Below are 63031 nucleotides of genomic sequence, written 5' to 3' on the forward strand. Positions count from 1 at the left end.
GTTGGCACCACCTTTTCCAGTGGGTTCTTCTTTCTTCTCAGGTGACTGAGGTTGGACACATATAAGCCAAGGAGTCGTTGCTGTAGGCTGGTCTAAGGAGCACACACAGACACAGCGTGGTTTGTGTATGGCTAGAAGCAAGAGAAGAAAGAGAAATACAGACTTCTGTCTGCAGTGCTTCTGGAGGGATTGCTTCTCCTGAGGACTCCGGTAGCTTTCTCCATGGACCAGCAAGCCCTTCTTTTGTAGGTCTTTACTGTTGAAGATCCAGAAAGCTGCTCATTTACTTCCCATACAGATGTCCTATGAGTTCTATGTCACAGACATTGTTCAGGAAAATAAAACATGCTCGAAGGAATTTTAGGGCTTAAGGTTTAATATGGGACCATCTTGCAGAAGACGCCTGTGTCCAGGGTCACAGCCCTGTGGGTGCAGCTGCCCCAGGGGCTGTTATCCCAGCAGCAGCTTTCTCGGGTGGTTGAAGAACCATCACAGTGACACTTTGACGCACCATCTCTCCGCTATCCAGAAATCAGGACAGAGGCACAGCCCGGCACTGTTCTCTGCTGACTCCCACTCTGTCTGAGTGGTCCACCAGACCGGGGGGAATCCAAAGTCCTGAAAAGTATAGACTTCCACCCGTCCGTCGTCTCAGAATAACTCCACAGAGATGCAAATATGACATCGGTGTCTTGGTGCCGTGTGAGAACCGGAACCCGTGACTTAGAGAGGACTGTTCTGGGTCTGGAGCAGTTTCCTCATTTTAAATCAAGCATGAGTGCAACAAAACGTGTTAGGACACTGTGCCCTGAGACTTTAATTAGAGGCTTTCATGTTAATCTCCTTCTTCCTCAGGCATTTTGTGATACGGCCTCGCCCTGCCGAATCAATCTTACTTTCCACTCGGGCACAACTTGCTTTCCCTGGGCATCTCTCCGGGTGGATGGGAAGCACAGGACTTACTGGCAGCTGAGCCTAGCTTACCTGACATGTCACCTTTCTTCCTTATTCTGCCTGTTTCTATAACATCTGAAGAGCTGCTCTGCCATCAATGTTTGGTCTCTGGATGAGCTTGTGAGATCATCCTCTTTAAGCAGCCAGGAAAACAATGGTAAGGAGTGTTTTGAGCCTCTTGGTGCCACAGGAAACAAAGCCGGGGCAGCATTTGGGAAAAACAGGAATCTAGGACAGTTTCTGCTTAGCATTGGAACCGAAGCTGAGGTCAAAGGTTGCCAGAAATCTGGAACCATTTTGCTGGCTGCAAGTTTTGAGTGACAGCATGAACAAACATGTTTCCCTTTTCGTGAGACCAGTTCCTAACACCCTGGAAATTGTCCTTGGCTCTGTCACTGGAGCTCCATGGCCTCCATCCTGTCCTTTGGGTTGGCTTGTCCTTCCCTCTAGACTGTAGTGACCCTCATTCCATCCCTCCCTCTTGTTTGTCCATGTCTTTGATCTTCTCCCTCATTTTGGTTCCCAGAATTCACTGTCATCCTTTGCCTTTTTTTTGGAGGTGGTCTGAATGTTACCAACATTGAAATGGTCTTCTGAAGGATTTAGTAAGTGACTTTCCACATTCAGAACTGGGCTGCACAAACACGGGACAGGCCATAACGCAATCTCAGCAGCCGTTGGGAGTGCCATCCTTATGTTGACACTCACATGCGAGGATGTTTGGGACTTGGCACCAACTAATAAGGACTTCTTGTCTTTCCCTTTCTCTCCATTTTTTGTGATCTCTTTTCTTTCATCTGCAAAATGGAAAAGAAGGTAATCTGCTTCACAAACTAGATAATTTACCCCACCATGCTTTAATAACTCTGAAATCCCACCTAGGCATTCTTAGTGCTTTTTCTGCCACTCGGCATCATGCCCAGCATGCCGTGTCTGGTGCTTGGTAGTTGGTTTTTTTTTTTTTTTTTAGAATGAATGAATGACACAAGAAGCATTATGTTTGCACACATTAGAAACAGGCTGGAAAGATGGATGCACAATGCTGACAACCAGAGACAATAAAACCTCACTTCCCAACATGCCCTTTGCTGGTCACGGTAATTTTTAAATAAGATTTATTCATTTTTATTTCTTTTGTGTGAGTGTTTGCTGGCACATACGTGTGTGTACCACATGAGTGCAATGCCTGAGGAGGCCAAAAGAGGGCATGGGTGCTAGGAATTGAGCCTGGGTCCTCTGCAGGAGCAGCAAGTGCTCTTAGCTGCTAAGCCATCTCTCCAGCTCTAGGTATGGCAATTATCTGGACCATAGCTGATCATCACTGTCCCTAGAACAGCCAGGAAGAAAATGCCCCTCAATGTCTTCCTCAGCTCCATTTGCTGACATCCTCTGACCACATTATCCTATCTATGCGTATGTTGCCTGCTGACATTTCTAAAGCAAGTCTGACCGACTGACTTGCTTGGGCTGTACATAAGTGTGGGCCTGTTTGCAAAAGCCTTCCTCCTGGACACTGTGTAAATGTACACAAGACTGCTCACATGGAAATCCAACATGGAAGGAGGACCCTCTCTCCTGAGGGCCCTGTGTTAGGCTCCTGGAAACCCGGCAGTTCGGGTTAGCAAATACATATTTAATGTACGTTTTTGAAATGGCAGAGAGGAAAACTTGTTTTGAAAGGAAGGAAAGGAAGCAAAGCCTTTCTCCTGTAGGTCTGCGGCTGACAAGCTGCAGCTGAAGGGTTGGCTTGGGCTCTGTTTTCCTTTCCAGTGGGTATGCTTTGAGTTGGCACACATATCCAATGTGCGAATGGCGTGGGAGTTGAGAAAGTTGCGTTGCTACTTCTCTTTTTAAAATTAACAGTGGAATTCTTCTGAGAGCAGTGTAGGCTCTGGAATGTGCCACACATCATTCTCTGACTGCATAATCAGGGAGTTCTCCATAATAAAATAGTCTTCACGCTTGCCAAAGTTGGTGCCCCTCCCCCACCCCTCCCCCAAGAGGCAGCAGGCTGACAGTTGCTTTGCTGGCTTCCCTAAGACTTCTAATTCACTCCCAACCTAGTAATGCCCTGGTAATTTTTTTTTCCCCCAGGGAAGCCTGAGATTGCAATTCTCTGCTCTGAAGCACGTCACCTTTACCTTCCTGGCTCTTCTGAGTCCACTTTGAAGAAGACTCACTCTATACTGTGCACATGAGTGCTCCCTGGGGTGCTCCCTGTGAGGTCAACTTCTAGGGGCTGGCTGGTCCCTCTGTAGGAAGACTGTGGGGCTGTAGTCCTTCACCTGCAAAATTCCACTCCACAGTTCTCACTAAGAGTGCAGACTCAGAGGCCCCGACTCAGCTTTACTGAATCAGAGCTGCTTTAAAAACCAACAAACCAAAAAGGTCCCTGAGGTTGAACCAGGGCTTTGCTCCAGCTAAACAAATGCCCTGTCACTGAGTCCACCCCTGGCCCCAGAATCTGCATTTTAAGATGTTCTCAGAAGACAACCTGGGTCTCAGCATTTAGTATCAACCAAGCACTCAGGAGCCATCCAGTCGGTTCCTATGGAACATCTACCATGTTCTACTTGTGGAAATCAGAATCATAAAAAGGAGCTTTTTCGGAGTTCCTAAGGAAAAACTTCTCCCAAGCCTGTAAGATCCAGGGTAGTAACTTGGTCTATGAATGGGGTAACGTGGGAACATGTGATGATTCTGTGGCCCTTGCAAACGCAGAGGCTGTAGGGAAGGCTAGCCCCGCTGTGGTTATCTTGCACTAGGAAGTCAGTGCGGACAGAAGAGGAAGTAAAAACTCTCATTTGGGGTTTGGATAAAAAATGTTAGTTGGGGCAGATGAGTGAGTGGGCATGAAGGTGGACATGTGTCCTGTTGTGGCTTTTCCAATGGTGACATTAACGTTCTTTAAATTGTCTGTCAACCTGACATGCATCATGCTATAACGGCTCTGAAACCATCCCTCGGGGACCCATTTCAAGTGTTCCTTTCATGTTCCTTAAAGTCATGCTTAAGTCTTTCTCACCATCATCCAGCATACCTCCAATGCTGGGTATGTTTCCTTTAGAAAGGCTTTCCCGTTCATTTCTTCCCCTTTCTTTCCTATGCCATCCCTATAGACTAAGATACTCTAGCAACTGACTATAACAGTTACATGACTTCCTTGCTTCCAAAACTTTCCCCCAAGCATGCCTTAACCACAAAGACTTGTTTTTTACTATGTGTAAGTATGTGCACACAAAGGCAGGTACACACAGAGGATCTGACTTGGAGCTAGAGTTCCAGGAGCTCTGTGAGTCACCTGATATAGTTGCTGGGAATTGAACCTGGGTCCCCTGGAGGAACAGTACATGCTCTGAACAGCTGAACCATCTCTCCATCCCCCAATCATATCATAAAAATGCCTCTAGTTACATAATTTCCTAAGATCATGTTTATTAGGCTATGTCTCTCCTCCATAACACAACATTCTGTCCAAATGTCTTTCTTTGGTCTTCAAAGCTCTGACCAATTGACATCCTATCATCTGAAAAAAACTTGCCATTTATCGATGCCCTACCTCTAGCCCCTTCACCCAAGATATTAGTCAATTTTTCCTCCACAATAGCCTCCCTTGTTGAATCACATTATATTTAACTCTTTACAAGGTTTGTTGTCTTTTGTAAAGAGAACACAGGCTGAAGATTTTCTCAGTTAATTTTATTTGGAACAATGCGATTACATCTTGGGGCCACACATATTAGACTGAACTCATTGCTAATCTGGAGTACTCATTGGGATTTCCTACATTGAAAATGTAGGAAAGGATATCTAATGTGGTTGTTACTTCAGATCCTGTGATCCCACTTCCAAACTTCTGTGAGCAGTTTTTGTAAAGATTACTAAAAAAGTACAGTAAGAGGGCGCTTTGTAGAAATCATGAATATGCAAATTTTAGGAAGAAGGAAACGAATCATTATGACTGATAAACTTCAGCTGGGATAAAACATTTAATAACTGGCCAGCCTGGGCTACCAAGTGAGTTCCAGGAAAGGCGCAAAGCTACACAGAGAAACCCTGTCTCGAAAAACCAAAAAAAAAAAAAAAAAAAAAAAAAATTTAATAACTGATTTACGCATGGATTGAAGTAATACCTTATGTCTAAACCATAGGTGGCCATAGGGGTGATGAACGTTCTCTGTAGGCAAATTGTGGCTGTAAGTACTGTGACGGTGAACACAAAGTTGCAACAACTGCTCATAAAAAAATGTGAGAATGAAGACAAGCAGAGTTTGCATGTTGTATTAGATGCAGCTCTTAACAGCCTGTGCGTAAGATGGAGGGAGAGGTGAGGCTTAGATGCCCTCAAGGAACAGCTTACACCTGAGGTACTGGTAGATGGCCCCTGCTCAGGTAAAGAGAGCACTCTAGTCTAATGTCTCCTGCTTGAGGCAGCTAAGTCTATGAAGGAGTGAGGTAAAACTATGAAGGCCTGGCCACTGAAGCTTCACTGTTGTGGAACGCACTGTTCCAGAGTGTGGGCTTAGTAGGATCTTTGTCAAATTGGAATCTCTGGTTAATATGTTTATTTGTCTCTTTCTGCTTCCTTCCCGTTCTCTTCGTAGTTGCTGAGCTCTGGAAAGCATTTTGCTTCTCGACCTCCACCTCAGCACCTGAACTCACCTTTGATAACATAGGTAGCACATTAGTAGCTGCTGTAAGATGCTGGGGCCCTGAGAGAGAGCTGAGTGCTTTCCTTGTAAGCACAGGACCTGAGTTCAACCCCCACAGCCTATGTGAAAAAGCAGGTGTGGGATACATGCTTGTGTTGTGTGATATTTGGTTGTGTTCTGACAAAGCTTGCTTGGAGTCAGAGGGCAGAGCTAGCCACTAGCTGACCACAGAGGTTTGGAGGATTGTAGACAGAGAGGAAACAGGAAGTAGTAAGGTGGGGCTGAGAGAGGATCTCTGCCCTTTTGAATGGAGGAATGATAGAGGTAGAAAATGCCTGGTGGCTGCTCCCTGCTTCTCTGGTCTTTCAGGATCTTACTCCAATATCTGATTCCTGGTTTTTTTTTTATTGATAAAGATTAATTAGATTAACGCTTCATGCTTGTGGTTTGTGACCCTAGAGCTGGTGAGGCTGAAAGTAAGATCCCGGGACCACACTGATCAGCCAGCCTAGCCTCCTTGGTGAGTTCCAGGTTAGTGAGAGACCCTGTCTCAAGAGAAAAAAAAAGTGGATAGAGCTTGAGGAATAGCACTCAAGGCTGTTTTCTGGTTTCCACACATGCACATACACATGTTCATGTGCATCTCCACATCCATGTATACCAACACATACACACAAAGGAAGAAGAGAGTGACTAGCTGCTCATCTAAATCCTTACAATGTCACACATCTGAACTCACTACTTAAGTTTTCTTGAAAGTTGATTTCTCTGGGAAAGTTGAGTTTCACCAGAAGACCAAGGTTATTTCTAATTTACATCCACTCCACGTTCCCTTCACTGTTTAGCCTGGGCCTCTCACTTCCCTCCCACCCCACCCCCTTCTCCATGCTACGTCACCGCATCCTGCTCATAGGCCTGCCTCACACCATCCCTCTTACACTAGGTACTCTTTCCTCCGATGGCTTGCACACCCAGATCCTCCCCATTCTTCAAAGTCTTCAAGGAAGCTGCAGTATCTTCCTGGAAGACTTTCTAATATGTGTAGTACTGTCTTTTATTCCTATATTTATTTATTTTAAGTAAAAATATTATTTGTGTGTGTGTGTGCATACAGGCCTGAGGTTGACTTGGGATGTCTTCTTCAGTCTCTCTTCATTTTAGCTTTTTTTTTTTTTTCCCTTCAGAACCAATAAGAGTTTAATGAGGTAAGATAAGCATCTCCAGGTCAATAATTTTTCTAGAAATCTGCCTAGCAAGAAACGGAGCCCTCCCTTCCACTATAACAACATAAAGCCAAACTACAGGGCAGAACTCAAATAGAGAGATAGAGATAGAGGCCGACATCACACTGAATGAAAGGCTTGATGTTACAGGGTTGTTACAGTGCCCTGATTGATCTTGGGAGACAGGGTCTCTCACTGAGCATGGTGCTTATGGATAGACTGGTTGGCCAGTGAACCCAGGGAGCTCCTGTCTGCCTCCCAGCCCTGAGATTATAGGTGAGTGCTGCTGCCCTCTGCCGCCATGTAGGTGCTGGTGATCTGAACTCAGGTCTTTATATTTGCACAAGGAGCATGTTACTGATTGATCCCCCTCCCCCCCAGCCTTGTATACTGTTTTTTGTTTGTTTGTTTGTTTTTCAGAGACAGGGTTTCTCTGTGTAACAGTCCTGGCTATCCTGAAACTCACTCTGTAGACCAGGCTGGCCTAGAACTCACAGAGATCTGCCTGGCTCTGCCTCCCAAGTGCTGGGATTAAAGGCACCACTACCCTGTCTCTTATAAATTTATTTTAAAAAGTGAATAAAACCTTATTTCATCCTAACAAAACACCTCCGTTGGGCATAGCCATTCCCTGATTGTCTCATGTGAATCAGACACTAAATGCATCTGGCCTAATCTTGTTACCCCACGGAACACGAAGCAGCTGAGTAAATGTAGACTTGATAACCGTGTTGAAAACGTTAGGACACAGTCAGAAAAACTTAATGTTTACAGCCTGGAGCAATACATTCCAAGGCTTGTTTTCTGCATTTGTCCTTAAAAATAAATAAGTAAACAAATAAAGTAATAACATTTTCACCGTCAACTTCATTAGGAAAATGTTGTCTGTATTACCGTCTTTCTGGGGGCTAGCACATTGCCTAATGAGAAGATGTGAGCAGTTAGGTAAATAAAGCTGGTTGCCTGTTTTTAACCCAAATTATATCACTAAAAAAATACAACACTTATTTCTCTTTTTAAATGGTGTCGATGTTGCTACAAAATTTATGTTTTGCAGAGTATACTCTAGAACCCATGTGTTGGCCCATAGTAGGATGAACAGAGGCTCTGAGAGCTTGGGTAGTCCTAGATACCCAGAGATGGACACTCCATGGCCAGTCATCATGACTCTGCAGGAAGGTGACAGATGTCACCGGTGTGAGCACAGGAGGCCACTGGAAGTTAGTGGTCAGTGCCAGTGATTCATGGCAATGGCTGCTCTAAGGTGGCCACCTAAATTCTGGCTGTGCATGGGCAGTACCCAGGAGTTTTAAAACACCTTGTAGCCTGGCCTCACTCCATAGACACTGAAGGAATGTTAGAACACTCTCTATGTCATTGAATCAGCCACCAAAGTTGAGAACCTCTGCTCTGGGAGTATGAGGGTTCTCCAACATTTTTCTTCTGTATTCTAGCCTTCTCCCCTGCACTCTCTTCCCCCGTCCCCCTCCCTTCTCTTCCTTCTCTCCATCTCTCATCTTTTTCTCCTCCTCCATCCCTCCTCTTCCCTGTCTCTTTTGTGGTAAGAGTTGAACTCAGGTCCTTCTTGGGCATGCCAGGCTAGTGTATGGCTGGGCCTGAGCCACAGCCACAGCCCCTGCATTTCCTTTACCAGAAATCAAAAGCTGGATAGAAACACATGATTCCAGGCCCTAGCCAGCTCTCCAGTGTCCTCACCTGAACAGGGTTGAGTATCAGTGTGGGAAGCACTGAGCTGAACCTCTTAGGCAGGGGACTCTCTTCCATTTCACACCTGTGGTCCAGGTGTCCATCCTGTGTGACTACATTCTAATTCATGGTCACCTAAAAGCTTTGTCAATCCTGGGCTCCTCAGCCATTACCTACCCTGGAGGATGGTTTTATGTCTGTCAGTTGAGCATCCAAGGGCCTCCAATTGAAGGTTTCAAAGGCCTGTAAGTTAATATTTTAAACGGACCCTAAATTGGTGACGATCTCTCCAGCCTTGAGATAGTACGTTGGACATTTTAGAAATGTAATTTTGTTTACACGGATGACAAACAGTATCAGAAATGACCCTTTCCCTCTTTCTTTCAGATTCCATATAGGAGAGAGAAAAGTCAAAGATGGAGTCACCAATAGGGGAGCATTTGATCAAATGCATTTGAATGAAGTAGAGATGACTTTGCCAGGCAGGTGGAGAAAGAGAATCCCAACAGAGTGGACGGAAGCTGTCCATCTCCCGCTCCATCAAACAGGACTTCAGCCTGCTCCAGGCAGGACCACTGTCCAGCGCAAGTCTGTGTTCTGACAGTGCTCTTGTTCTTTTAGCAAAGGGATTTGTTTGTCAGCTCTCCTTCCAGCATTAGTCTCTGGGCACACTAGTGCTTGTCCACAGCTGAACTCATAGCCTAGAGACAGCTTCTAGGAATAACCTTGGATTAAAAGAAGACAATGGTGAGGCTTCACACCTGGAATCCTAGCAACTGGGAGGTAGTGGCAAGAAGACCATGAGTTCAAGGTCATCCTAAGCTACATAAAGGACTCTGGACCAGCCTGGGCTTCATGATGTCCTGTCTCACAAAATCAAAGAGAAGGGCTGGAGAGAACAGCTCAGCAGTTAAGAGCACTTCTTGCTCTTATAGAGGACCCGGCTCCCGCTCATTCACAGCACCCACATCATGGCTTACGACCATCTGTAATTCCAATTCTAGGGACTCCAACACCCTCTTCTGTCCTCTGAGGGTACAAGGCACACACATACATGCAGACAAAACACTTATACAAAATATTTTTTTTAAACAAAACAAAACAAATACAAAAAGAACGTCTAACATATCATATCATCAACAGAGCAGGCTCATTTTTGTAGCTAAACAAGATGATTATTGTGGAGCTGGCTCTGGTACCTTGACTTTCAGTTCCATCTGAAAGAGAAGGCAGATGTTGATTTGTTTATAAATCTTGTCAGTCTGAGGACAACTTATTTCTCCTTTACAGGAAGTGAAGAAATCTTCCCCAAATCTGATACCAGTGTCCTTGAGGATGAAGGGCATGGTCCTTCTGGTGTGTCTGTCACAAGCTATGACATGGTCTGACAGTCAGGCCGAATGGAACCAAGTAGCAAGAACTGACAGACCCTTTTGCCTGTGCTGGACACTGCAGCAATAATACTCCTTTTTGTAGCAAGAGCCTAAGACATAGTCTATTTATTTTGTCTCTGAATTCCTCAAAGGGATGGAAGGGAAAGGCGAGGTTCTTGGTTACAAACCAAAGACCCCTTCTTGGCTATCTTATGCAAAATGCAATTCACTGTCAACATGTTGGGCAGGTTACAAAGCTAACAGGAAGTGTGGAAATGGGCAACCAAGAAAGGCCAGGCTGGGAAGCCAGTGAGAAGGTCATGGCTCAGGTGCTCCAGGTGAGCACACTGCTATTCTGCAGGGCCTGCTCTGAACAATATCATCATCATCACTGTCACACCAGTGCCATGCCTCAGTCACCCCTCATTTAGCTAGCCTGGGCTGTGTATCTACATTGCACATTCCAGAGGGTGGGTCCAAATGTATTTGTGTTTTGTGACTCTTCCTGGGGAGATGTGGACAAATGTCTATTTGCCTCAGATAAGGCACCAACAACAGATCAAGGAAATGATTCCACCTCTGTGGAGTTTGGTGAGCCAATGAGTTCTAGGAAAGTAGAGGACCCCAGACATTTGCATCAGTGGAAAGTCCTAGCCCAGGATTCCCAAATGGAAAACTGCACAGGTAAAGTCAGCCTTCTACCCTCTCATGTTCTAGAACCTCCCAAGATCACATGCAGCTGCAGCATTATTGCATGCCACTCGGATGTAGGAGACTCAGGAAGGACTGAGTGTCTAGAATCTCAGGTGAAGTCTAATGACCCTCCCCCGACATTCTAGGAGAGAACTTGATAGTACTCATCCTGTGAGTGTCATGTATGGTAAGCAAAGCTGCTCTCATTTGAAGACGTTAATGGACATGCCATGCATGAAGGATATGAACATGCCATGCATGAAGGATATGGACATGCCATGCATGAAGGATATGGACATGCCATGCATGAAGGATATGGACATGCCATGCATGAAGGATAGCATCTACAGCAACAATCTGGCATGTCCCACTCCAAGAGTAAGAAGTCTCCTCCCATGGTGCATATTATAAGAGGTTAGTTACTACATAAGAATAGAGCGTGGGGGGAGCAGGGCAGACATGACATGTATCCATCCAAGGTGGTCCCCTTTTTATTTCTGCATTCACTACAATAAAGTGATTGAATATTTTTCAATAAAGATGGTTCCTTTAAGACTGAGTTCACCCATTCTCTTCTATTCTATGCCCCTCGCCTATGGTAAGAGTCTGTGGAGGTTTGGTGTTGTGATGGTTTAATTGTCAACTTGACACAATCTAGAATCACCTGGGAAGAGAATCTCAGTGACAAATTGTTTAGATTAGATTGACCTGCCTGTGAGGGACTTTTTTTTTTTTTTTTTTTTTTTCATTCAAGACAGGGTTTCTCTGTGTAGCCCTAGCTGTCCTGAAACCCGATTTAGACCAGGCTGGCTTCAAACTCAAAGATCCGCCTGCCTCTGCCTCCTGAGTGCTGGGATTAAAGGCGTGTGCCACCTCTTCTTCGTAGGGATTTTCTGGAAGACCCACCATGAGTGCTGGTGGCACCGTTTCATGGGCTGGGCCCAGACTGGATGAAAAGGGAGAGGTGCGCCACACTGGCGGGCATGAACTAACTTACTGCCTCTGCTCTCCACCTGGATATAATGTGAGTGGCTGGTTCAGGTTCCTGCTGCCCTGACTACCCTTCAGTGATGGACTGGAACTGGGAACTGGGAGCCAAATAAACTTTTTCTCCCTTTAGTTACCTTTGTCCTGGCGTCCTAACACAGCAACAGGAAACAGAACTAAGAGAGGTCCTTGCAGTTCGCCTGTGCAGGGAAGAAGACAAGAAGACTTCTGGATGGAAAAGCACCACCATGGCAGATCCAGAAGCCCCATCTGAATTAGCTTAAGCAAAACTGACAATTTATTGTAAGTGTATGGGGATTTGTAAGTCACAGTTTAATAAAATATAAAAAAGGGATGAGAGAAGTGTGCTTCTTATGGAACCCTAGTGGGATAGGATGACGCAAATCCAGAAATCGCAATACTATCAGGCTCTGCCTTTAATATTGTTATAGAACTAATATAGTATTTGAAGAGTAGTTTTTATATCCTAGGAATTATGAGTATTGCTCGAGCCCATTGCATTTTTTTCTTATAACTTTATGAAACCGGAACTAAAATTATGCCATTTTACAGAGCAGGAAGCCTCAAGTAATAGAGGTGGTGTACGGCCAAGTGCTGCCTAGCTAGTCTCCGGTGACCCAGAGCCTGTCCCTGAGACCATCACCATATCCCATGTTCCTGCCTTAGTGTACTGTTCTTAGCCCTTTGTCCCATAGATTCCAAGAGTTACGCATGCCATCATCAGTCCAGAGAGAGGCCACGTTTCTGTGTCTAAAGTTCAGTCCCTCAGAGGGAGGGCTATGGCTAGAGAGCTTGTGTTTGGTGTTGGGGCCGGCAGGTAGGATGGAAGCTCTGAGCGCCATGCCTGCCTGCCACCCTGCTTCTTACAACTGTGATCACGGACTAACTCTCTGAAACAGTAAGCCAGCCCCCAATTAAATGCTTTCTCTTGTCCATTGCCTTGGCAGTGATGTCTTTTTCACAGCAGTAGAGCAGTAACTTAGACAAGATATAAATGGACATGCCCTTCTAACTGGGGGGATGGGTGAGTGGGGGGCTCTGGATGCAGGATACTGTTTTCAGCGACAGACAGAGGTTGTAGGGCAGCCAAACAGTTGTTAACTGCACGTTTCAACTTTGCCTTCAGGGCGGCTCCTTTGTTTTCCTCACTTTGCAGAAATGTAGAGGTGCATTTAACTTTCCAAGGCCTTGACTTACCCGTTCTGTGTTGTGAGCATCTGATTCTGGCCTCTATTCACATATTTCCTACCACAGTCTTGTCATTAATAATAGTAATAAAAAATCAGTTCTTTTCTTTCGTGCTGTGCTTGGTTACTTCTTTTTTTTAAAGGCAGACTAAGAATAATCATGGAAATAAGGGTGAGGTAGAAATCATTGGTCAAAAAGAAAGACTACTGTTATATTGTCTGTCACAGTAGCCTCTAGCTACATACGGCTACTTAAATTTAATTAATCGAATTAAATACAATTAAAGTGTCATTTATTCATCCACAACAGTTACCCGTTCAGCACTTAAGGGCACACCAGCATTCTGTGGTATAGAATACTCCAGTCACTGTGGTGGAATACTATTTTAAGATATGTTATTCCAGATAGTCTAGAGAGATTGGCGCACAATCAGCAGGGTCTTCGGGGTTGAAGGGAACCATGGGGGGAGGGCAATGTGACCTGCGGGCTGCAGAGCCTGGAATCCCAACCCAGAACAGGACGGAGGAGCCTGGTAATGATGGCTATCAGCTCAACAGAAGGGGAACCTGGGGTGGCTTAATTTAAAGGATTCTAAATAGATCCAACATTTCTTGAATACTTGAGCTGAAGAATGAAAATTCTTGGTTGCCTCAGTTATGTGTTGGATACACAGCCTTGAGAATCTCTGCAACGGGCCCAGCACCCAAACGGCATTTTAGTGGCAGCATCCAGGACTGACTGCAGCGTTGATTTCCACGTTGAACTCCTGACATGGGCTTATCTGGGGAGTCTTTTGTGGGCGGCTCTGACAACTGGCAGTCCAATAGGTCAGTTGTGTAGGAATGAACTCACTTAGGATCCACTTCAAAGCAAAGGAAGACGTATTTCCAGTGAAAGTCTGTGTAATGCTTTGGAAGACTCAGGAAGGGAAGTCACAGGAAGACGGTGAGTTATGTTCGATGGCTGTAAGTGCAGAAGCTCTGGGATTTGTTGAGTTGCTCCGCACGGCATTTAAACGCTTATTTTGTTTAGGAAAAAAAAATCCAGACGAGACAACCAACATAAAGATGCCTCCTATGTCTGATTTGCAAAGAAAGGGGACAATACAGCATTCTAATCTGCAAATCCACGGTCAAAGAAAACACTCACCAAATAAAGGGAATGCTGCGTTAACACTTTCCCCTCTACACTGCAGTGGTGAGCGTTTGTATTGTCTGAGAGTCCCATTTGATCCATCGCCCTCTACCGGTCAGAAGCCGAGGTGCCACCGCGGGGATCACGTGGCGGCCCCACCCACGGTTGAATGTCAGAGCACTTCTGTCTGTCCAATTGTGCAAATTTCCGGTGACAACGATGGGTGAGCACACGGCTGTGGTGAAACCGGCACAACGAGACCATTTTATGGGACGAGTACCGTCGTCTATCTATACAAGCGTGTTTCGTGATTGGAAAAGCAAAAGCAGCGACGGACATCCCGCCCCGCCCCAGTATTTCATTGTCTTTCTCTCGCTGGTGTGTTGTGCATCACTACTCGGGAGCGTGTTAAAACAGATGCGGATTTCAAGGCGTTCGAAAGCCCCAGCTGCCGTTCAGAGTGCAGTGTGAAATAAAAAAAAAAAAAATGATTCTCACTACGGAAAGGTCTAATCTTGCTGTGGAAGGAAAAAGCCGAATGCTAGCGACAGAGAAAGCGCTCTTCCTACCCAACCGGGGACTTATCATAGGGATGGCGAAGCCTCCTGCAGCAAACACCCTAGCGCTGCTGCAGGAGACCTGGCGAGATGGCGGCCGGCTCCTCCCACCTCTGCGGCAGCGGAGATCAATAATGCAAGGCTCTGCGGCAAACACGCGCCTCCTTTCTTCCCTTGCCGGGGCCATCCAGGGCCTGCGGCTGGAACATTGATCCGTGGCGCCATCTAGTGTCCTTTAGGGTCCAGTGCAGCTTTGAGCCGGGAAGTCTGGAAACGGCTTGAACGCCGCGTGGGGTGATGAGTTTTCAACAGCCGACCTCATTTAAAAGGACAAAGGAAAAAAAAAATAAGTAGTGTGTCTATTTTCCTGTGAAGCTTAACGTGAAGGCTAGAACTCCTAATGCCAATCATCACATGACATAAAGACCTGTTACGTTTTATTCCCCATGTCTTAACTCGGGTTACTGTTGCTGGGATGAAACACCATGACCAAAGCAACTTAGAGAGGAAAGGATTTATTTGGCTTACACTTCCATATCACTGTTCATCATCGAAGGAAATGAAGACAAGAATTAAAGCCGAGCAGAAATCTGGAGGCAGAAGCTGATGCAAAGGCCACGGAGGGGTGCTGCTCACTGGCTTGTCCGTTATGACTTGCTCAGACTGCTTCCTTACAGAACTCAGAACCACCAGCCCAGAGATGGCACCATCCACGTTGGGCTGGGCCCTCAACCCATCAATCACTAATTAAGAAAATGCCCTACAGGCTTGTCTATAGCCCGGTCTTATGGACTCAGTTTTTCAACTGGAGTTGCATTTAAATGATTGTGTCTTAATGACTCTAGCTTGTATCAAGCTGACATAAAACTAGCTAGTACACCCATTCTTTTGAATTAGTCTGTTTCCTACATGATCCAGGATAATAGGAAAACCCTATACAAGCATATCTGGCTAACTTTGAATTTCAGGTTAGAAACCAATAATTATGTAGCATAAGCATGTCATGTATACGTTAAAGCATCTCACTAGGCATCCTGTCCTGATCGTTATCTTTGGTTTTATTAGCCAAGGTTGACAGCCCTCCTACAAACAGACTGCTGTAGTACAGGTTTTACAGGGCTGGTAGCCAGGCTTGGACTGCTTAAGGCGTTTTGCTGTGGGCGCCCTCTTCTGGATTCCAAGGGCACTGCACCCACCTACTCCCTCCCATACACATCTCCATAGATCCATTTAAAAAGAAAACCTAAAAGCTAAAAAGAAAACTAGGAGCTAGGTGGTGGTGGCGCACGCCTTTAATCCCAGCCCTCAAGAGGCGGAGGCAGGTGGATCTCTGTGGGTTCAAGGCCAGACTGGTCTACAGAATGAGTTCCAGGACAACCAAAGCTGTTACACAGAGAAACCCTGTTTTGGGGAAAAAAAAAAAAAAAAAAAACCCAAAAAGCAAAAAAACAAAGCAACAAAAACAAAAACAAAAAGAAAGAAAACTAGCAACAGTACACTGTATTTTGCATGCTTTTCTTTTCCTGGACCATTAGCTCCACCCACACTTGGGAGCATAGACAATACTCTTTTCTCCCTGTTTCCTGTGGCAGTTTCCCGTGTCTGTGTCTAATTAACCCAGCTCTCTTTTCCACTCAGAGCTCCCTCCGCAAACCAGACCAACAAGGCAAGGTACTGCACTTACATTTCGCCTTGTGTTTCTCAGGCCCTTCGAAAGAGGACATCGCTTCTTTTCCAAAGGCTCTGACCCAGGGCCCACACAAGTGGCAGGGCAGGGCATTTTGTGGTCTGAGTGCTGTTAGGGAGCTGGTTCACTAAAAGCCAAGCAGAGTGTGGTAGCTCCTCCACTCCCCATGCATGGAGAGAGATACTGCAAACCCTGGGCCCTCTCCTCACGCTGCCTCTGAGAATGCACAAGTGTTTGTTCACGGGGCTGGGCACAGGTTAGTGAAGGAAGAGAGAGCATGCCTTCCCTCATGCATGTGTCGCTGCAGGCATGTTGGTATCTTAAAGCTAGAGCTTGGTAGATTTGGGGGCATATTTAACAGAAGGGCTCAATAATTAGTATCAGCAAAGGGGCACAGAAGTAAACAGCTAGGAGGTGTACTCAAAATTAAACACATGCTTGACTTTTGTGGTTAGAATGTTATTTCGAAAAGAATTGTTTCCAACTCCCAGCAAGTTTCTATTCTGTACCCGCTGTGTGAAAACCCCTCAACACCGTTGAACCTGTGGGACTAGCCTGGCTGGAAGACTCGCCAGGTTATGTATGTTGCTGGCTGCATGAGTTAGTTTTCCTATTGCTGTGATAAAATGCACCGGCAGAGGAAGCGCTTCCCTGGCTCACAGTCTAAGGTACAGGCCAGGAGCTGGGGTTCCGTCTACAGTCGGGGAGCAAAGGGCAAAGGATGCTAGTGCTCAGCTCACTCTCTCCTTTTCACCCCTACCTGAGGATGGGTGGATGGCTCTACAAACTCACTTTCTCTGGCTCTAACCCTCCTCCCTCACCCCTACCTGAGGATGGACTTTTTTCTTACGAATCAGTAGTGTACCCTTCCTCCTCACCTTCAGTACTACCACCACACAGACCACTTCTACCACTAGTAGAGGCTGAACAGCAGCAGTTCAGGAGGCCTAAATGGCGCCTTGACAAGAGGTCCGGTCTCTGAGCTTCCGTCCCCAAGTTTTCTGATTGCACCTGGACTTAACCTCCTCTGCAGATACATGCTTGAGGTTGCTGATCCACGGAGAGTGCTCCAGATCCATGGAGAGTGCTCCAGATCCATGGAGAGTGCTCCAGATCCATGGAGAGTGCTCCCAGGAAGTTTGCTGACGCTGGAACGTCTGCGATCAAGTGAATTTCCTAGATGCATTATACTGAGCCAAGTCCCACCAGGGTCTTGTTCCTTCCCTGGGGTCACTCCCTGGTGGGGGCCCGAGTACCCTGTCCTCACCCAGGCCTCCAACAGCATTCCTCCCCCTGCACCATCTTCAATGAGATCATGACAGGGCTTCAAACGACAGGATGAGCCATTTCGGTGGCTTCCGCTTTCTGTGTGGGGCACGGATTGGTAGGAAATAGAGCCTCCCTCACTTTCGTGAACTCTAGGAGGAGACCAAGAGAAAGGAAAGCCCTGAAAACGCCGGGCAAATGAACGTGCTACCGGTTACTATGCAGTGTCTAGGCTCTGTGGCGAGGCTGTGGAAACGAACGAGACAGACAGCTTGGGCCCTGGCCCTACCTCTTATTCTCCAGGTAACCTTGACTAGCTTCCTAGTCAGTGAACCAAAGGAGGTGGCAGTTCTATCGATCTCACACCAGGGCTGTGAGAATCACGTGATCCGGGGCTGTGAGAATCACGTGATCCATATCCCACAGCGAGCGCCCTGTGGAGACCCAGGGGGGCTCATCGGATGGTAGCTGTTACTATTATTCAGTCTACTTTCCCCGAAGGGAACACAGGCCCTCCCTCACAGTGTGCCTCCTTTCCAGTAGGTTACTAGACAATAATGGCTGTCTCTCTTTCAGACCTATTGATCCGTGACCCTCTCTATCACCAAAGAGACCGGGAAGAGAAGGGATGAAGAAAGGAATTCACGCTGTGTGAAGCTTGCTCACTAAGAACGTGGGTTCTGACTTTTGCCTGCCGAAGAAGGTCCTGGAGAAGGGATTAGACTCCCTGTGATGATGATACTCTTAATGGAAGGACCAGCGGTGGGATGTGTCCTTGGCTGACGGGGCCTCTCATCATTAGAGGCATGCAGCCTGCCTGAGCACCAGGGCAGAAATCCTCCCTTCACCTGGTGTCATGTCTGAACTTTTGAAGGCACCTGCAATGTAAATTAGCTCTTATCTGTCATTCGGTCTGAGTTTCTCTCCTGTTCTTAGCCTATATGCAGTTTTTAATGAGGGATATTTTGTGTGTTTATGTATTCAAGGTCTGCTCTGCTGCTAGATTGCATAGCTCTTGAGGGCAAGGATTAAGAGTGTTTTATTGACCGAGTACAATGACTTAGCTTTAACTTTTTAATCTGTTAAATGAGGACAGTAATACTGCTTCTGTCCACCTCACTGAGCTGTGAAATTAAAAGAGATAATACATGGGAACCGTCCTTGTAAGTCATGAAATGTGCTTCACATATTAGTTATGCTGAGGGCTGTGTCTGTTTGAGGGGACATCGCAGGCTGAGGACTTTGTGAATGAGATAATAGGGAGAGAGATGAGATAATAGGAGAAAGTCCTTGGAAGAGGATACACTGGGACGGCTTTTACTGCAGAAAGCTGAACACAGCAGTTCCCACCTCTAAAAATATCCGGTTCATTCAGTTCACTCAGTCAGGATTGAAATAGTTAAACAGCAGTGAAGGTTGGTGAGTCTAAGTGTGGGTGGCAGGGAGTAACCCAGAGCTGATGGAGTCTCTTAAGTGGGTGGCAGGGAGTAACCCAGAGCTGATGGAGTCTCTTAAGTGGGTGGCAGGGAGTAACCCAGAGCTGATGGAGTCTCTTAAGTGGGTGGCAGGGAGTAACTCAGAGCTAGGGAGTCTCTTAAGTGGGTGAGGTTTTGCTAGCTAGTTCTTCCTTTCCTACTGAGAGCGAGGATGGACAGACAGTCCCTGTTCCATGACTGTGAGAGTGCAGAGTGAAGGAAGAAATTTCCAGAAAAATGGCTGCGGCTGCAAGCTTTTCACAGAGAGCAAATGGGAGGAGCAGGGATCTTTGCAAGTCGGAGTGCTGCAGATACTTGGAACTTCCCATCTTAGGTTGGGGATTTAGCTCAGTGGTAGAGCCCTTGCTTAGCAAGCGCAAGGCCCTGGGTTTGATCCTCAGCTCTGAAAAAAAAAAAGGTCTTCCCATCTGAAACAGAGAGAGTTGGAGCCAGAGAGATGGAGTTGAAGAGCTAGGGACCAAGAACTTATCAAATCTGATGGCCAGTGAGGGGCAAGAATCACTGTGCCTGGGGATCCAAATGCCAAATGATCACCAAACTGGGAAAATAAAAAGAGAAAGAAGCCGGGCGGTGGTGGCGCACGCCTTTAATCCCAGCACTCGGGAGGCAGAGGCAGGTGGATCTTTGTGAGTTTGAGGCCAGCCTGGTCTACAGAGTGAGTTCTAGGAAAGGCACAAAGCTACACAGAGAAACCTTGTCTTGAAAAACTAAAAACTAAAACTAAAAAAAAAAAAAAAAAAAAAAAAAATCAGTTATTTGGGGTTGGGGATTTAGCTCAGTGATAGAGCGCTTGCCTAGCAAGTGCAAGGCCCTGTGTTCAGTCCTCAGCATGGGGGGTGGAGGGAAAGCAGACTGGACCAAAAACAGACACAGTTTCCTTCACCGAACCACTCAGGGGGTTTGTCTTAATTCTCAAGGAGCAGGATAACCCCGTGATGCTCAGTCCTGATCATCAACTTGACAGGCTCTGGAAATCAGTTAAGAAATATGTTCTTCCTTGGATCCATAAGGGTGCTTTTTTAGAAAGAACTAGCTGAGGTGGGAAGACCCATCCTGAACACAGGCATGGACTGGCGACCTGGGCTGGATAAAAAGGAGGAAGCAAAATGAGCTCTGACTTTCTATCTCTACTTCCCGACTGTGACTGCAATGTGAACTGAGGCCCCACGCTCCTGCCTGACTTCCGTGCCTTGATGGACTGTGCATGGAAGCTCTTCTTCCGTAAGTCGCTTTTCTCAGGCATTTTATCAAAGTGAAGAGAAAAGTAACTGATCGGAGGCCTCAGAGCTGCCGCAGCATGGGGTGTCGTCTGGGTGGTCCGGTGTGTGTGTGTGTGTGTTAGTGTGTGTGTGTGTGTGTGTGTGTGTGTGTGTGTGTGTGTGTAGCTGTGGGCTGTCTGTGTTTGTGTACAAGCTGATAGCACTGCCGGTGGGAACATCAGACTCCCAGCGCTCACCGTGGGAGGCCTTACTTATGTGCTACTTTCATGCTCAAAGAGGTGAGCCATGATCTCAGGATAAGAGGGACACCAGGAGCGGGCTAGGGGACAGGCCGGGATGAACAGGCACAGGAAGATGTTTTGACTGCTGGGTCCTCAAGAAAGCAAGGCTCTGGTAGAGAAAGAAGGAAGGGCAAGAAGGGTACACAGAGGTCCTAGGGACAAGAGGGGACAGGCTGGTGACCACATGTGGGGAAGGATAGGTGGAGGGAAATGGTATAAATTCATAAAAACTGAACTTTTTAGATTTTTTTTAAAGGTTGTTTTAACTGATACATACAAACATAAAGTTGTACATATTAATATGTATCTTTGTAGAGCTTGGTAAGTTTTAAAAATCCTACTATTTCTATGAATGTGAATGTTTGGTCCTAGGCTGGGAAAAATCTGGAGTTAACTTCCCTGTCGTCTTCCACGGAACTGTGACGGCAGAAAGGGGCCTCGCTGAGGCAATGCACTATGGGAGTCCACCCACACCCATCTAGGTGTACTGGTTACCGGTTCCCAGGGATGAGATATGTGTTGGAGTAGAGGACAGGGGTGAGGTGAGCTCAGAGACGGTGAGGTGGGGGCTACCCGCTCAGGAAAGGTTTCTAGAACATGACACTCAGGTGGTACCTAAAGGGGAGGGACCATAGCAGCACCCAGCAGAGGAATCACAGAGACCAAGGACAGGGAGGGAAGGTGTCTAAGGCCACCCACCTCCTGGAAGACAGGCTCAGACCTCAAGAACAGAGCGCCAGCCCTCCCTCAGAGAGAAGCCTCCGCTTGATTTTACAGAGTTTATTTGCAGGAAGGTGCTGGGCTCTCGTGACGAACTGTGCAGACTGAAGTACTGCTAGAAGTCACATGAAATAAGGCAGGGCACCGGAATGGATCCTCAGAGGGAAAGTGCAGCCTGGGAGTGGGAAGCCCGGGAGGTGGAGACTTGGTTCCCTGTGCAGGACACAGGGGAGCTTTGTGCCCTAAGCAAGGACTCGCCAGTGCTCCTCCATCTCTCCATCCTCCCACGTTCCGGGATCATGCACGGGCTCCTCTTCGGTACTCTGCTCATTACTGGACTAGCACAGGTAAGTCTTTGTTTAACACCAAGGCTTCGGCTGTACTTCTTCAGACCCAAAGTAAAACGGCAAGATGGGAATGGGGAAAGATGCGGGTAATTATTTCGTGAGAAATGGGGAGCCATTTTCCTTTCCAGAAAGTTCTGTTTAATTTAGCTCAAGAGCTTTGTGAAAGATGCTCGACATTTCCCCCTTTGAGGTGTACCCTCCGAAGCTTGCGATGCGTGAACAATCCACAAACGTTACCTTGTATCTACTTACAAACGTTACCTTGTATCAGTTTACAGAGCCCAGCCCCAGCTCTCGGATGGGTAATGCTGGCAGCCACAGCCCTAAACACTGTCCCTTAATGCGGGGTAGAGGCGCAGGATCATCTTTCCACAGCTTGCAGTGTGCAAAGAGCCCCTGGAAAAACAGTTTTGTGCAATGATTTTTTTTTTCCAGCTAAGCCTGTCCTTGTTTGAAAGGGGCACTTAGCAAAGAACATTTAGTTTTTAAAAATGTACTATTACTTTGTCTTTTCTCAAGCCTCAGGGCTCTCATTTTTGTGAGTGACTGTCCATGGAAGCTCCAACTATTTCAGAGGGCAGATCAAAGGAAGTTTAATTTAATATGAGCAATTCAGTGTGTTAGTGTTTTTAAATGAGACAGTTAAAGCAGGGTGACTTATTTATTGACTTATTTACATGGTGAAGGTCACTGCTGGAACGGAGGACAGAGCTCTGACCTCTTCCAGAGTCACTTAGAAAACATGCACGGATGAGGAGTTAAGAGCGGATTCTGGCCTGGGCAGCAGAGGTATTTCAGCTTACAGGGGAAGTTGTTACTCTGTTGAAGGATGTAAAGTTTCAAAGGGATCCCTAGGAGGATGTCGGGGTGGGGTTCTTCCCCTTCTCACAGTTGGAACACATTTCTTCAGCCGCTGTGCAACCAGCTCTCCTGCTCTACATTCTGGGAGGAGGCAGGTGGTTATTGTCAACGGAGGGCTAGGACGTGTTCTTAAACAGTAAATATTCCAGCACAGAGAGCTATGCGCAGAATAGAAAACAAGTGCACACATAAAAAGATACTGGGCCTAGAGCAGAAAATATCACTTTGTGCTTATTTTTGCATTACTGATTTTCCCCCCCTCTTAGTCATTGGGATAAAAAACCCAAGAAAAACAACCAAGGGAAGGGAAGGTTGACTTTGGCTCGCAGTGTCAGAGGTTTTAGTCCACGGTTGTTGGCTGGCTCATTTCAGCCTCTGAGGAGACACACCATGGTAGCAGAAGCATGCGACAGAGAAGGCAACTTATGTCAGAAGCAGAGGGGGAAGTCAGAGGAAGAGGCAGGAGAAAAGCTGTAATGGCACACCCCCAATGTTGTACTTTAGTAAGGTACCACCTTCTCGTCCATTCACCTGAAAATCCACGAATGTGTGGATCCGTGGACCAGGTCAGCACACTCGTGATAAATTCTGAACAATGGTGACCAGGCTTGTGTGTGTACTTGTGGCAAACATGTGTGCACATGTGTGTAGGTGGTCAGAGTTCAGCATCGAGTGCCTGTCTCTGTCACTTTTTTTTTTTTTTTTTTTTGAGACAGGATTTCTCTGGGTAGCTTTGGAGCCTGTCCTAGACCTTGCTCTGTAGACCAGGCTGGCCTCGAACTCACAGAGATCCACCTGCCTTTGCCTCTCGAGTGTTAGGATTAAAGGCGTGTGCCACCACCGCCTGGCCACCTTGTTTTTTTGAGCCAGGGTTTCTCACTGAAGCTGGCACTTGTAGTTTCTAGACTGGCTGTCAGCAAGCCTGGGGACTGATTCTCCCATGTCTACCCCTAGACCGAGCTTTTCTAAGGCACACTTCCAAACATAACCAAGGGTTGATTTCAGACACTTTGCTAGTCAATATCTTAATCACCTTGACTCAGAACAACTGAACCAAGTGTGTATTAATCCCATTTCACAAAGGACTGATACTCAAAGACCAAATAACAGGAAACTATTTAAGACCACAGCTCTATCCTGAAGCTCAGATCTGTTTGTAGAGCATTCTCTTGCATCATTTTTGTGGTCTCAAGACTTTGCTTTTGAAACAAAATGTCTGAAAAGAAAAAATATGTAAAATTCCTTATAGTCTCAACATATTTTCTTTTTTTGTGAGTCCTACTTTTTGTACTTTTGCATCACAATCTATTATAATTTCCTTTGATTTTTTTTTTGTGAGGTGAGTCTGCTAAGAAAAACAAAAAACAACACCCCCCCCCCAAAAAAAAAGAAACCTAAGCCAGAAACACAACAGCAAATCGACCAACCAACAAAACAGTTTTGTTTATCTGGAAATTTTTATTCCACATTCACTAAAAAAATATCTTTGTGCATGTTTGTGTGAATGTCACTTTGGGTGTCCATCCTCACCCTCCACCTTGGTCGAGGTAGTTTTTCTGTTTACTGATGCTTAAGACAGGTCAGGCGGCCCATGGCTTCTGGGACTGTCCTGTTAGCTCCCCCATTTGGCATGCTGGGAGTCCAGATGCATGCTCTGCATCACATCTGGTTTACACAGGTTCTGAATTCCTGTCATATTTGCAGTAAAAACTGCCCATTGAACCATCTCCTCAGCCCCGTTTGCTTCTGTTTATGCTGGTTTCACTAGGCACAGAATTCTAGGTTGACAGTTTGGTTTTTTTTTTTCTTCTAGCATCTTCTCTGGGCACCTTTACCCCTCCTTCTTGCCTCTTCCGCTGAGTCAGCTCTGTTCTCCTGTATGTAGACTTTCCCTCTTCTCAGGCTACTAGCATGAATTTCTCTTTTATTCATGGATTTCCCCTGTGTTACTCTTTAATTTCTGGGATGGTCTAAAAATATTTCAAGACTGGGAAAAATAAACATTTCCAGGTGGACAGTTTGGAGAGTGGACATTACAGGAGGGAGTGTATTAGCCACCTTTGCTCTGCTGTGGCCAAAATGCCTGACGGAAACAATTTGGCTCACGGTTTCGGGAGTCTCTGCCCTTCATGGTGGTAAAACAGTTCATAGCATGATGGAAGAGGCTGCTCACATTACAGCGGACCCAGAAGCAGGAAGCCAGATGGGACGCAGGCAGGGATAAAGGGATAAATGTGCCCATACTCCCCAGCGGCATATTTTCTCCAGCTAGGCCTTCGCACCTCCCAAATTTTTCAGAACCTCCAAAAACAGCATCACAAGCTGAGGGCCACGTTTTCAAAACAGTCCGTGGTTGACATTTTCAAATTCAAAGCATAACAGGGAGCAACAGGAGAAGCAGGGATGAGAATGTGGCATCTCATAAACAGCAGGGCATAGAAGGAGACCATTGAGATAGGTATGGCGGGGACAGACTTGAAGGTCCCATGTTCAGAAGTTTGCACTGTAAGTGGCAGACAGTGGGGGCCACTGGGGGACTTTAAGGAGTAATACAGTCATATAGTATGGCATTTAGTATCTGTGAAATAAGAAAGAATAGATCTAAGAGCATGAGGACAATATAATAAGCAGGATTAGCCATGGCATGGCTATGATGTGCGGGAGAGGAGCTTGGCCTGGATGACTCCAAGTATCGTCTGGGTGAAAGATGAGTTTTGAACCCGTTTTTCCTAGAGGACATTTGGGTATCCATGCCCATTGGGTAGTCAGCTGTGTGGGCCTCTAGGTCAGGGGGGCAGTCTCTGCCAGGAATTCGGTTTTGAAGGTGCATAACATAGGGAGGAAACTGAAGATGGGGTGGGGAATGAGACTGAGAGGTGGTAGTATTGAGAAACGAGCAACGTGACAGCGAAGTGTCTAAGGTACAGTCCAGCACAGGCTAACAGGCCAGGAGATCGGGGATGGTCAGGTATAACAAAACCAGGGGAAAGGGTTTCATCCAGAAGCACGAGGGACTCATGCCCTGTGAACACAGAGTGACATGAACTGACTTATTAAAAAGTCATTGTGGCTGCTGACTAAAGGTGACTGTATAGGTGGCTTTTCTAATCATCCAAGTGAAAACTAATAGTGGGTTGGATCACAGTAGTAGGAGTGAGGATTCGGAGGCCAGGGGGTAATGGTGGTGATTGTCGGAGGCCAGCTCCAACCTGTTGAAGGGTTCTTGAGGGAGGAGTGAGGAATCGAGAAGTATTAGATAGAAATAGAGATAGAGACGACGATGAGAAAGACAGAGACATAGGATAGCTTCGGGAGGGCCCTGGGTCAATACTCAGTCGCCTGACTTTATTCATAATGGGCCTTTTATACATCATCAAAGGGAGGGGCAAAGGACCTCCCCCTCCCTAGGCTGAGGCATAAAATACCAACAAATGTAGACCCTTCAAAACTCCTGGTACCTCTGACCTTGAGTAAGGCCTTACTAGGGAGCCTCTGTGGGCCCCCAAAGGTGATATATTTTAAAGGCATGATCAACAAGATTTATCAATGAAATTGGATGCTAAAATATGAGTTCAGCATGATCCAATACACAAGGTATTTTGGAAAATTGCAATGGACATTTGCTCAAATAGGGAAATGGGTAGATGGAAAAAAGATGACTGGGGGAAAATGGGAAGTTCCCTCTGGCTATTTACCATCTAAGTGGGGCAGTTAAGCAGTGAGTTCAGAAGAGCGAGCTGGTTGGGAGATGAGATGAAGTGAGGGGAAAGGAGAGAACTTACCAAGAGGCTTCAGTGCCGAGCTCAGGAGGATGAAAACAAAGCAGCTTGGAGACTGAGGAGCGGTGTAGAGGAGGAAGAGGAAAGAGAGATGTTTTAGAAACCCAGTGAGGAGTCAGGGAGTGGCCACATCAAATACTGATACTGTAACTCACCAGACTGTCAAATACTAATAATATTGTAGCTCACCACCTCTTTGGCACACATCTCCTACAGACCTAAGAGTTGTCTCAGGAACCTTTTCTAACATCACCTTTATCATCAAATGAAGCTCTGCTGCAGGACGCAGGGCACTGTGTCACCAGACACGACCCCTGGAGGAGGGGCTGGAGAAGCATCACAAGTGCGTCACCGTAAACAAGTTTGTCACTGGCCCTGCAAATGTCCTGCTCGGAAGCCCAGTTGTCCTCCTGGAGTGAGCTTGGTGAGGGATGGCTGTGGATGCTGCAAAATCTGCGCCAAGCAACGAGGAGACATGTGTAACGAAGCCGACCTCTGTGACCCCCACAAAGGGTTGTACTGTGACTACTCAGCCGACACACCTAGGTACGAGACGGGAGTGTGTGCACGTAAGTGTCTTCTGGGCTCATTGGAAAAGGCTGAATTGAGACACATTTCCCTGCCCGACTGTTAACTCAAGGTGTGAATTTAGTTCAGCTAAATACAAGATGGGTGCAGTTTTTGTGCACCAGTGGGCTGACTCAGTTGTACTGGATAACATGACATTCATAGACATGTTTGAAAGCCTGTCATAGTTACCTTGAAGTTCTCAGTTTGCTGTTTTGTTGTTCTGTTTTTGAGACGGGAATCTCTCTACACAGCCCTGGCTGTCCTGGAACTCGCTCTGTAGACCATGCTGGCCTAGAACTCACAGAGGCCCACCTGCCTCTGCCTTGAGTGCTGGGATTAAAGGCACGTGCCACCAAGCCTGGCTCAGGTAGCAGCTTTTCATGGCAGAATATAGGAAAAATCATGTAACTAGGGTCTGACTTAAAAATGATAGCTTTTGTTAATACTGTCTAAAATTAATCTGAATTCAGCCTTTCCTGAAAGGAGAAAATAATCCACTTTAAAAAACGCATGGATGTTTTCCTTCAGAAGGAGAAGAAGTGGATGGGAGCAGGGAGCACTGGGAGGGGAGGGAGGAAACTTTGGTCTGGATGTAAAAACAAACTGACTTGTGGATGTAAAATGTGAGGAGGTAGACGTGGCATTCACTTTCTCCTTTACTCTGTCTGGCTGTGATGCATCTCCCCACAAGTGGTTTCACATAAAACATGAGATCTTTAACAGCAAATGGGGGAGGCGATCTAGAACTGGGACCTCAGCTACTGCCAGGGTTAAAACCTAGACCACAGATTGGCCTGTAGCTGACACCTCATGGGAACACAGCTCAGCCGTTTACAGTCTATTCCTGCTGCACGGAGCAAACCAGTGTAGAGACCATGCAGCCTGGAATGACTAAGCCATTCAGTCTTTATGGAACATTTGCTGACTTCTGACGTAGAACACTCATTGTGAAACTTCTGTTTTAAAGTCCGGGCATTTCTTTACAGTCCTAGCAACCCCAGAGGATTAGAGCTTCTGCTAATGTGGGTTTTTGTCAATTGATATTTAATGGGTTTGTAATTTTAAAGTTTGTTTAAATGAAACACATCCAATATAAGCTAGTAGTAATAATATATATATATATATATATATATATATATATATATATATATATATATATATATATATTTGGTTTTTCGAGACAGGGTTTCTCTGCGTAGCTTTGCGCCTTTCCTGGGACTCACTTGGTAGCCCAGGCTGGCCTCGAACTCACAGAGATCCGCCTGCCTCTGCCTCCCGAGTGCAATATATTTTTCTTAAAAAAAAGATTGACAGCAAAGAAAACTTTAGTGAGGAGAATGTGTAATTTGAATTGCTAAACGATCTTATAAATAAAAAACCCAGAGCCAGATATTGGGGTGAAAACTGAGAGACCAGAGGAATAGAACAAGCCACAGCCAACCTCACCTCGACAACTCCTCAGCCAATCCTGCTTCCGTGAATCCTGACTGAAAGCCTCTGAGTCCTCACCCCTAAGGGTCTCAGTTGAACTGCTCTAAAAAATTCTCTAGTCCCTGGTCCTCACACCTTATATACCTTTCTGCTTCCTGCCATCACTTCCTGGGATTAAAGGCATGTGTCTTTCCCAAGCAAAGACATGAGACATGTGCTGGGATTAAAGGTGTATGCTACCCTGCCTGCCTCTGTTCCCAGTGTGGCCTTGAACTCACAGAGATCCAGATGGATCTCTGCCTCCTGAGTGATAAGATTAAAGGTGTGTGCCACCACGGCCTGGCCTCTATGTCTAATTTAGTGGCTCTCTCGGTTCTTTGATCCCCAGATAAGTTTTATTTGTTAGAACACAAATAAAATATCACAAGAATGCTGCTTTACATTTTTCTAAGTACAAGTGCACAAAAGACTGAGCACAGCCACTTCCTGTACTGCTTAATCGGTTCCAGCTATTGCTGACCATCCCATTGATGTCACACATCAGTGACAAAGCCTATTACATCCCAGTGTCTTGAAGAGCTTTGACTTTTCAGATTCTTTGAAAATCCACCAGCTATTCCTAAGGGGTTGGTGGAGCACATTTGGAAAGTTGCTCATCCTGAAAGGCAAGACAGTCCTTGGAGGAAGTCAAAGTCTCCTCCACTTTCCAGTTACTTTGCAGTACTCCAGTTAAACCATGGCTTCTCCAAACTGCCTATGGATACATTCTGGCCTGGATTTGTGCATCTGAGTAGAATTATCTCCCCAGGCATCTACCCTTTATTTATAACCACCTCACTGTCAAGCTTAGGATTTTAATAGCTGCCTTTACTCCAAGCAGAGCTTCTGGGTTTTTTAGAAGTGACTATTTGGAGTTTATAGCCTATACAAAAATACAAACACCCCACTTTGACCTTTCTGTAGATGCTTTGTGAAGGAGATTCCAAAGTGGTTTAAGGGATTAAGAACTACATTAATAAGAGACAGCTATAATTGGACTAGGTCTATCTAGCCGAGCTATATAGTTTTATTATTATTATTATTTTTTTTGACAATCTGCTGCTTTTTTCTTTTCAGATCTTGTGGCTGTTGGATGTGAGTTCAACAGGGTCCATTATCAGAATGGTCAAGTATTTCAGCCGCATCCACTGTTCAGTTGCCTCTGTGTGGGTGGTGCAATTGGATGCACACCCCTCTTCATACCCAGGCTGGCTGGCAGCAACTGTTCTGCAGCTGAAGATGTAAGGAGATCTGGTACAACCAACTGTAGCCCGGGACCACTGCAACAGGGGCGCGCGGCAGGCTACAGAGCAGTACCAGGTGATCCTCAAAACTGTAGCCCAGGAGCATAGTCCCAGGGGCGCTCAGCAGACTACAACAGAGCAGTACTAGGTGATCCTCAAAACTGTAGCCCAGGAGCATAGTACCAGGGGCGCTCAGCAGGCTACAGGGCAGTACCAGGTGATCCTCAGCAGGCATGCTTTCATGGATTTCTTCCCATGGTTCTTCCATGATTCCTTTTATGCACCTCAAGCAGTAAGAACTCCGTGGTGTTTGCCTCAGCCAGGTATATTTCAAGTGTCTGAAAAGAAAACTTTATATTTTGGTTTTGAGGATAAATTATTCTGGTTTTTAAAACCTACTAGATCAGGAAACTTCTAAAATCTTATACCTCTTTTTATCCCCACCTCCTTCTCAGGAAAACTGAACAAATACTGTTCACATGTACTCTAAAAACCTCTCATTTGTAACCTGTTATGGGCAAGAAGTTTGACCATCCAGTTCCTGCATTTTCAAAGTTTTTTTATATGGTACTAGCAGGAATGGAAAGTTGATTTAAAAACTTTTTTTTTGAGGACTAACACATTTTGAGGTTCAAAATATTATTTTCAGAACTAGCAACAGCTCCAGTTTTCTTGTTCACTTTGAAGCAGGCCACTATGTAGTCAGGATGCAAAGTAAGGCTCCTGAGTGCTCATCCTGAGTGCTCATCCTGAGCGCCAGGTGGCTGCAGGTGTAAACTATGTACTTGCATGCTGGAGAATTCTCCAGATAGGAGTTCCTCTAGACTCACCTTCACCATGTTGTTAGTCGGTAAAAATTATTTTCAGAGAAACGACTTTTAGATATTTAAAAATACAACCAACACCCACATCCTCAGGGATTCTTGTTGGGTCAGTTAGTTTGACAAACATTTACCAGGTGGTTTACATGATCACTCAGCCAACAGCATGGCATTACTCACGTTCCTAAGAACTCTGAAATGGGAAGCTACAAAAGTGAGCCAATCTCCTACCTTTGGTATCTGAGATTTAGACCTCGGTGTTTCAAAGGCATGCTCAGTCTACCACAACTCTCCTTTGCTTATGTGTTAAGATGCATTCATGACCACACAGGAATTTGGCTTTCGCTGCTAATGTTAGTGAAAGCATATGCTTTTAAAATGCATGTGTGAAAATAACTAATACGATCTATCATTCAAATCTAGCTTTTGCTGGGTCAGTACAAAGCAAGCAACTGCATAATCCCTCACACTTTCCTCAGTGCTCACCAACACTAAGCTTTTGTTCTATTAATCTCATAATTTCTTTGCCTTTTAATAAATGCTGAACAAATTCCTGAACTGCAGGCCTTGGTGACCTGTACGCAGGGTTATTAGCAATGTAATAATCTAAGCTGCCTTTATCTATTGCAGATGTGTGCCACGCTTCTAATCTGCTTCCTGCACTGAGGTCTTTAACTGTTGTTTGCCCTCCACTTGCTGTTGCTCAGCTATGTGAAGTACAAGATCTCACTGCTACACCAAAGGCAGCATCGTGATGCCACTTTCATTGGGCGGCACATGCTTCAAAGTGACTGATATTTTCTATTGAGGTGGTAGTTTTTTTTTTAATCTTTTTTTTTTTCAGCTTTAAGTTGATATTCTCAATGTATAACTGTGCTATGGTAACTGTGGGCTCAAATCACCACTTTACTCCCAAAGTATCAATTTTAAGATGTACTGTGGGGGGGCCCACCACTACCTTTTACAGGGTTCCTATGAGGAGGACAGATGCATAAGGAGTTAGTAGATAGAAAGAGTGGAGATGAAACAGAAACACAGGATAGCTTTGGGAGGACCTGGATCAAAATCCACTGGCCCCTTCTGTCTCTTCTAAAGGGCATTTTAAAGGAATGCCAAGGGGCAGGGCAAAAGACCTCCCCCTTGCTAGATCAAAGCACACTGCATAGCCAAGTGCAGACCCTTCCAAACACCTAGTAACCACACGTATCGTCAATCCACCCCCTTATGCAGCCCTGCTGAATAAAGCAAGCTCAGATCTCACCAGGTAAAGAGCCCCTCAGGCCCCTCAGATAGACTGTGTCTGCCTTAGGTTGTCTTCTTCAGTTAGACAAACCTTACCCATCATGGAGATATACTTTCCATCATTTGCCTTAGGTTGGCAGCTAACAAGAAGAACGTTGCCTGTCCCTGACTACCAGCCTCTGGCAAGAGGGGGGACAGAGCTTAACTCAACTCTGACTTAGGTCCCTACTAAGAGCTTGCAAGTAGTTTGAACAACCCAGCAATTCCTAGGCCATATGCCCCAGTAAAGGAATAGAGGATGACCAAGATGGAATATTCTTTTTTGAATGGGTCTTAAGATGTCTATAACAGCCTTAGCTGTGCCAAGCCCTTTTTTAAATCAATAAACTCTTGATGTAAACTGCATCAAATAAACTGTATCAAACTTAAAGCTTAGTGGCCCTTAGCTTCACCAAACCCTGGTTCATTAATGTCAACATAATTCTAGTTTGAGCATACTATACATATTTACAACTAGCACTTCTTACAAACTTACATTCAAAAGCATACTCTCTATAGGATTACCTTGTAAACTTTAGCAAATATCTAAAACAGATCTCTTAATAGAACTATTTACATTTTCTTCCAATAAGATGGAGTACATAAATCAAGAATCACCAGTTAAAATTGCAGGTGAACTCAAAACTGCTTCATTTCTGAAGTTCACAGTCAGTTTTGATAACATCCATAAAGTTCCCCTGACAGTTGGAAACCAGAGCCTAATTTGTCAGTGTCTCTAGAGTCATATCCATCTCCTTTGACCCTGGGATTTGGTGACTGCTGTTGCTAGGGGCTGTAACACTTGGGATGATGCCACTCCCCAAAGCCACCTTTCCCTCTGGCCCTTCCAGTTGTTCTGGAATCGGCAGACGTGTGCACAGCAGTCGCCAGCTGGGGGCTGTCCTGTCACCCAAACTCACTGCAGCTTCCCTGAGTGCCACAATTCAAACAAACATTGCTAAAACTTTACTCAGTTACAGCAGCACTTCTGGTTCATTCTACCCAGAAGCCTCGTCTCAGGGTGAGGGTAGAATTGCTGTATTGAGCTTCTGTAAAGCTTCCAGAAAAAACTTCTTGTGCAGCTATTAGGAACCATCTTTCTTAAAGGCGCCTCACATCAGTTTGCCAATAGTCAAACAAAAGTGGTGTGGCTCTGATCTGTTTCCTTTCAGCTTTTACTAAATAGTGATAAAACCTTTGTCCCAAACTCCTCAGTAGTCTCCTGCTTTCCCCAGACTGCAGGATGGAACCTCAATATCAGGAACATTGGTTCAGGGGCTTTCACTCCAGTTCCTCTGGAGGAGTGTCATTGGAGCTGACATTCCTCTGTTCCACACTTCTCACCAAACACTCAGACAGCCATCAGGCTTCTGAGGGTACAATTTCACCCTTCTTAATTTTTTAAAGCTGCTTAAAAAAATACTGGCTTGAAGGGGAGACAGGACTAGCAGAGAGGGTTGCCATATTCCAAGAGGTTTTTTATTTTTTCTAGGGCAATTACAGGTGACCGTCTCTTTCTGATAGATGTTATTTCCAGGTGAATCTAATTTTGTCCTTACAGGAAGAAAAGAGATCTGAGAAGGAAAGACCTGAAAAGCTTTCAGTTTTTTAGAGAGAAATTACTAGATTTTCCCCAAGACTCTATTCCCTAAACTCGGCTTTTGCCAAGAAGAAACTGATTCTGATGGTATGATGCTGTAAAAGTGTTCTCAGGCACTGCTGGTGGAGCGGAGGGTTTTGTCTTTCCCACGTCAACCTCAGGGAAAATTACCCCATGCTTCTCAGGGCTTAGATCTAAACTGTCCTAAATCAACACCCACAGGCTAAAAGCTTCTATGGGAATCTTTTCTGGCCTGTATTCCTCATAATATTTTTTGCATTTCAACCACAATTCTCCCCCAGGAGTCTGTGTTCAGTCCCAAAAACACAGCTCCTCTGTCTTGTTGCTTTTCTAAGTTTTTTTTCCCTACACTTATATTCCTATATCCTACCTTACCCTAAGATTTTTTCCTATACTATATTACTATACTTAAACCTGTATTTTTATTTAATAGAAATTGAGAGAATGAAAAACCTAGACAAAGAGAGGTACTCACTGCAGCCTATTTCTATACTGCTTTATATTTACAGTTATAGCTCCCAAATAAAATACCACTGCCCTTATTCTTCACTACAAAACCAGACATATCCAACTGCTTCTGTGGGGGTTCTTTCCTACTCTCACTTAACTTCCTCTGCACTCAAGTCCCTAGTTCTGGCACCATTTGTGGGGGGGCCACTTCCATCTTTTATAGGGTTCCTATGAGGAGGAAAAAGGTATAAGGCATTAGTAGATAGATAGTAGAGATGAGACAGACAGAAGCATAGGATAGCTTCAGGAGGACCTGGATCAAAATCTACCGGCCCCTTGTGTCTCTTTTAAAGGGCTTTTTAAAAGAATGCCAAGGTACAGGGCAAAAGACCTCCCCCTTGCTAGATCAAAGCACACCACACATCCAAATGCAGACCCTTCCAAATACCTAGTAACCATACATGTGGTTAATCCATCCCCTTATGCAGCCCTGCTAGGTAAAGCAAGCTCATATCTCACTAGGAAACCTCTGTGGGCTCCCACAATGTACATCAACTTTAGAGAAATGCCTTGAGGTAACAAATCTATGCTGTTTACTTACTATGAACCAAGAGGTCTGTTTCACTTGAGTACAGTAACAATCTCCTAATGTTTTTTCATGGAAAATTATTATGGAAGAATTATCTTTTTTCCTGTTTCTTCTAAGCAATAGACAGTGAAGGGGTTCCATTTCTCCATTTGGAATTTATCCACAGTTGCACTGCCTAAGTATTTCACAGGTGGTTTATGTGGCTAGCTTACAGAGAGTACTGTGGGCCTGACAACAGGGAATGAGACAGACATTTGCAATGATCTATATGTAAAACTAATTTAGTACAGTGTGGTATTGATCCAGTTTGTTATACATTTGCTGTTCAAGTCTGGTGACCCGAATTTGAGCTCCACACAAAGGGGCAAGGACAGAACTGATGACATAGAGTTGTCCTGACCTCCACGTACACACTGAGGCCTATGGGCCTCACCCTGACTAAGATTTTTCTAAGACTAGATTTTAAAGGGGAAGAGATTGATTTTCTTGTCTCATTCTTAAATATGATTTTATTTTAGATTTTTAATATATCATGAAATTTAATTACTAAGATCATATTATTATATCAGTCATGGTGATACAGTTATGGAACCTATATTCCTAGTGCTTGGAAGGCAGAAGGATTGCAAGTTAGTGGGCAGTCTGAGCTACACAGTAAAACCATGTCTTAAGGAAAGAAAACCCACACTATTCTGATTAATGTCCCGAATTCCTTAATCCTACCAACATTTACTTTGGTATCTGCTGGAAATATGAGGCAAAAGCAAACAAAAGACAGGCACTGATCGGAACCAGTCTGATACTCAGAAGACAGGCGTGTCAGAATGACATCAGTGGGTGAAGATAAAGTCTTTATTCCCTAGGAAACTACACGGCCCACTTGACAGAAAGGAACTTAGGTACCAGGAAGGAAAGGGTGACTTAGAACGTAAGCACTTATAATTTCATGCAAAAAGCCTTACAACGTTTAGATACCAACTTTATGTTTAAAAATTAAATCCAGGTTAAGTACACATGTACACACATATGCACTCCCCCATTTATGTTAGCTTACAGGAACCTTCCGCTTACTTGGAAAAAAAAATGCCTTGTGCAAGCAACCAAGTGGACTCCCTGCTCCAGAACATGTGGAATGGGGATTTCTAACAGGGTAACCAATGAAAACAGCAACTGTGAAATGAGGAGAGAGAAGAGGCTATGCTATATTCACCCCTGCAACAGTAATATATCAAAGGCTGTGAAGGTAACGTGTAAACTGATTTAACTGAATTATGCATCAATATTAAGAAGTTCCTGAAAAGTAAATATGTATATACATTCTGCAGGGAGGGACAGTATTTGGAGCTCATCAAACAAAACCACCTCACTGTGACTACTCTTAAAGTCAAATTGTCTCAGAGGACAACAGGTGTTGATCTAGCTCAACTCTGCAGGAAAATTTGTATATAGCAGTGATATTAACCTGCTGATTGCAGGTGTTCTGTCAGTTTAATAATGTGGGTCTTGCTGGGCGGTGGTGGTGCACTCCTTTAATTGCAGCCTGGAGGGATTGAGAGGCAGGCAGATCTCTGAGTTCGAGGCCAGCCTGGTCTGAGCTCAAGTTCCAGAACAGCCAGAGAAACCTTGTCTCAAAAAACAAAAAACCAGCCAACCAAACAAAAAATATGGGTCTTGAGTAGCCCAGTTTCTTGTAACCCACCATGCATACCGTTCCTTCGGAATAGATACTTCTTGGATTCTAACTTTTTTCTTGTTTATACTAATTGTAGAAGTGGAACCACAGTATTGAACATAAAATTCCGGTTGTTATACCATAGCTATGAAAACAGATGTTCTGATTATAGTTACATGACTGGCTGGCTTGGAGGAGGATCACACCAAAATGCTCTGCACATGTTAAACTTACCAAAGGACATGTTATTCTACAGCTGGCACAAAAGTGTAGAGCTGGTCTGATTTTTTGATTGAGGCAAGAGAATTATCTTTTTTTTAATTCAGTTTTGGAAACAAGGTCTCTCTATACTGTCCTGGAACTCACTATGTAGTCCATGCTGGCCTCAAATTCATGTATTTACAGAGAAGAAGACCTTAGCTGTCACAAACAACTACTACTATTAGTGCCCAAGAAAGAACTGTATCTAGTATCTGTCATGAAATTCTTAAGTTAGTGTAAGCCAACTCAAAGAATGACTTTGTAACTTTTTTATCTTTTCAGATCCCCAGAGGAAAAACCTGTCAACCCACTTTCCAGCTCTCCAAAGCTGAAAAGTTTGTCTTTTCTGGATGCTCAAGTACGCAGAGTTACAGACCCATTTTCTGTGGACTATGCCTGGACAAGAGATGCTGTGTTCCCAACAAGTCTAAAATGATTACGGTCCAGTTTGACTGCCCCAGTGAAGGGTCATTTCAGTGGCGGATGCTCTGGGTCACATCCTGTGTGTGTCAGAGAGACTGCAGAGAACCAGGAGATACATTTTCTGAGCTCAGGATTCTATAGAGCCAAACACAGGCAGGAAAGTTGAAGGCCAAGTCATTCATGTCATAGAATCAAAAAACTAGAGTGGCTATAAAAGATTGAAGATTTTATTTAATGGATTTAAAACAGAAAGAATGAGTCATTCTTCAGTTGCTATATTTGTAACATCAGAAGTTTCTAAAAAATATTCTAATAAAACAAAAATGAATGCCTGAAAAATTTTAAATACAACTAATTTCTTGAGCATATCCCTATAATTATGTAATATACACACAGATACCATATAAGGATTTCACATATAATGGAAAAAAAAAAAACAATTTATAAGAAAACATTTTCTATAGATATAGAAAGACATAATTTAAATTTTATCCTGTACTTGGCAATGCAGTCCATCAGATCCTATCACATGATAATTAGAAGGAAAGCAAGATTCTTTATTTTATTTTTTTTGGTTTTCCAAGACAGGGTTTCTCTGTGTAGTCTTGGTGACTGTCCTGGAACTCGGGCTGGCCTCAAACTCACAGAGAGGCTCTGCCTACCGAGTAATGGGATTAAAGGCGTGTGCCACCACTGCCTGGCTAGATTCTTAAAGATGATACTATAAATGTATCTATAGTCTTCATTGCCACGTTCTGAGTATCAGTTAAGATTCTTCTAGGAAGGAGAAAATGGAATGTCTGTGACTACTGTTAATAACTGTATATTGCAATTTTTAAACCAAATACTATAAAAAAACTAAATTACCAATATAAAACCAAAATTAGAATACTTATTTAGCAAAAGAAACATAAAATATTAATAAACAAAGCATACAATAGATTCTTTTTTTCTTGAATTTTTTCCCAAAAATTATTTCCTTGAAGGATTAAACCAACCAATGGATCAGAACTATAAATTGTAACTAAAAACAACATAAAAGATTCCAAAGATTATGGAGACTTGAATAATTTCCATAGATAAAGACCATTTACTACCAAATTCAGATGACGATAGCAAGCCTAGCATGTTCTGCTCGGTGTACAAATGGTGATGTGATAAACATTTGCCTTTAAATTTTTCATTTTAAACGTGACTAGATGTCTAAGTTGTGATTCTCTTGAATACAAACATATTATTACTCAAACAGCAAATCAGTCTTTTCAGTTTTAATAAAAACTACCCCCAAAAGTCCACAGACATCATACACTGTGCTCTTCCATTCCTAGGACCTCCTTTTCCAGCATTTAAACAGAGTATGAAAACATAAAGCATAAATATAAAAAGATATGTACAGTCTTTCCTGAGGCGTTCACAGTGTGCAAAGGTCTGCAGAAGGAAGCCATGAGTAAAGCAAGGCGATGGGAACCACTCTTTCACTCTACATTGGCTCTCACTGTGTAGCCCAGGCTGGACCATGCAGTTCTCCTGCATGTCAGACACACTAGGATTACATGTGTGTATCACCATGCCAGGCTCTCTCTTAATTTCGACAAATTGCTAGAAGTGATCCCACACATTGGTATAAAAAAATTATAATAAAATAGAAACCATTGTTTTAGATAAAATACTTCCTGATACTGTGAAAAACAAATTGGGCTTTCTGAATCACAGAAAACGCTGAAAGAGAAAGGGGACAAACACCAGTGTGAATCAGAAAAGAGTAACAATGCATTTTTAGCTGCTTCTTTCACAAGGCCACACTTAGCCTAGGCACATCCTGCACAGGCATGCCCTTTGTGGCATCCAGTTCATTATACTCCTGTATGAGCGCTGACAGAGAGGACAGAGCATCTGCAAAGGCACCTTCCTCCATCCCGTCAATGTGCAGATAGTGATGCAGGTGAGCCTGCAATGGAAACATTGAACATTACCATCTCGGGAACTCTACAACATACAGCTACCCCATAAAGCAAATACTGTTAAAATTATAGGTCACTCACCCATCCCTCCCTGGGAGCTACATGCAGTTAAGGGTTGCTGGGGAAGGGGTGAGGCAGTCCTCAGTGGTTAACCCACTTGTAAGCAGCCTTGCTCAAGCAAAAGCCCCACCCACGCTCATTCAAGGACCCTAACTAATTACAGTGGGGGAACACACACACACACAAAGACATGAAGGTAGGAAGAAGACAGGAGGATGGGGTTCATCTGGAGGGGAGTAAGAGAGGATAATGGGGAAATACGATCAAGTAGGTCCTATGTATGTAGGAAACAGCGAAAGATTAAATAAATTAAAAAAACCCACACATACAGAGCATTAAGCTCTAAACTGGAAGCAGGAACTTACGTCAAACAAACATTGTGCCTGAAGGTGTGTCCACAAGCACAAGAGTGGCATGACTGATATGGGGGTAATCAACCGATTTCTGATGGGATCTGAGGCTCCCTCCATTGGAGCTGGAACCCAGGCCAAAGCCCACTACTCAGGAAGTCCTAGGACGTAAGGGACAATCTTTTGCCATTGTTCTGCTAAGTGGACATGCTGTAAAACTGTCCATTTGTATTTCTATCCATAGAATAGTGCTGTTCTCAACGTTGGTCACAAAGGCTTTTTCCCCCCTTCCAGTGGACAGTGCAGAGACTAACTAGTCAAAATGCAGAGAATAATTGACTATTGAGAACTTAGCTATAAATGGGACATCTATAGAATCCCTCCCCCCAGCCTTGGCCTCACCGAGGCTCAGGGCACACTGTAGAAGATAGTGCAGAAAGACTGTAAGAGCCAGAATATGGAAGGAGTGATGTGAGCTCGTGTTCTGGACATGGCATGGCCACTGTGCTCATGAACTCACGGGAGCTGTGGTTACCTGCACAAGATCTGCATAAGATTACGCTTGCCAACAGTGTAACATGGACTGGGGAGGGGCCAATGAGGCCCCACCCCTAATGCAGAGCTACTAGTAGTTAATGTTTGCTGGGGAAGGGCGAGTCATTCTTGCTCAGTGATGTAGCCACTGGTAAATTGCCCATGCATCAGTGAAACTCCACACTTGTGCTCATGCAAGCAACCCCAATAACTCAGTGAGTCACTAGGAAAGAAATGAAACTGGGGGACTTGTTGGGAAGAAGCGGTACAAAGGGAGTTGGGGGCCAGTGTGGAAAGAATATAATAGAATACATTATACACATCTGTGAAACTGTCGAAGAATAAATGATTTCTTTTAAACACAATTAGTGCCTAAATCCTTTGAATTCATGGAATTTCTCATTTAGATTTAAAGTAGCACAGGTGAACTTCTCTTTGGTTACAACTAGTGTAACAAATATGCTGGACAACTTTAGCCCTGACTTCCAGTACCTCTTAGCCAAAGGAAGTGCAGTTACCTTTTTCTTGTAGAGCCTCATGAACCTTTCTCTCAGTTCCATGAAAGTAGGCTTCACACACGTGTTGTTTGCTAAAGCCAATAATGAATGGGAGTGACCCACGGGCGGTACTGAACACAGGCTAGTCTTCCAGCCTTCTTGATTCCAGGAGACAAATTGCAGAGCAGGTTTTAATCTGAGACACAAAAACCCTAATGTAAGAACTAAGGTACTAAAAATGCCACATTACAGCAGCTCAGTCCACACCAGCAAAACAAGGACACCAGCAGAAGCAAACCTTTCAATATTTCTGCGCAGATCTGAAATCTGTACGTTTCCTCTAACGATGAGGGCACAGGCGAGGTAGAGACTACGTCTGGGGTCTGCTTGAATGAGCTGGTGATCTTTACTAAAGGCATCTGAAAACATCTGGTCCAATCTACAACAGGAAAGCGCCACTGTTTACACAAAACGTATCTCTTTCTTCTAAACATAATCATAAAATGAAAATATACAGCAGTAGGACAGCCTTTGGATTATCTATAGGAGAGCAGATATAGAAAAACAAAACAAAACAAAACAACCCTACTAAACCCTTGATGACAGAAAAGGACACCATGACAAATTAGTGTAGCATTTTAAAAAGTCCTTGTGGATTTTTACTAAAATACTTTAATGAAAATCAGCCACCACAAACAGTCATGATTAAAATTAAAACGTTGATACAAGTATTATTCTTATCAAAATATACCAAGCAGATTACAGAATATTTCACTGACTTTGAAATATTTAAGTTAGAGGACAAGTCAAACATGTTCCTTTTTCATTATGCTGTATTTAGAAATATAAGATTAACTTTAGATATAAAAATCCCACTACATTGTAGTTTACTACTGCTGGGTGTGATGGTGAACGCTTTAACCCAGCACTCAGGAGGCAGAGGCAGGTGGATGGATCTCTGAGTTTGAGGCCAGCCTGGTCTACAGAGCAAGTTCTGGGACAGCCAGGGCTACACAGAGAAACCCTGTCTCAAACAATGGGAAAAAAAAAGTTTCCTACCAATTTCCGATTGGTGTGTCCACACTGAAAGTGCTCACTCTTCTTAAACATGGTAGTGCTGATGACCCAGTGAGCAATCATTGATCACCATCAATGCACCACACCCCGTTTCCCTGTTGAGATCATTACAGGATCCCTGGCAGATAAGGGTCCTAGCTACTGGCTGGCACAACTGGCCATTTGCTAGTTGCTTAAATAAAGTTTACTAACATCACTTGTAATATTCCTGAAGTGTAGAACTGTTACCTTACCAAAACTTTAACTGTAAAAAAGAAGTTTTGAGGGCTAGAGAGATGGTTCTGTGGTTAGAAGCATGTATTATTCTGCAGAGGGCCTGAGTTCAATTCCCAGCACCCACACAGAACAGCTTACAGCACACCTCAGGGGGGTCTGTTGCCTCTGGCCTCTGCAGGCACCTGTCCTGACACTCACGCACACACCTACAACATACACTTAATTTAAAAAAATCTTAAAACAACAAGAACAAAACCCTCTGGGCCCACAAGATGGTTCAGCAGATTAAGGTGCTTGCTATCAAGCCTGGCAACCTGGGTTCAATTCCTGGGACCCCATGGTGGAAAGAACTGAATCCTACAAGGTGTTCTCTGCTCTTCAAACATACCATAGCACACACAAAATAAAAATTTAAAATGTAATAGTAATAAAAGTACCTTTATTTTCTCCTCTCTCATATATAGTCTCCCCACTTGAGTTTGGAAGAACCTTTTTCTTTCAACAGTGAATGCCAGTGTGAGCTTTTCAAGCTCATCATCACTGTATAAGCTAAAAGTATCTTTTTAAATAAAATAGTTAATTTTATTTTTTATGTATATGTGTTTAACTAGTGTGTGTGTCTGTGCACCACCACATGCAGGCTTTTGATCCTGGAGACCAGAAGAGGGTATCAGAACCCCTGGACCTGGGGTTACAGGTACTTGTGAGCCATCATGTGGGTTCTGGGGTTCCCAGGGCTTCATGAATGCCAGGTAGCACTCTGCCAGCTGAGCGACATCCCAGCCAGTTTATATATATATTGAGACGGTCTCACTATGTATCCCAGACTGGCCTGGAATCCATGACCCTCCTTCCTCTGGCCCCCAAGTGCTGGTATTACAGGTGTGTACCACTATGCCTAGCCTAAAAACATTTTTTTCCCTTGAGACAGGAGCTCACTATGTAGACCTGGTATGTCACTTGCTCTGTAGACCAGGCTGGCCTCAAACTCATAGAGATCTGCCTGTCCCTGCCTCCTGAGATCTTGGAGTAAAGGCAAGTGTTACCATGTCTGGCCCTCAGGGCATCTTCAAGGTGGTCTGAAAATGATGTGCAATAGCTACCATATAAAAGCCTTCTATGGTGCTTGGCTGTGGTAAGAACACTAAAACATATACTTTCATCTACCTCACAAATAGATGAAGAATTTAAGACAGCTAGCAACAGAATCAGGATTCAAATCTGCCAGATTCTATTAATTTTCAAAAGTCTAAATATTAGTTACCAGGTTTAGTTTCAGTTTAATACTGACATCTTAAAACAATTTACTTACAAATAAATATTTGCCTAATAAAAAATGACTGTCACTAACTACATTTTATATGATTCTCACCAATAAAATGATATGAATAACCTGAGTTAATACAAACTGTTTTCACTGAAATTTCACTTCAAGTTCTCAGGAAAATGGAACCCAGATCTGCCTTACCTTCGAGGGGGAATGTTAACATCTGCCAGTGTGTACAGAGGTGTAAGGCTTGAGACAAGATAATGAAGTTGAGGGAAAGGAACCAAGTTCATGCTGATCTCATTCAAGTCCATATTAAGGGATCCCTCAAATCTCGCAGAGCTAAAAGGTCAACATTAGAACAATGAGAAACATTTTCCTTTAAAAACAGTAATTCAGCAGGTTATTTTCTCAGATTCTTAGTTACACTGATCAGGGCAGAATGGAGCCTTTGTTTCTAAATCACTGAAATTTACTATCATGAATAGTCATGTAAAAGGCTAATTAAAATACAACAATGCCTAGCAATTCTTATTTCTAGATTTCTAACGTGCAAGCAACATCTATTATACTTGTTCATTATACATGTAAAAGTATCTTTTTAAAACAGACTTTATGTCAAGTTAAACACATATAGGTCAATTACTTATTGTGGAAATTTTGTTAAATTTATTAAGGGTCTCATTAATACACTCATAGTCATAAAATCATAATCATAATCTTAAATGCTTGAGAAATTTGAGACCCACGTCATGGAAATGTTTTGGATGTGATGGCAAAGATGTACAGACTAGCAGGTTCACAGCAGTGGTAGCATGTCTACCATGAGACTGCTTATCATGGAACTCCCACGAGTGTCCCAAGTAACATACTTAGAGAAAATCCAACACAAACTGAGTATTTGGGCAGCACAAACTGTTCTTGATAAGAACAAAAAGCAGACATAAAGTTGGGGAGGAGGAGGGGTAGGAGGTTAAGTATGACCAAGTTCTCAAAGAACTAATAAAAAAGTGTCAGACAAATCTGGACAAAAACAATAAAAGAAGCTCCTACAACTTAGAACAACTAAATACACGTGACTGTGCTGAGCCCGTAGCTCAGTGGTTCAGTGCTTGTTTCAATACGTTTAAGGGCTGGATTTAACAGTGTCCCCAAATCAAACAAAGGAATAAAACACCTAAGTGTAAACATCACAAAGGCACAGTGACTTTGCCAGCGTCCTGGGAGGGTTACCTTGTCAGGCTGAGGAGCAGATTGGCCACAATGTTGTTCATTGCATCAAAAGGCTTCGTGTGGCGCTTTTTAACAGCCCCTACATTTGAAGTAACTAGACTCTTAGGCTTCACAGCTGTACCCAACTTTCCAGAATTTACCACAAGATCAATTTTGCTAATGATGTCAAATAAAGACTTGAGAAAAAAAAATTGGGTGAGAAACTATTAGTGAATGACTTAGAAAACATTTTACTAGGCAAGAAAAGAAAAACAATTCAAACTCATTCTTTCTCTTAGATGGAGAATACTGAACACGAAGGCACACAACACAGAATCAAATGTCTATAGAATATGTCCATCAAGTCCAGTACCATTTCTTACTTGGTTGTCAATGGGCAACACACAGTCTGCGTGCTCATTCAGCTCCTTCATGGCCAGCATGCTGTTGTAAGGTGAGGTGATGACATCGTCCTCGTTGGAAGGAAAAACCGCTGTCACAAATCTGTACACTTCTGGGAACTCATCTTCAAGTACCTTTAACAGAAACGTGCCAAGTCCAGATCCTGTTCCTGAGAATTAAAATTTGAAGAAGAAAACAACACAAATTGTTCGAAGTATAATTCTGAAGAGCCCAGAATGTTTTAGTCGTAGGCATAATTTTCAACTCAGAGAGCGCACAGGCAAGGCTGTTAGGGTTCAAGTTGAGAATTCCATCAGGCTCTGAGCACAAGTCTGGATGGCTTTCTCTAACCTTTTTTTGTATTTAAGTCATTAGATAACAAATAAACTGAATATGGAAAATTCAACTAAGATAGCATCCAGTATTCCTGATAGTAAGCAACTTAAAAACAAAACCAACACTATTTTGACAGCTTTGGTCTCAAGATGTGTATTGCCTCAATGACACAGAAAACTATCAAGTCATCAAGCAACTTCAAACACCCAATAAAATATGTCCACTTTGTTTACAAAGTTTCCACACACATCATCATTAACTTATTTAAAAGCAGAAACTCTGGAGATCTCATTAATAACCTTGACATTTAAAGTCACATTCATACAAATTCAGAAAATTTTAAGGACTTAAAGTGGATCCTATAACTTAGTTCTATGAAACTAGTAATGAAGTTGGTAGGAGTGTTTTTAAGTTGAAACAGGAGAAAGTAGCAATGTGCCAAATGTAGTATGGATAAATAGTATTCTGAATCATGTTTTACAGTGTGTACATATGCTATGTTGTTACACAAAAATTATATAAATAAAATTTATTGTGGTTAAAATGTGGAGCCAAAGATCCCAGGTATGTCCATCAGGTGGGCCATGGGCTACATGCAGCCAACATAAACCCATTAATCTAACACATGAAACCTTTATTCATTTGTTTCTGTAACTCTATTACCCAGTTCTTCACTGGGAACTTTGTATATAATGTGATCTTGCAAACCCCAGAATGTAGAATCTTAATCTATTTTAGGAAGAAAAGTATGTTAATTTTTTCTTTCAAACTTTGTTAATATTACCATTTTAAAATTAGCACATTATCTTGTTTCTGTTTTATGAACAGGAGAGCAAAATACTTCCATTCCAAATTACAGACTCATCTGGGTAAACAATGCAATGTAGATCACGCTTCAAGCTCAGCAATTAAGTACCATGAAATGAGTGATTTTTAAGGAACTGACTGAAATCATTTCTTTTACACTTCAGTTTTCTTAGTGGAGGGAGGTGTGGGAAGGTTTGAAGGTGGTTAATAGAGTATTAGTATCCTCATAATGGCAAGTCATGTAAGAACATGCCAGAAAGCTCAACTCCACTTGGGATAAAGGAACAACCATTTCTCAAAAGTGCATTCCTACTGGAATGTGGCTGAAATATTACAAGAGAATCTAAAAGTGAAAGAAAAAATTCAAAATTAAAAAAGAATTGATTAATAGTGAGTCTCACAATTTTTATATGTGTGCACACGCTCCTTTGTGTGTCTGCTCATGCACTGCATGTGTGTGCATATGGAGGCCAAACCACAACGTCAGGCATTATTCCAATGCCATCCAGTTTTGCTTGAGACAGAGTCTCCCACTGGCCTGGAGATGGTCGTCCCGTGAGCGCCAGGAGCCCAACGGTCTCTGGCTCCCTAGTTCTGGAATTACAAGCACGTGCCAACACACCCAGCCTTTTTATGTAGGTTCTGAGGCTCAAACTCAGGTCCTTATGTTTCTATTTTATTTTACCCACTAAGCTATCTCAGCCCCAGCTTCAAACTTTTAAGATGAAAAGCTGAAATGTACAAACACTGCAGCATACATGTATCAGGCATATACCACCTACATCAAGGGTCATTTGTACCCTAGGCTAGCCGTGAATGCGGTCCAACACAATGCATGAGACATCATGAGGTTGTTTTGCATGCATGGTCCTTGAGTAGGAACCCTGTGGCTGACACTATGTCTCGACGTGAAGAGGTTGGACAAGCCGGCTAGCTCAGTTCAGCAGGCATCATAAGACTTCTGCTTGCAAACTGAATTCCTGTCGGCACGTGACTTCACTACAGGCACAGGGGGCTCACCTCCCCCCATGGAGTGTACGATGAAGAAGCACTGCAGGCAGTCACAGTGCTCTGCTGACTTCCGGAGTTTCTCCAAAATCTGTTCCCGGTAAAGACTTCCAAACACTCTGTGACCCACAGCCCTGAAAATAAGAACACAGATTAACAAAAAATCCTTGATTTAATACTTCACGATTTTATTATTTCTGCTCTAAATAAGGATTGAAGAAAAATGGGAAAACAAATCAAACTGTACTAAGAAATCTATTCTTCCATGTAATAAATCCTATTTATTATAGATTATATACCAATAATTCTTAAATATCCTTATAAGCAAGCAATGAGCATTAACTATTGTTTTCCAATTTTATTTTTAATTTTTCTCCAGATAAATTATAAAAAAATAAGAATTCAGTTATATATTTTTTTTGTTTTTATTTAACCAAACTCTTAACTGCAGTGAATTTACATATTAAAAAGTAGAATGAGGTCAACAGATAATGAAATGAAACATTTCAAACTAATTTGTAAACATGAGCAAACTCCAACTTAGAATTCTCTTAGCTTGGATTTTCTATCAGGCTGTCAACAGCTTTGCCTTCAACTTGTGATTAAAGGTTTTGCAAACAGGATCACTTCCAGGACCTTGAAACACTACACTATCATTTCTTGCTACTATATTTCCTGGATTACACAATCTAGTATAAAACAGGAAAAACTGGTCACATCACATTAACAGACGAAATGGCAAATGGCTGAAAATGATAGTGAAGAGTCTAAGTTGTCTTCACTAATCAAATCTTGGAGTATCACTATGTTGCAACACAAAATAAAAATGATCTCTCTCCCTGTAAGTACTGCAGCTCAGATGGAAAGGTATCCTGGCAGCTGGGAGTCAAGGAATACCACAAAGTCACACTGCACAACAGACCTCACACAAGAGATTTACTGGGAGGGGAAAAACCAGGAGGATGGCTGCCTCTGCTCGAGTAAAAAACATCAGCAAACTGAACAGGATAGAAGAGGGCTCATACAGAGCTTCTTGGGAAGGGGATGGAACTTTCCAGGGTGGAGCTTTCCAGCGGGGAGATTGGTGGGATTTCATGTCCAGAGATTGGGCTTTTTGCTCTGCAGGGTGGGGGCAGGGTCCAGCAGTTAGGGCAGTTAGAGTATTCTGTGGGTGGAACCTGGCAGTTAGAGGTCCTCGGGGAGGGGCTTACATTCCCCATTACATGCAGCTTAGTGTAATGCAAACACTACATAACAAGTTCAATGGGACCAGAGAAGGCTAGGCGGGTGGTCAGGTAGGCTCGTTTCTTAAGCAACTGGCTGTCCCTGGTCTCCTGACACATGGAATGCAAACTCATGTTTTTATAAAACTATACATCTGAACAAACAACGTGCAGAGACTTAACTTTTAAGCAAGAACAACAACAACAAATCAGTGTGAATTCTTTAACTGTTGGGGGTGTTTTTCCCCATTAAAGAGACTATATATTTAAGATAGCCTGTGTCAGCTTGGATAGGAGGATCCTGGTTTGACTTAGGTCTTTCTGTTAATTCTATTGGTTAGACAAACAGAAGAAATTGAAGAATCAAGCATCATGAGGCATCATCATCAATGAATTAATTATTAAAAGGTGAGCAGAAAGGCTGATGCTCGTGTGTGGCAACTGCACTCTGCTTTCGTTTCAGCAGAACCTGTTAGGATAAGGCAGTGAATACTCAACTTCTTCAAATGACATTCAGTATGTTCTCACCAATTATTTCCTGAGCCAGAAATATCCGTGATGAGCTGCTTGCTATCAAACACATCTCTCAGGGGTCCTTGGAGAATTTCATTCACTACTCCTTCTTCCATGTCAATCAAAACGGCCTGGAAAGAGAAGCTAAATTTAACATCTTTTCTCTGGTAATTTATAAATTCAAGAATTCATGAGCTGTAAGTTATATTGTTCTTTTTCACAATTTAAGGTTAATTAAAATTTTTCTTTATGTAATCTATTGTAAGAATTAAAAAGATAATTTTATACAACTCACTAAGGGGCCAGGAAGGGACAAAGGAACCCAACAGTCCTCTCAACTGAAGGATTTCTAACAGAGTCTTAGAAATATAGAAGGCAGTCCTGACCAGAAAAAGATTTCAATAAATTAGGATGTATTAATGCATTTGCTCACTAGGAATGAAAATGGAACAATTATAGCCTAGAAATGTCCAGTTCAAGTGAGTTAACTTCTAAAACCAAGGCACTGGACAGATGTTAGAGAGGACAAGGCCTTCATTCAAGTAATGCAGTCAAATTCATGAACTCTGACTATACTGACAGGGGAGATAATCCTCACTGAGAAATAAGAATATAAAAGAGAAAGGAGATACAGCAAACGGGAGCAGAAACGGTTTGCCAAGAGGAATTGGCTCCCTCCTCCTAGCTTTCTTCTTTACTTTCCAAAGATTTAATGTGGACCATGCAATGGCCACTGAGCATTGAAAACAAACTGAATGTAAATAAGCTTGATTTCTGTGTACCTCATGAGCTGCTCAAAATGAAAACAAATAGTTTTGAACTACTGTCCTCTCTTATCCTAGGCAGCAACGACAAATCCATTCTAGATTGGAGTGGACTGAGAAGTTTCAAAACTTTCCAAAGCCAAATTTACACACTTACACATACACAGAGTCATAATCACTAGTTGGTCTGCTGGTGGTGTGATCCACAACATCTTTCTGAATCCCAGAGAAACTATTACAGCTCAGCAAATTGATGGGATACACTGAACTGCAATGCCTAAAGCTGCCATTAGTCAACAGAAATGGTCCAATTCTTTTCTACGATTAATCCTAACCACATGCTATAACCAATGTTTCAAACGTGGAATGAACTGGGCTATTAAATTTTGCCTTATCCACCATATGTGTCAACCATCTTCTGCTTCAAGTATCTGGTACCTTTATGCAGGAAAAATGCTCGGAGTTTGTCAAACCCCAAAGCATGATTTTACAACAGAGGAAAAACAAACTTACTTCTCATTGGCAAAAGTGTGTAGATTCTAATGGTCCCTATGTGTTTGGGCCTAGTTATTTAAAATTCACGGTCTGAAATAGCATATCCTTTTGCTCCACCTAGTCCATGCCATTTTGTTTTTAGAAACACTTTACTGACCTAACCACACAATGCTGTGTACAGCACTGTCATCTTCATTTCACACACAAGGAAACTGACATCTAGAAAAGTCTGATAATTGGTATAAGTACTGGTAAATGGTAGAGCTGACACCCAAACCTAGATTGCCCAGAGGCAGACTCTTAACCACCAAACGCTAGGCAAGTTTGGTATTTACAGAGTGCTAACTACCATGGAGTTACATTTACACATATATAATTCTGTGACTTTGTATAATTATGCTTATTTTAAGATTGTACTGGTTGTCTTTGTCAACTTGACACAAACATAGACACATACAAGAGAAAACCAGTCATAATTGAGAAATGTCTTCACAGACTGGGAAGGCCCACTACACTGTGGGTGGTGCCACCCCTGGGCAGTGGTCCTGGATATAAGAAAGCAGGCTGAGCGGGTCAGGAGAAGCAAGCCAGTGAGCAGCTTCTGCTTTCTGGTTCCTACCTTGAGTTCCTGCCCTGACTTTCTTCGATGATGAACCATGATGTGAACACGAAAGTGAAACACACCCTTTCCTCCCTATATTACTTCTGGTCATGGGGTTTTATCACAGCAATAGGAACCCAAAGACAAAGATATACAAAGGACATATAGTGGCAAATGTTCTAAAGACTGTAACTATCTAAATTTTTTTTTCAAAGATGTTGGGCATGGTGACACATGGCTGTAATCTCAGGACTCAGGAGACTGAAGCAGAGTACTGGAAGGTTTTTTTTTTTAATTTATTATTTTTACTTTTGTGTATGAGTGTTTTGCCTCCTGTATCATATCTGTGCATCATGTTCATGCCTAGTTCCTGTGGAGGCCAGAACAGGGCATTGACTCCCCTGTAACAGAGCTGCTATGCAGAGCCTTAGGAATCAAATTTTGGGTCCTTTGGAAGAGCACAGTGCTTTTAACCTTGAAGCCATCTCTTCAGCCCCATGTAACTGTTTTTTTCTTTTTCTTTTTTCTTTCTTTTTTTTTTTTTAAGGATTTATTATTGCTGGGTGGTAGTAGCACACGCCTTTAATGCCAGCACTTAGGAGGCAGAGGCAGGTGGATCTCTGTGAGTTCGAGGCCAGCCAGGGCTACAGAGTTAATTTCAGGAAAGCCAGAGCTGTTACACAGATGTTTCAGGATTATGTGTGTGTATGTGTGAGTATATACATGACTGCGGGTATCCTAGGAGGCCAGGGGTGTTGGAGTCCCCCTGAGGCTGGAGCTGAGGGCAGCTGCTAACTGCCAGACCTAGGTGCTGTGCTCTTGTCTTCTGCAAGGGCAGCAAGCATTGCTGACGCCGGCCAACTCTCCAGTCCCAACAACCAGGTTTTACAAATGTGCTCCAGTTTTTTTTTTTTTTTTTTTTAACATAAACCAGACTATACAGGGGTGTGTACTGATTAATTTTAGGGATTTTCAAGGATATGTTGAGCAATATGCAATTTTTACCTTAAATGCAGACATTGCACCAACAAGAGAATCTTGACTGAACACACAAATTATGTGTAGGATTACAAATTGTATAAGATTATAATAAACAGTGTATTGGTCTTTTTCCAAACCAGACTTGGTATGGTGCATTGAAGTTTACAGCTGAGTAAGCCATACCACCTGACGGCCGTGCTAGCTGGCAAGGGAAACAGTATATGGCGCATTTGCTGTAATTTGGGCCACAGCTGAAGGGAGATCTGACAGAATCATCCCTGTCCTAGTAACTTACATAGCTCTTCTGAGCTTTCCTTAGACACATCAAGCCCCTGGTTTCTTCTTCCTTTGAGATTTAACTAAATGTTCAGAGTATTTTTGATTCTTTGCTTAGGCATCCCCAGTCTGCAGTCAAAACTGTTCCAGGAATACAGAAGTCTGTATTCGTTTCCAGAGCTACATGACAGTAACCAGAATACAGGATTCACAACATTCTGTGTGCCTGTTAGCCTAAGACACTACAAATAATTAGTAGTCTAGGAGATGTCTCTAAAGTTTGGGATGCCAGCTCTCTGCCCACATAACTCAGCTCTTCTTCCCACTGTATTGGTGAGCAGGTGGAAGGTAAGGGAGCCATACTAGGCAAGGATAAAGGAGCATATTCCTGTAGTCTGACTGTCACTGAGAAAGCACTTCCATTTCCTCCGCAGGAACTGGTGGTGTTATGTGTCAGGCGTAACTTGGTGCCTGGCTCCCTCCACCGCTCACTGCGTTCATCAACTGTGCTAACTTGCATGCACATGATCTCTCCCTTCAGTTCTGCTTCCCAGGGATATCAGAGATCACAGAGAGATTCTTCAGGTGCCACCCTGCTGCTCGATGGTCTCTCAGCCTTGAACACCACGTCTGACCCTAGCACCTCAGTTCCTTACATACCACTTACATTGCCTTTTTTTTTCTTTGTATGGTTTTGTTGTTGTTTTGTTTTTTGAGACAGGATTTATCTTTGTAGCCCTGGCTGTCCTAGAACTCATTCTGTAGACCAGGCTGGCCTCGAATTCACAGAGATTGGCCTGCCTCTGCCTCCCGAGTGCTGGGATTAAAGGCATGCATCACCACCTCCTGGCTAACCTTCCTTTTTCTTATAGTCAAAGACTACTAACCAACAACCAGAAGGGAAAAACAAGCTTGCAGTGAAACAATGAACTCAAATTTTACTGCCATGTTACAAAGTAAGAATCCCAGAATATGTATCTTACTCGTGCTTTTAAAGAAGATATTCTTCCTTTGGAAATACTGCCGCCATCACCAACCACTCTGAAACACAAAGAAATTGAGAGAGGGTCACAAGATTTTCCAGGGCCGGTAGTGTTCACTTTTCTTTATACAAGGCAGCTCGGTCCTCCTATTACACTGGTCCAGAGGAATCAAACTCGAGTGCCCAGCTCAGCAGCAGGCACCCTGACCTGCTAAGCCAGTCTCAGTGTCTGCTCTTGAGGCGTTTCCAGTTTTGTGAGATGAGTATCTTTCTTGTTTAAGCTACTGTTAATTAGGTTTTCTGCTGTAGCCAAACACGTAAACTGATATAAACATTACACACCACTCAGGCTATTTCTAGAATTTTAGTGAAAATACTACAATTTATGGATAAGCATAGTATACAGGTCAATATAGTTCACAAGACAGAGACAAGATGTGGAGCTGAGTAAACAGTTACTACAGACCAGCAGTAAACGAACCGTACTACCCAGGCCAACTCCAATTACCGGCCTATTTTGCTAAACAGAATTTTGTTTATAAATCAGCCATCTCCATTTGTTTATGTGCCTATTATCCCTGAAGGCAGACCAGGACCTGCAACAAGACCTTACGCTCTGACCAGTGTCCAAGTATTTACTGTCTGGTTTTTCATGCAACCTCTACTACCGGCATATTTCCACCGTGCTTTTAAAGAGGACTGGCAGGCAGTTGCCCACAAAGATGTGGTAGGAGTTTTCACAAGGAGTTTTGGGTACTAAACCTGGGGACCAGAGGCTGTACTGACAGCACAAAGGGAAGAGCCAGACGCCCATGCCTTTCCCTCCTCTCCACACTCCAGACTGAGGAAATCTGAAAGCTTTCAGAGATTACATGACAACCTTCTTAAGAAAGAAAACTCAATCTTAAGTGTCAACTATGAAATAAATTTATTTATTAACTTGCAAACAATTTGGGTTCATTATGTTATTTCTCAATTTTTTTGTTGTTGTTTCTCTCCCAATTCTATGCCCTCCGGTCCCCAAAGCTTCCTTCCTGTTTTCATGTCACATATGACCTCTGCCCGTCTCTTAGTCCTCTCATGGTCTCCTATCTAGTTCCATTCAACGTTGCAATAATCGAAGATGTGGCTATCAAAAGAGGGTGTGGGAGTGGAACCAGCAAGGCAAGCATGTGTAAGGAATATTACACAGACAAACCGGAGTACAAGTATTTGAGGGAGAGGAGATTGTGGGCCTCAGATCAGTGAACTGGTCTAAATGACAGCCATCTCCCTATAATGACGGCTCTTCCTGCCACTATGGAATCACCTAAGCCTTAATCCGACACCATGTCTCCAAATAGCCTTCTGATTAATATGTAGCTTCGGGAGCGTCCTTCCCCAAAATGTGCTGACGGTGCAAAAGGACCATCTGGCCCGAGTTCAGACTGTCCATCACTAAGAATGACTTCCCACTTCTGAACCTCCTATTTCTGTGACTCTGACTCATCTGACCGTACTGGAGAGCAGTGGGAACAAGTGTGAGCCGAAACACGAGGCCCTGGGATTCACCAACAAAACAGACCAGCCACAAATTCAAACTAAATTCCTACCAAATCGGCACAAAGCCCGATATTACTACAGTGGTCAACACAAGCCCACCACAGTTGGTTTTATAAAGCATTTTGAAAATGAATAAACTTAACGATTTAACATGAAAAGCCCATGGGCACATCTCAAATGTCAAATTACTCTTTCAGGTAAAAGAATTATAACACATCTATCTTACACGAAACAAAAATACATGGTGTGAGTAGTTTCCACATTTGTCTTCTTTCTTTTCAGCATATTCTAAGACAGTGGTTGTCGACTGTCCTAATACTGTGACCCTTTAATATAGTTCCTCATGTGTGGTACCCCCCAACCATAAAATTATTTTCATAGGTACTTCATATCTGTGATTTTGCTACTATGATTATGTATATATCTGATATGCAGGATATTTGACATGTAACCCCTGTGAAAGGGTCACTTGACCCTGAGGGGTTGCGACCCACAGGCTGAGAAACACTGTTCTAAGGTCAAGTAATCAGCAAAATAATCGTCCATGCATTGGCCATTACTCAACACATGACACATGGTACCCTCAGTGAAAACTTCAGCTTTCTCTGATTGAAAGTTCATTTCAAACCTAATGGGGGGCGGGGAGGAGAGGTCTCTTTAAAGGTTCTTTTTTTGTTCCTTACTGAAGCCTGTCAAGGAAGTCTGCTGTTTGGCAGATAAGAAAATGTGACAGGAGAATAGGCTTTCAATCAGAAGGGCAGACAAAACCCACACCATCACGGCAGGCAACTGCTCCCATGACCCTTTAAGGAATCCTTCCACTCTGCTGACAGGACAGGAAGGAATCACAATGCCCAGACAGACTCTCTCATCCTCTTACCTGGTATCCACATTCCTGAAGAAGCTGCTTAGTGCATCGTCATAAATTCCTTTCTAGAAACAAAGCAAACCACAGCATTGAAGTTTACTGTCTCTAAAGTCCTTTCAATTTTAGTTAATTCTACAAGGCTGAAAAGGCTAAGATGCGGCTCGGAGAAAGAGAAACCTAGGTCGGTTTTTCCAATTGCGTGTAAAGAGTGAAATACCAACAACTCCTGGTTAAATTTGAGAGAGTGGTGAAGTCTGCTACATAGGATTATACAGCTCGTACACCAACTGAGAATTTCTTGGGATTCTCGATCGTTTGATGTGTTATCTATTTTATAGCGCTTTCTATAGCACCTACTGCCTTTCAGAAACAACTTTAAAAAAAGGAAGACGGCTGAGAATGAGGGAAATTAAAGACCAAACTCTTTGGCCAGTGCCTTCTGCCTGTGACTTTACAGCAACGTGAGTTTAAAAAGAAACAAGCTACAAGATCCGATGCAACTTAAGGTCCTGACAAAGACAAAAACGCTCAAGTAGGCTGGGGTGGGCATGGTCGTGGCAACTTCTAGGGAAGCAAAGGCAGAAGGACGGCTGCAAGTTCGAGACCAGCCATGGTCTACCCAGCGAGTACCAGCTCAGCCAGGGCCCCGGATGGAGACTCGAACCCCGAGGGAACTAACTCTTCCTGCCCTGCTGGCAGGCCCGGGGGACAGGCAGGAGGGGGCTCAGGGCGAGCGGGGTACCTGGTTGACCGCGGCGTGCTCCCTCAGCGCCAGGTCCCAGAAGCAGCAGCCGATCTGGTTCCCGCACTGCCCGACTGCGGCCAGCGGCGGGGAAGAGAGAGAAGGACATTAGGAAGGGAGCCAGGGGACGGGGCTCCGCGGCGACCCGGGGGACGGGGCTGGGGAGGGGGGGGGTTAGCTCACCCTGGACGACCACCGACTGGGTCATCCCGCCCCGCGGGCCCGCAGGAGCACCCCCGCTCGCACTCCCGCCCTCGCATTCGAGCCCAAGGACGCGCGACGAGGGGCGGCCGTAAGTCACGCCGCTGCCGCAAGTGTAGCCACCGTCGTTAAGCCCCGGTTTCTCCAAGACGCGTCTTGGGGTTTCCGCGCAAGCGCATTTGCGACTTGCCGTTACCATAGCGACGAGGCCTCCCGGCAGGCAAATCCTAGCTGCCTTGACAACATCCTTGGGCATCTGCAGCTCCGGAGGCCCTGGAAACTGCCGGGTAACTAGGTTTCCGAGTGGCATTTTAAATAAGGGGCTTCCAAAACCGATCACGGGCCACGAGAGGCTCCCAGTCTTAACAACCAGGGCCGTGGGTCAGACTCTTCGGGATGTTGCTCTAAGTGTCCGTTCTCTAACAGAAAACGAATGTCGAGGAGCGCAGAGAAACCCCCAGACAAACAGGCTTTTCCGGGAACGACCGGAGCTAGGTACACCTGACCCAATGGCACAGCTTTTTAGAGGCCAACGCGGTACACTCCTCAAACCAACTTTTAAGGTTTCTGGAGAATTCAAAAGCAATTAAGACATAAATCCAGCTTCAGACAGCCGGCACTGTAATTGAAGACACACACATGATGTGCTCAAAAGACATGACCTAACATATTGGTGGCACCGACGAGCAGAGCAGTAATGTTCAGTGGACAAGGGTGTAAGGTGAAAGAGATGGGTTCGACGTTAAGGCATTTGACGGGTTAAAAAAAGGGCGGGGGGCGCAAAGTTTGAAAAATCAGTTATTTCCAGAAACTGAATTTTTTACTGAGTAAATTAAACGAGATTGCATTTAAGAACTAAATTAAGAATTGAGGCCCGAGGATGGCTCACTCATTGTAATGCCTGCCACGGAAGCGTGGGGACCGAAATGCAGATCCCCAGCACTTCCAAAGAAACCGGGCGTCTGTAACCCTGGCCTTGGAGAGGGGAGAAGGGAGGATCCCTGGAGTATAGCTGAATCTGTGAGCTCCAGGTTCAGTTGGAAACAATGTCTTAAAAAAGCAAGACGAGGAATGATTAAGGAAGACACTCCACGTTCACATCTTGCTTCCACACCCATGCACACACACAAATCCTCAAGAACTCTAGTACTTTAATGAAATTAATGTTTTTTCCACAAAAATTCTGAGAAACTACAAAACCTTTAGGCTTGATTTAACAAAAATGAAGTTATACTTGCTATTAATGTGTTGGTGATATGAGCCGCAACATCTGGTTGGTTAGAACACCTTATCCTGCCAACAAGATAAATAATAGTTTGTTATTACACATTTTTGAAAGATGTAAAGTTTGAAGTTGTAGTAGGTTGTCTATATTGCTGAGGCCTTTTCATATTTTTGTTTGAATGTCTTACCCTTTTGTTCTTACATCTGTAATTAAGGGGCAGATTTTAGCCAAGAAAACTTTGAAATTGTTGGATTTACTCTTTCCTGCTTATTGGGAAGTGGTCAAGGTATAGTCAGACACGTTGGGTCTTAATGTTGAAATCCTCAAATCTGAGGCTTCCAAAACTTAGACAAATACATAAGTTGTGTTGTGATTCGGCTGAATCATGCGATTCCGGTGCCAACTCACTCGGTATTCTAGCCTTTGCAGAGCTCGGCCCGTGGTGTAGTTCCCATCATTCTCCAGAAGCCACACAACAGCAAGGGGTTGTAAGAAAGTCCTTACGAGTTTCGCCAATAACTTCAGTCTGGAGTGAATCCGATGTGTCTGCTTACTAGCCAGGTGAGGCAGTCTTCTACTCTGGTCACCCCAGGACTTTGGGGTGTGCACATTTAGGTCAGCCAAGATGGAGGCCGCTTAATGGCAGATTGTCTTCCGTCTTACAAACAAGAAATCTTTTGTTATGAAGTCATTGAGATTTGGGGGTGCAATTGTATCAGAGTAATAACTGACTAATACATAGAAGTGATAGATTCAACAGGATTTTACATGTTAAATATCGGCGAAAGAAAAAGTTAGTGATATAAAAAGAAGGAAGGGAAATGGAAAAGAAGGAGGAAGGAAGGAAGAGGACATATTAGGATGGATGAAGCCCATGATAGGAGATAAAATCTAACTTGAGGAGAAAAGAGAATTTATATAAGTAAATTGCCCTGTGGAGCAATGTAAGAATATGAACACAGCAACAAGATGCTAAAATAATGCATTGAAGAATACAGGCTGAATTGAGATAAAAGAAATAAAGAAATCAATCAAAGACAAAAACACTTTTAAGGATTAATGAACAAGTTTTAAAATCATGGAAAAGGCAGTCTAGAGGAATGAAATCAGATTACTGATGTAGGGAGGAAAGGCTTGAAGTAATCACAGAGAATGCTGAGTGAAAAGTGAAACTTTTGAAGCTATTAAAAATAATATTCATGGGGGAGGCAAAATGGCTCACATAAGATTAATAAATACTCCTGAAATAGAGAACACAGAATACACAAGGACAAATATACTTAATGATATAAAGCAGTGAAGGAGTGGATTAAAAGGATGCATCATATTCCACAGGAATATTTCTGTAGAGCAACCAACATCAATAACTATGTCTTGGTTAAGTTATTAACTTTTCAGAATAAGTAATTCTTTAGGTTTCTGGGCAAGAAATAAGGAGTGAGATGAAGAAAAACAAATTAGGTTGCTTTGATTGATCTAGAACAGGGCACATATTCATATTCATCTGTAGTGTTTCAGCAATTGTTAGAAGTTCTATCCTAATCCTAAGGCAAAGTTCATTTAATTACTTTTAAAAATTGAAATTAAAGCAACTGAAATATCAGTTTTAGAAGTCACACATTCTGACATGGTACAATCCAAAAATACATGTATTTGATACATGCTGACGGATGACAGTAGGAAAATATTAAAAATCATTGTTTTGTATAATTAAACCACTGTGTTTCTATAAAAAGCAGAAAATTTTGCAATACAGTAGAGACAATACAATTAATGCTCACAATCTCAAACCTGAGCTGAGGCGTTTCTGGCATTGCATGTCTTGGTGGTGTGTGTGTAGTGCGGTGTGCATGTTGTGTGCTCAGAACCAAGGCTACAGTGAAATTACATGGTACAAGATAGGCAGGTACTGAATGTGTTGGATTGTGGCAGTGCCTGCCTATCACTGAAAAACCTCCACAGGGTTGTAAGGAGAATATATGTTCAGATGAAATTATATTTCTATGGCTTCCCAAGTGTCATTTAAATAAAATATGATTTTTTGTCACTTATCCACATTCTTGTACACTGTCATTTCAGAATCCATCTCTTGTGTAACTTGACAGTCAGTAGCAGACACCATGTTGGTAAGATTGCCTTCCAACCTCTCTTACTGCACTTAAATCCATTAGTATTACAGGTCATTATAGTTCCCTTTATACTTTTTTTCCAAGGCTGGGCATAGTGACACTTGCTTATAACTTTGGAATCTGGGAGGTAGACAAGTGAATCTCTGAGTTTGAGTCCAGCCTGGACTACAGAGGGAGTTCTAGGCCAGCCAGGGCTACATAGTGAGACCCTGTCTCAAAAAGAAAGATTATTCCTCTCCTATGAACAACATAGGTCATTACCCTGTAAGCTTTCAACAACAGACTTTTGTCAACTGCTGCCGATGAGTAATGTGTAGTGGCCTGTAGTAGTACCTAAGTTCGGACCTAAGTCTGTTTAAACGAGAATAAACTTTGCAATATTGTAGACACAATAAGTGTAAGACTCAGCCTTAACAGTTCAGTGGTATCTAGAACAAATGTTCATCTTCTGCATATGACATATGTCCCTCAGGGCCCTCTGTCTGACACCTAGGCTGATGGGATACCATTATTTGGTCCATCGCTGGTTTATTTTAAATCAATGAATAATAATTGTATACATTTACTGGATACAGTTGGTATATGTTTACATTATGGGATGATAAAATTTACATATATTGCCTCATATACTTAAACTTTTATAGTGAGAATACTTGAAATTTGTTATCAACTTGGAACATATTAACTATAATCACCATGTTATTCAGTAGATTTCTAAAATTTCTTTTTCTACCTACTAAAACTTTATACCTTTTGAAGATCTCCTTACTCCCCATCTCCTCCCCTCTGGTAACCACCATTTTACTCTCTTCCTTAATTAACCCTTTAGCTCTCACACATAAGTGAGACATGTAGTCTTTATGCCTTGTGTATTTCATTTAACATAATGTCTTCCAGAGGCTCCTTCATGTTGCTGTGAGTGACAGGATTTTCTTTTTTCCTTTCTCCTTGCAGTACTGGAATTGAGCCCAGGACCTTGTGCATGCCAGGCAAGTGATCTACCACCAAGCTACATCCCCAACATAGGATTTCTTGTGATTTTAAAATGCCAATTAATATTCAATATAGCAAATTAATTTACATGGTTGGTTCCGATTCACACTCACATCACCTTGAACAAAGACTCCTTATAATCCACAGATCATTGAGTAGCAGACAGGTTAGTCCTAATAAAAGGCTCTGGTGATGGAGCCTAAGAAAGCATAAACCAGTTTTCCGACAACTGTGTTTCTGGGTCCCAGACCAAAATTTAAAAGGACTTAGAAGACTAAAAGTACAATTATTCAGCAATGTAAAATTTTCATTGTCTGGCATTCAAATGAATACTTCCCAGTATGCAAAGATGACGTCTGTGACTAGATAAAAAAATTCAGTCAGTTAAAACAGACCAAGGAAAGGCCACAGATGAAAAAATTAGTAAACAAGAACATTAGTAAACAGGAGGTAAAAAGAATAATATCTGATTATACAGCCCTGGCTGTCCTGGAACTCACTATGTAGACCAGGCTGGCCTTGAACTCATAGAGTTCTGCTTACCTCTGCCTCCTGAGTGCTGAGATTAAAGGCACATGCCAGCACACCTGGCCATATCAGACTTTTGGAACAAATGAAAGTCAGGAAATAGTGGAGCAAAATCTGGAAAGTACTAAAGCAATCAAAAGAAAACAGAACTGTCAGGTTTGGAAATTCCCAGTGGAAATAGTGGGCAAAACTTAGAGGGATCAAAAATCCTGTTAGCCCTGTTCAGTGAAAACCTACAGGCAAAGGGAAAATATTGGATGAAAACCTGGGCCTACTTAATGTAGGAAATACTGAAAATAATAAATATAAACTATGTCTATTATATTAAAAATATTTCCCCAAAAGATAATTGCTAAGTGAACATTGATATGATGCATCATTCACAGTATAGGTACAAGTAAAATATATAATAATAAAATTGTTAGATTTTAATTTTATTTTTGTATTTATATTTTATTATGTATGGCAATAGAGGACAGATAAAATATACCTTTGTTAGATTCCTTTACAATATGAGTTGGTATACAGTCATTGGAAGGAAGTCCATAAAAAATTAAAAAATGTATACTATAAAACTTAATGCAATCTCAAAAGTAGAATACAAGAAATAATGTAGAGAAGACATGGAAATAACCAACAATGTAGGTAAATTTATAAAAAAAATAGAATATTTGAAAAATTATATAAATGACTCATAGGTTAAAGGAGAAAACAAAGGAAAAATTATTTTATTTGGTTTTTGACCCAGGGTCTCTCTGGCCTGGAACGTGTGATTACCCTGCTTCAACTCCCAAATGCTAGGTTATAGACAAGTGTAGAAACACCAGATTCTTACTTTTATATGCATTAAAAAAATTAAGGGAAAAATTAACTGAAGGAAAAGTACAAAACTTTAACATTTGTAAGTGCAGATAGAGTAGTTCTTTGTTGGAAATTTATAGACTTAAATCTGCTGGAACTGATGGAAGGTCCTAAGTCAATGACTGGATTCCCACCTTTAGAAGCCAGAATAAAAAAAAAAAAAACAAATTAAGCCAGGTGTGGTGGCGCATGCCTTTAATCCCAGCACTCCTGAGGCAGAGACAGGTGATCTCTGAGTTCTAGGCCAGCCTCATCTATATAACATGTTCCAGGACAGCCAGGGTTACATAGAGAGACCCTGTCTGAGAAAAAAACAAAGTGGAAAAAAGGAGAAAGAAAAAGGAGAGAGAGAGAGAGAGAGAGAGAGAGAGAGAGAGAGAGAGAGAGAGAGAGAGAAGGAACCAGGAAAAAGGAAATCATAAGATTGGAGTAGAGGGGACTGAAGATAGGGCTCAGCAGTTAAGAGTACTGGCTATTCTTCCAGAGGACCTGGGTTTAATTCCCAGCACCCACATGGCAACTTACAACTGTCTGTAACTTCAGGTCCAGGGGACCCAACACTCAGGGCAAAACAGCAATGCAAATAAAATAAAAATAAGTGAATTTAAAAAAAGATTGGAGTAGAGATCAAATCCATAGAAATAACAAAATTTTTTAACAAATCAATGAAATTCATGTCTCAAAAATTAGAATTCTTTGATAGGCTCTGTTCATAAGGCAGACTAAAGTCTTTTACTGGGTTTCATTCTCCTCAAGGATGGAGCCGTACTTATCTCTTGGACTACTGTGCTGTGTTTTAGCAGCCTTTCAGATCTATTTTTTTTTTCTTATTGGCAAAGGACCTTTGCATATGCTGCTGTTCGCCCCCTCCCTAACCAACCAGATGTCTTTGCCCCACCCATTTCTATGTAGTTAATGTCTGTTTATCTTTTACTTTAGATTGGCTAGTCTCATCTAGAATTATCTAATCTCTAAACTCCACTAGAGCAGAAACTATTGGTTTTTGCACATTCTTCTTAACATTTAACACGATGTGGCTCATGGTAGAGTCTCAGGAAAAAAAAATTGTTGGAAGGATGAATGAAGTACAATAATAGGCATGTTTTCTTAGGATATAATCTTTTCTTGTATTTTGTGAATATGTTATTTAAAGATCACTATTTGGGGCTTATGGTCAAGAGAGCATATTTAGAGATTTCACCATTCTTTTATTCCTTATTTATACTTATGTATGCATTGCTTTGTGGCTACTGCTGTAGATCAAACCCACTTGGTCTTCTGATATATTCCTTAGTGTTGCCAGTTTTCATCAATAAATCTGTTGTCTGATTTCATTATAGCACCTACATAGGGAAACTATACAGTTTGTGTCAAGTAAACCACTAAAATAGTACTAAAAGTACTTAAAGAATAGTTGCCTCGAAGATACTATATGGTTTTAATGCCATTTTACATGTAAACTTTTGGTGATCTACTTAGAGTTTCAGTGCTAACATCCTGTCAAAATTCCTACCTAATTTTGATGCCCAAACCCACCATCTTTCCACTGTTATCTTGTCTCAAACACCCCAACTTAAGCTTTTTTGCCATCTTAAGAAACTGGTTAGATGTTAGTCATTTGTTAGCTAACAATGGGCAGCAATTATTTCAGTTGTCTGACTGTGGGCACAGTAAGTTAAACTTAGTTTTCTCTAAGATAAACTTGTGATCGATATATTTACAGATAATCCTCGTAAGAGAAAGAAGATAGAGGTAAGATTTTTATCCAACATAAACTTCATTCCTAGGTAAGAGGCCGGTTTTCTGTAACTTAAGTTCTGAAGCACAAGGGG

The 63031-nt window shown here is 43.1% G+C and overlaps 3 protein-coding genes and 1 long non-coding RNA gene across 6 annotated transcripts in view; 3 read left to right on the plus strand and 1 right to left on the minus strand.

Moving 5' to 3' along the window:
- Positions 1–21378: 21378 nt before the first annotated feature.
- On the plus strand, positions 21379–38230 carry Ccn6 (cellular communication network factor 6). The gene is made up of 5 exons (XM_059272535.1): positions 21379–21506; positions 26418–26715; positions 29264–29506; positions 35242–35435; positions 36408–38230. Exons 1-5 carry the CDS (start codon positions 21459–21461, stop codon positions 36687–36689), a joined length of 1065 nt encoding a protein of 354 aa, XP_059128518.1. The 5' UTR covers positions 21379–21458; the 3' UTR covers positions 36690–38230.
- Positions 38231–38300: 70 nt separating this feature from the next.
- Positions 38301–55496, minus strand: Tube1 (tubulin epsilon 1). Of its 2 annotated transcripts, XR_009380974.1 has the most exons (13): positions 55446–55496; positions 55263–55336; positions 54533–54585; positions 52112–52169; positions 48027–48142; positions 46288–46409; positions 44106–44293; positions 43744–43919; positions 42712–42852; positions 40249–40389; positions 39972–40146; positions 38935–39080; positions 38301–38496 (listed from the first exon to the last, which is right to left on the minus strand). XR_009380974.1 is itself a non-coding variant. In XM_059272536.1 (12 exons), the coding sequence occupies exons 1-12, from the start codon at positions 55468–55470 to the stop codon at positions 38338–38340; spliced, it is 1428 nt and encodes a 475-aa protein (XP_059128519.1). In that variant the 5' UTR covers positions 55471–55496; the 3' UTR covers positions 38301–38337. The 2 variants fall into 2 exon arrangements, 1 of the variants encoding a protein (XP_059128519.1); XM_059272536.1 differs by lacking the exon at positions 38935–39080.
- A 134-nt stretch (positions 55497–55630) lies between these two features.
- LOC131918437 (uncharacterized) lies at positions 55631–59811 on the plus strand. Its single transcript, XR_009380975.1, has 4 exons — positions 55631–55750; positions 57109–57249; positions 58768–58814; positions 59772–59811. It is a non-coding gene; the product is annotated as an uncharacterized LOC131918437 (long non-coding RNA).
- Positions 59812–62916: 3105 nt separating this feature from the next.
- Positions 62917–63031, plus strand: part of Fam229b (family with sequence similarity 229 member B) — a 5442-nt gene continuing 5327 nt past the window's right edge. The window contains exon 1 of one of the 2 annotated variants that reach the window (XM_059272537.1): positions 62917–62951. The gene's annotated coding sequence lies outside the window, so the exon portion shown is untranslated. The remainder of the gene's footprint in view (positions 62952–63031) is intronic. The other variant, XM_059272538.1, reaches the window with a different exon arrangement.

The sequence above is a fragment of the Peromyscus eremicus genome, chromosome 8b (genome assembly GCF_949786415.1).
Source record: "Peromyscus eremicus chromosome 8b, PerEre_H2_v1, whole genome shotgun sequence".
NCBI classification, from domain to species: Eukaryota; Metazoa; Chordata; class Mammalia; order Rodentia; family Cricetidae; genus Peromyscus; species Peromyscus eremicus.

Bases quoted from the DNA above. Each gene is read 5' to 3' on its own strand.
- Ccn6 (XM_059272535.1), top strand. From the start codon at position 21,459: ATGCACGGGCTCCTCTTCGGTACTCTGCTCATTACTGGACTAGCACAG. The intron at 21,507-26,417 runs GTAAGTCTTTGT...CATCAAATGAAG, and splicing joins TCATTACTGGACTAGCACAG to CTCTGCTGCAGGACGCAGGG. The intron at 26,716-29,263 runs GTAAGTGTCTTC...TTTTCTTTTCAG, and splicing joins CGAGACGGGAGTGTGTGCAC to ATCTTGTGGCTGTTGGATGT.
- Tube1 (XM_059272536.1), bottom strand. From the start codon at position 55,470: ATGACCCAGTCGGTGGTCGTCCAGG. The intron at 48,143-52,111 runs GTAAGATACATA...TTCTCTTTCCAG, and splicing joins TATCTTCTTTAAAAGCACGA to GCCGTTTTGATTGACATGGA. The intron at 46,410-48,026 runs GTGAGAACATAC...TCTTATTTTCAG, and splicing joins TCTGGCTCAGGAAATAATTG to GGCTGTGGGTCACAGAGTGT.